This window comes from Catharus ustulatus, chromosome 2, assembly GCF_009819885.2.
Source record: "Catharus ustulatus isolate bCatUst1 chromosome 2, bCatUst1.pri.v2, whole genome shotgun sequence".
Taxonomy (NCBI): Eukaryota; Metazoa; Chordata; class Aves; order Passeriformes; family Turdidae; genus Catharus; species Catharus ustulatus.
In genome coordinates this window covers 10,279,500-10,332,588 of record NC_046222.1, presented here as the reverse complement: position 1 = coordinate 10,332,588, position 53,089 = coordinate 10,279,500, and the positions used below count along the sequence as shown (strand labels likewise).

The 53,089-nt window shown below is 39.8% G+C and overlaps 2 protein-coding genes and 1 long non-coding RNA gene across 3 annotated transcripts; all 3 read left to right on the top strand.

Annotated features, from left to right (window-relative positions):
- The first annotated feature begins 4,971 nt into the window (after positions 1-4,971).
- LOC116992979 (heat shock 70 kDa protein 13-like) lies at positions 4,972-13,597 on the top strand. Its single transcript, XM_033053158.1, has 5 exons — positions 4,972-5,036; positions 6,514-6,854; positions 8,480-8,693; positions 9,271-9,438; positions 10,194-13,597. The coding sequence occupies exons 1-5, from the start codon at positions 5,012-5,014 to the stop codon at positions 10,862-10,864; spliced, it is 1,419 nt and encodes a 472-aa protein (XP_032909049.1). The 5' UTR covers positions 4,972-5,011; the 3' UTR covers positions 10,865-13,597.
- Positions 13,598-15,436: 1,839 nt separating this feature from the next.
- LOC116992559 lies at positions 15,437-16,501 on the top strand. The gene is made up of 2 exons (XR_004417072.1): positions 15,437-15,777; positions 16,192-16,501. It is a non-coding gene; the product is annotated as an uncharacterized LOC116992559 (long non-coding RNA).
- A 3,121-nt stretch (positions 16,502-19,622) lies between these two features.
- On the top strand, positions 19,623-36,126 carry LOC116992690 (lipase member H-like). Its single transcript, XM_033052546.1, has 10 exons — positions 19,623-19,680; positions 23,679-24,055; positions 25,651-25,759; positions 26,469-26,570; positions 27,605-27,694; positions 28,745-28,912; positions 30,292-30,384; positions 32,001-32,112; positions 32,443-32,616; positions 36,039-36,126. Exons 1-10 carry the CDS (start codon positions 19,632-19,634, stop codon positions 36,124-36,126), a joined length of 1,362 nt encoding a protein of 453 aa, XP_032908437.1. The 5' UTR covers positions 19,623-19,631.
- The last annotated feature ends 16,963 nt before the right edge of the window (positions 36,127-53,089 follow it).

The window sequence follows — 53,089 nt, the reverse complement described above, 5'->3', positions numbered from 1 at the left end:
GAGACATCTTTTTTCAAACTGCATTGGCCCTTCAGGCTTGTTATTTATTCTTGAGTCACTGACCTTCAGTGTTCCTTTGCTTCACACAGTGTAAAGAGGAATGCATGCTCTTACCTATTATTTCTTCCTGGACTGGAAACAATATAGGCCAGGGAGCTAGGTCTTCTAGGAAAATAGGCAGAGCATAATTGCTCCTGGAGTACCGTAACACTGCTTCTAAGTGATGACTGAAATAGATCTTCTGTGCCAGTCAAAAGATTCACAGTAAGGGCCCAAAAGTTCTTATCCAGTGTACACACCCACTGAGGCACTGTAGGTGATAATACCTCCAGGAAAAGAACAAACGTAAAACAGATACTCTGATACTTCAGCCTTAGTACTACACACACACAAAAAAAAAAAAAAAGAAAAAAAAATAAGAAGTTTTCTTTATCCACACATATTGCAAAACTTCTCTGCCTGGGGAGCTCGCTGTTCAGGCAGCTATATTTATTTGAGTGCATCCTTGTGTTTATCCTTTTGCTGTCATTTACAATACACCAAATTGACAAGCCTGACTGACATCTGTATGGATTTCATATACACAGCAACAACATGAATGAGGTAAAGTGGCCTCTTGGGAGACTGCTGGAACTCTTGTTCATTATCATTATCACCATGATGATTGGTGCAGATGATGAAACTCCCAGCCATCCCATCCTTGAGCTCTGCAGTCCTTCATGCAGCAGGGTGCTGCAAACACTGCTATGAGTGATTATTTTTGCTGTGACCCTGTGCAATACCACTCTCCCTGCTCCCACACAGGATACCCAAGCCGAGCAGAAGGTGGAAGATGTGTTCCAGGCACCAGCATGAATCCAAGCCAAGCCATGATTCACTACCCCAGGTTGCTGTGGCTGAGGAGAATTCAGCCAAGCTCACAATTGCCTTTTGGCCCTGTAACACTGTCCCATTCACCATGGTCAAGCAGGAAGATAAGCTCTCAGTTACCCGATCAGTAAGTACCAAACTGCTTTGTCTCCTCAATAAAATGTCTCTGGTTTTTGTTTTTCACATCACAGAAAGCTGCATCAGCATTCAGACCAACTGAAATTCAAGTAGAAAAGTGGGACAGATAAAAAATCTGTGAAAATATCTTTTTTTGAATTGTTTTTCCTAGATGTCTACTGGGTTACATTATACTGGTATCACTGCATTCATGCATTCATCTCATTGTTGACCTCAAAATTATTTCATGAGGTTTCGGTGAAATGGGTATGTTAAAGCAATTAAAGAAACTGCAATGAAAATGTGGCACCGTTTTCATGACTTACGCCTTTACAAGACTTTGGATAACTACTGCTAAAGGTTAATATGCTTTATATGAAACTGCAGGTATCTGTCAGACACCAGAAGCAGTCTGGGGAAGGAATGCTGCATGGCAGAGACATCTGCTGGGAGCTCCTTGCACTCCTCCCATGCCTCGTGGTTCAGCTCTCCGGGGCTGTGGATCCTGGGAGAAGCCCCAAGCTGCTCCTGCTGCCTCCAGCTGGGGAGTGAGTTGGTGGCAAATGGAGAATTCAGCACACCCCTGCCCAGCCATGGCCAGTCAGCCACTCAACAGGAGCCAGAAATATTTAGGCTATATGCTGGAATTTTAATGGAAACTTTTGCATCTAAATTGGAGGCTCTGCTCCTCTATCCAGCTGCCTGACATTGAACTGTCTGTCAGAGGAAGGCTGGTGAAATTCTTCCCTTTCCCAAGCATACACAGTGGGAGAAGATCAATGTTTTAATTAGGGAAAGGAACTATCAGGGACGCCCGCAATTTTGACAATGAGTTCACACTAAGGCACTGTTATCTAAGTTAAAAACTGAAAATGAGGTTTCAGACTCTAGCATCTCCTAAATTCCTAGCATCAATCATCTCCCTTCTCAGGGAGACATTGATTCTACTCTCCACCTACAAAGCGAATCTCAATCCCTCTCTCCCTTCCTCCTTCATAGTGGGAAAGCACGGATTGATCATCCTGGGTTGACAGGATCACACTGTGCTTTGACCATATCCCAGCATCCTGTTTCAGCTGTAGACACTGGCTTTAAAATGACTGAGACAATGCAGAAAGCACTCACAGAGTAAACCCTAGAAAGATTAAACCCTGTTTTGTACAACAGCAGAAAAGAAGATGCTTTGCAAACTCAATTCCCTTTTCTCCAAATGCAAGGATAAAGCTGGTGCAAAGCATCCTGCAAATGAAAACAAGCTGTATTTGATTCCACGCACACCAAATGCTTGAACTGTGTTTAGCACATCACAGGTGGAGGGTTTGAGTGATAATCCCCAGTGTAGCAGGATTTTTCCTGCAGACACCAGTTCACATCTGATGGGAGACTGTTTTAAAACCAGCCTCTGCTCTTACATTGTAAGAACAACTCTCTCCCTCAAGCTACTTGCAGACAAAAACATGTTTACCTCCACCTATCAAAGCACCAGGGGAAAAGAACAGCCCCTTGAAGGAAATTAATCCCTGAAAAGCGTTTGAAATGTTATAAACAGCTTACTACCAGAGTGAACAGATGCACTAAGAAGGATAAACAAACAAGCATTTGCCCAGCCCCTGGGAGGGAGCTGGCTGCACACCCCCTTTACACTCACACCAGAGGCAGGGGGGTTCAGTGTCCCAGTGTGTGGTGGCCAAAGGCCACTTGAATTGGCCCAGCCCAGGTATCCAGGGCAAGCAGCCCAGGACTAGCAGCACTGCAGCACCTCTCACCCCCTCCCTCACTCAGGGGCATCCAGAGAAGCTTTATCACAGCTTTTGCAAAGCAGTCTGAGCCTGCAGTGCTCACCCTCAGGTGAGGGTGCTCACCACAGAGTATGTGCCTTGCCTGCTGTCACAGGGAAGTGGCAAAAGCACATCATTCCAGGAAAAGAAAAAACAGCCTTCCAGTGTCTGCCCCAACCACTTTTATGCTTTCCCCACAAGGCACTCTGTGGGGCAGGGTCTGCCCATGGCTTTCCCTCTCCCTCTACTGCCCAAGGAATATTGAATTATTCTGTGCAAAATCAAGCTGTTTTCTCCAGAAACACTGAATGCTCTCTTCTGTTACTGAAAAACCCATTCCTGAGCGTAGCACTCCCTCAGACAACGGAGGAAAATGGAAACAGGCCTCCCTCTCACAAATGAGAAACAAGTAAAAAAAGGTGATGCAGAAGACACGGTGATAATGCCCAAAACCACAAGATTACTAGGGTTAGTTCTGCCTATTTTGCAGATGCAAGACAAGCCTGGCATCATTGTGCAGAGTCCAGGAGTATCCATGAGCACATCCTAACAGGTCATGGAGAAGATGTGGAGGGAGAGAAAGAGGTCCTTCTGGACTTCTTCTGAGTACATCTGCTGAAGACCATGTGTTGCCTACAGAATACGTGTCGTGGACTGAGCCTCCAAGCTCTGCAGGAGCCCAAACCAGCTACAGGGCACTCAGTGCCTTCTGCAGGAGCTTCTGGCACGGCAGAGCTTTGCTGCAGGGCAAAAGTGAGATGCTGAGATGCTCCCCTTGACTTGACTCCCAGGCAGGTGCTGTGCTGTGCAATCCTGCCGGGAACAGCCAGGCTCCAGGGAGTCAGTCGGGTGGGGAAGCCTTGACTGACACTCTGAATTCATTCAGCTGCTTTGCTAAGGAGAAACAGAAGGGAAATTAAACAGGAAAGGGCGTTTGAGTTGTGTCCTTGGGCAGGTATGGTAACAAGTGATCCCAAAGTCTTTCAGAGGTTTAACCTCAAGGACAAAATCCAAAGCCTGGCTTCTGCTCCAGAAAAGGAAGAATCTGCACTTTGCAGCATCATACTTCAGATGGTCCCTATGTATTAAAAAACAGCTGCTATTAAATATCACAATCATGAACAAAATCCAGTTTGGTTGCACACCCTGCTTGTGCTAAACTTTTCTTTCTGCTCACCATCCACTGACAGCGGCATAAAACACAAAGTGCCTGCTCATGAGTCACATGGATGAGGAAATACTGTGAACAACGATTTGGATTTCCCTTCACTTAAAAATGAGCACAATTGCAATGATCCCACTTACAGAAACATGATTAAAGTAGCCAAAAGAAATTAAGAAAAGAAATTAAGCTACCTAAGTAATCAGAAAACAGATCATGAATCATTGAGGAGGGTGAATGGTTGAACTTTCTCTTCCCTTTCCAAAGTTTCCACCTTCTCATGCTGAGAATGAAGAACATCACTATATGTTAACCATAAGTGGAGGATGAACACCTTTTTTACTATTAAGTTAAAGTGGTGCCACTTTCTTTGCATACAGAAGCAGCTTGTAAGAAGTGAGCTCCGGGAATTACTGTTGGGTTATTGCCTTCCCAACACTTGGAGAGGCTTGTGTAAATGCCAAGGTGGGCAAGAGGGAAATCCCTCCTCACCATTAATAAGGGTACTAGGTAACTTGTAGCCAGTGAACCGTGATTTGTTTGCTGAAATTAATATTTATTGTGAAGTTTTGAGAATTGCTGTGCTTGATATGTGGGAAGCTTCTACTTTGCACCCTGTGCAGAATAAACAATGTCTCCTTCCCGAACCTGGCTCTTGTCCGTGCGAAACACACGGAGGCCAGGCTGTCTCGAAACCCTTGCAGAGAAGGGAACTCAGTACTTTCTAGCTGAAAACCGAGGGGAATAAATGAAAATGTCTTGCTCCGCGCTCTCTGACGCCTCACACCGGCCAGAAGCCGCAGAGCACCATGGCGCCGCGGCCCGGGACTACCGCTCCCAGCAGCCACCGCGGCCGCCCCGCCCGGTCCGCGCACCACCTCCCCTGCTAACGGGTAACGCGCCTTCCGGCCCATTGGCTGGTACCCGCCGGAACCGGCTGTGCCGCGATGCGCACTGGGAGTTGTGGTTTTCTCGCCCCCCAGCACAGCTGATGTGAGCGGGCCGGGAGGGACACGTACTACCGCTTCCGGCGTGCCCCGCGCGGCCCGGAAGGAGCCGTCAGCAGACGGAGCCACGGGCAGACATGGCGGGGCAGATGGCTGTGCTGGGTGAGGCGGTGGTGTGGCTGGACTGGGAGGTTTTGCTGGGTTTTGCTTCCGCTCTCGCGTCTTACTGCCGCCGATGTTGCCCCAGCTTGGCTCTCCAGGGAGGCGCGAGTTTGCCATCCGTGGTGTGTTCCGCTGTGTCCAGTTCTAGGCTCCTCTGTACCAGAGTGAGGTGGATCTCCTGGAGCGGGTCCTGCGGAGGGCAGCAAAGATGATGAGGGGACTGGACCCCTAAGAAGCAAAGGCTAAAGGGGCTGGGGCTGTTCAGCCTCAGGAGGAGATTCCTGAGAGGGAACCTCATCAGTGTCTGTCAGTGCCTGCAGGGAGGGGTCAGAGCATGGACCAGGCTCTGCTCAGGGGTGCCCAGCAATGGGACAAGAGGCAATGAGCAGGAATTGGTGCCCAGAAAGTTCCACCTGAACATGAGGAAGAACTTCTTCACTGTGCAGTGACCAGCACTGGAACAGATCACCCAGAGAGGGTGTGGGGTCTCCCTCAGTGGAGATATTCCAGAACCATCTGGGCATAATCCTGTGCCATGTGCTCTGGGATGACCCTGCTCGAGCAGGGAGGTTGGACCAGATGACACACTGTGGTTCCTTCCAACCCGACCCATTGTGGGATTCTGTGAAAGCTAAAATGCTCATTGCTCAGAAGTGCCCAGGGAGATTTGTATCCCAGAGCAAGCCAAGGCTTTCTGACCAGTCGGTTTGAAGCACAACTATGACCAACTTTCCCTGCTGGGGAGAAGAAAGAGGTCACCTACTATTTGAAATTTAATTTATTTACGTTTATTGATGAGATTTTGTTTGTACTTTTTTTCGATAATGATCTAAGGCGTTACTTGATGCTAGACTTTTGGGTTTTGTCTGTCTTTTGATTATAAGTACAGTTAAAAGAAAATCAACCAAACAACAAACTCTTCTGCACATAAACTTGTCTTCTCTTGGGTTTCAAGGTACAGAAAAGATGCAGAGGTCTGGGAAGATGCATTTTGGGAGCTCGGTGAAATAGAATGAGTTAGTATGGGTTTCTCTCCCCTTATTGTTAGATTTCTGATGAAGCTGGAGGTGTTAGAATTGGGAGTTTGTTGTTTCACTGTGATTTTGGGCAGCCCCATTAACTCGATGTCCTTTTAGGGTCCTTCATAGGCAACTCCTTCAGAAGTACTAATTAGCCTGGGTTATTGCAGAAACACGCAGAGAAAAATAGAATTATTACAGTGCGGTGATATTTTTGGCTTGACTGTCTCTTGGGCTTTTTTTCCTTAATCACTTTAATATTTAATGCCTAAAATCCTTGACTTCTGGCCACTCTCTGTTGAGCAGGAAATTAAAAACTAATTAGGTAGCTAAACAAGCTCCAGAGTGTGAAATAAAGCTGCAGGAGGCGCACTATGTCACACTGTGTCATTTGCATTGACTGGAAGGTTTTGCAGAGTTGATCCCCTAACCCTGCTGTTCCCAACTCCGTGTTTCAGGCTCTGCTCTGCTGACCCTGCTCTTAGCTGGCTACCTGGCACAGCAGTATCTGCCCATGCCCAAGCCCAGAGTGATCGGGATCGACCTCGGCACCACCTACTGCTCCGTCGGCGTCTTCCTGCCGGGAAGCGGGGACGTGAAGGTGATCACGGATGAGAGCGGGCACAGCAGCATCCCCAGCGTGGTCTCCTTCACTGACTCTGGGGTGCACGTGGGATATGAAGGGCTGGAACTGGCTGATGCCAATCCTCAGAACACCATCTACGATGCCAAGAGATTCATTGGGAAAGTCTTCACTTCGGAAGAACTGCAGAGTGAAAGCAGCAGGTATCCCTTTAAGGTAAGCAGCCACCACCTTCAGTGCCCTCCAAGCAGCGAGGTGCAGGACTCAATCCAGGCTGGGCATGAGCAGAGCCAGAGCAGCCCTGGAGAAGGAGCTGGGGGTGCTGGTGGCTGAGAGGCTGGACATGCCCCGGCCGTGTGCTGGGAGCCCAGAGCCCCCCGTGTGCTGGGCTGCACCCAGAGCCCCGTGGGCAGCAGGGCAGGGAGGGGATTCTGCCCCTCTGCCCCCTCTGCTCAGACCCCACCTGCAGGGCTGCATCCAGCTCTGGGCTCCAGCACAGCAAGGACAGGGAGCTGCTGGAGCCAGCCCAGAGGAGGCACCAAGGGATCAGAGGGATGGAGCAGCTCTGCTGGGAGGAAAGGCTGGCAGAACTGGGATTGTTCAGCCTGGAACAGAGAAGGCTCTGGGGTGACCTAATTGCAACCTTTCTATACCTGAAGGGAGCCCACAGGAAAGATGGAGAGAGACTATTTACAGGGGTCTGGAGTGACAGGACAAGGGGGAATGGCTTCAAACTGATAGAGAGTAGGTTTAGATTAGAGATTAGGAAAAACATTCTTTACTGTGAGGGTGGTGAGGCCCTGGCACAGGTTTCCCAGAGAAGCTGTGGATGACCGATCCCCAAAAGTGTTCAAGGCCAGGTTGGATTGGGCTCTGAGCAGCCTGGTCTAGTGGAAGGTGTCTCTGCCACTGGCAGGGGGTTTGAAGGAGATGAGCTATAAGGTCCCTCCAACCTGATTGTATGACACTTAAAATATGGTTGATCATCTTGTCAGACCTTGAGTCATTTGGCTCAATCTGATGTGCCTGAAAACCGTAAGAGGTATCCAGAGCGAGAAAGGAAAAGGTTGTGGAAGTTGTGTACATCTGCATGAGAGCTGATAATGACTTTCCAGAGGACCCTTTGTTTTCCTACTCAGAAATCTGTTTCTGGGTAATCTTTCAGTCCCTTCTTTGAAAGGATAAATTTAAACGTGAAATGCTAACTGTGCTCTGCTGAAACTTAATTTTCCCTGAAACTGTAAAATAAAAACACAAACAAACAAACAAAAATCAACAAACCTTCTCCCCAAAAAAACCAAAACTCAAAAAAGTTTTAAAGCCACATAGTCTCTGTCCCAGTGCATTTTTTCCTTCAGCACTTTATTACTTACTTCACCAGCAATGAACATGGTGCAGAATTGGTTGGGAAAAAAAATCATGTACTGCAAGTGGTCTTTGAAGTCTTTTTAATTTTTTAGTATGGTTAAGAGAAGCTGTTTCAGTACCAAGCTGTTTGTTTCCTTTCAGAAACCTGAAAGGTAACCTTATTGTTAAAAAAGCATCCTTTCTGTCTTTGAATGTGGTGTTGGAAGTTGATTGCAGTTTCTAGGTGTTAACTTTTTTTAATGTATTTTACTGGGGCACAGTGGATGTCATTTGTTTGGCTATATTTTGACCCCTTAAATGACATGTTTTGCATAATCCTAATCCAGGAATAAAAGTGATCCAGAAATGGCAAAAGCACGTTTAAATTTTTCCAGAATAAAGAGACTACATGCAAATAAAACATTTGGTGGGAACAGGGTGGGGGAACATAGGAAGATTTCTCACTTGGGGGTTGTGTCGCTTTATCCTTCTAGATTGTCAGCAACAGTGGATTAGCTGAATTTTCTGTGACAGCTAATGAAACCTTTCACATCACTCCAGAGCACATTGGCTCTCAGCTGCTGCTGAAACTGAAGAAAATGGCAGAAGCTGACCTTGGCATGACCATTTCCAAGGCAGTCATCTCCGTGCCAGCAGAGTTTGATGAGAGGCAGCGGAATTCTACCGTTAAGGCAGCTAACCTTGCAGGTGATGTTTCTCTATTCCAGAGTTTTTCTTGGAGACCTTGAGGTCTGTTTCACTAACATTAAAGCTTTGTGGAGGATATAGAAACAGTGAATCAGTGACAGAGAAGTTTAGAAAGGATTTTCTGTGAGGAACAGCTGAGAACTTCTGAGTACTGAAAGGTGCAGCTCGCTAACGTAGACATACATGGCTAGAAGTAAGTTTTACTTGAGGGAAAATCTTTTTTATAATCTCCAAATAGGGAGACTATATAGAGCACCCTTGGACAATCATTTAAACAGAAATAGAGGGCATGAAATAAATCTCCTTAGCAAGGTTTCTCTGGAAGCAGTGTGTTTGGGCACATTATGGTTCGTGATTTTGCCCTGGTGCTGAAGCAGTACTATTTTAGGATTAAGTAAGGAAAAGATTTCATTGGATATTACTACTTAGGAAACTACTTCCTTTAGATCTGACACTTAACTTGAAGTGAGTGTGGTTAAAAAACCCACAGCAAGTAATGGCAAATGCCATTCTGATGTAAGAACTGCAGTTTTCTGAGGTGTACCTGAGTGTTGCTTGTTGTCTCTGTTCTTCGTAGGGCTCAGCGTTCTGCGAGTAATCAATGAGCCCACAGCTGCTGCTATGGCTTATGGTCTCCACAAAGCTGATGTGTTTAATGTTCTGGTGGTGGATTTGGGTGGAGGAACTTTGGACGTGTCTCTGTTGAACAAGATGGGAGGGATGTTCGTCACACGAGCCATGGCAGGTGAGAAAAATACTTTTGTTTCTCAAGGGGTGGGAGGCAAGGTGCACCTGAAGTCACTGTTGGAGGGACTTTTTAAACCAGCCATGTCACAGGGTGTTTTCCCAATGCATTCTCAACTGAATTTCATGCAAAATTAGGTTTGTTTAAAATCTTCCTGTCGTGTTTGCCCAAACTGGGAATATTGGCAGATCAGTGACCAGTGCTTTGGTGCATCCTTGCCTTGTGTTTGGTGCTGGGTCAGTTGAGCAAGGTTTGGGAATGCACAGGCAGTTAACCCAGAGGTTTTGTGATTGGTGCATGAATGATTTATCCCTGGGCAGAGAGCTCTGGCAGCAATGTTTGGTCAGACTGTAGTGAGGAGACAGCTGTGCTTCAGCTGGCCTGCATGCACACAGCTCTGAAGTCCAGTGCCAGCTGCCTGTGTTGCCTTCAGCAAGCAAGTTCTGATGTGAGCTGCTGCTGCTGCTCAGTCCAGTAAGAGTGGAACAGCAAGAAAGGTTCACTCTGATTTAGTCAGACAGGGGTCCACTGAGTTACTTTTTCAGTCAAAACAAAACAGTGGAAATTATTATCCATCATGTGTACAGTGGACAATAATTTTGTCTGTTGTCACAGCTCTGTGAGCTGATGTGCTTGTGGTCCTTCTGTGATTGTTCTGGCCCTTGAGCACCATCTCCCCGTGACGGAGAAGCAGTGTGCTGCTTTCTGGGGCTTTGGAGGTGCTCTGTGTGATGCCTTCTATTCTGATCTTTCAGGTAACAACAAACTTGGAGGACAGGATTTCAATCAGAGGTTGATGGTGTATTTATATGATCAGCTCCGTCAAATGTACGGTTCTCTGCCGACACAAAAAGAGGAGATTCACCGCCTCAGGCAGGCTGTGGAAGCTGTTAAATTAAACCTGACTGTCCATGAGGCAGCTACACTGAGGGTGCTGCTGACTCTGCCAGCAAACAAGCTTACAAGAGAACTTGCAAAAAGCCAGGTAAAAACAAACAGTGCACTAAAAGACGAGGCCTCACAGAACGCAGAAGGCCTGAAAAATCTTGGAGACGCTTCCAAAGTAGAGGACAACTTTGTCGAAGTTGTGTTTGAAACAGAAATCTCTCGGAAGCTGTTTGAGATGTTAAATGAGGACCTTTTTGAGAAGATTCTTGTGCCCATTGAACAAGTGTTGCAGGAGGGGCACCTGTACAAAGCAGATGTGGATGAAATTGTGTTAGTTGGAGGCTCCACACGGATTCCCAGAATACGTGAAGTTATTCGGGACTTCTTTGGAAAGGAACCCAACACCTCCGTAGATCCCGACTTGGCAGTTGTGACAGGCGTAGCCATCCAAGCAGGAATTCTTGCAGGGTCCTGGCCTCTCCAAGTCAGTGCTATAGAAATCCCTAACAAGCATTTAAAGAAGACTAATTTTAACTGAAAAGAAATTCTTCTCAATTGCATTCCAACTCTTCAAAAGGATCCATACTTATCTGACTGGCAATGGAACCTAACTTCATCTATGTTCTGTTCAACTTTCACCTGTTCCTGTTAGGTGTTACTGGACACCTACCTTTGCTAAAGCTTGATGTTACTTTAAAGGTACAAACGAGTTCTGAAGTGTGCTCTGTTTACTTGGAGATGGGATATTGGATGAAAATGCCAGTGATGACACACCCACATTTTCTTGCTAAATTTTATTAGCGAATCCTGGAGCGGTGTGTATTTTAAGTGTGAAGGGAGTATGACCAAAGGTTTGAGGTGTTGTGGTACTGAGGTATTCCTGGGTCCAGTGTATTTGCTTGGAAGGACTGTGAAGCAGCATTAACGCACAGAGCAGAGCACTGGCAGTGTTCAGCTTACACTTATTTGTTAGATTGAGCCATTCAGACATTTAAGCACCTTTCCTAAAGGCATCTTGGCAGCTTAAATGAGACTGAGGCATTCACTTGATTCTTCTGCTGTTCATAACAGCATAATGGTATTGCTGAGGCTCTGTGGCAAATTGTCCCATGATTAGGAATTCTTACGGAAAATGTGACTCTTGCCAGTGCAGTTTCTTGGTCTCCAAGGGCTTCATTCCTGCCCTGGCTGTGATGGTTAAACACAGGTGCTGCTGTTTTACCACTGAATGTTCTCCACAGAGGACGAGGGTACGTTGCCAAATATTCATACCTGCCCCTGCCTTATTTTAAAACTTTGGTGATGTTGTGTATCTTGAAACCACACCTGCCTGTCTTCTCTTGAATTTGACCAACATGAATTTCATTTCATTGTTCTGCATTTAAAAGTGTGTGACATCCTCTTCTTGAAGTACCCCAAGCCATACTGAACTTGGGGAGAAAGTGTGGGACAGAAGGGATGGCCTGGATGAAATGTAGTTCCTGTAGCCCTAGCAAATGAAAGTTGACCCAACTACTTTGTGCTTTTTTTAGCCCTTGTGTGATTTAGGTTTTGTCATGTCCCCACTCTAAACTGAACAGAGGTTATAGCTGTCCTGTTGGGAAAGAAGCAGTGTTGTGTGTAACTCGAGGTTTGAGGTGGCACTTCTTAGGACTCTCTTTTAGGCAAATAGGTCGCTATCCAGATATTTTGAAAATGTTTGAGGAGAACTTCTGAATTTCAGAAGTTACTGATGTGAAAAAAAATCGAATTGGTAACAGTTTTCTCTTTGGAGAGATTAAGCAATAATCAAACACCAGCTGAATTCCATTATCTGCTTGGAACTTCCTACCAAAAAAACCCATGTCATTCACTAAGACTGGTTTCAACATCCATCAGCCCAGTCTTCATCAGGTAAGCTCTAGTAATAGGTAGTTTTAAGGACTTTCTTGTCTTCAGAATAATTTTGTATTAACCTTGCTAAGATAATGTATGGGGCTTAGATTTATTATTTTAACCTATGACTATATTAAACTAGGCTTATTACTCTCCTGGCAGTAGGCCTGATTTATGGCACTGCCATAAATCAGTTGTGCTGATTCAGCTTTTTGCATAGCTATTGTCTAAATGCATCTTTGAGGTAATCCAATTAAAAACCTCTTAAATTGAATCATTGTTGCAAACAGCCATTCCCTCAGCATTGTTTCACTTGAGAGAGGATTCCCAAAGTACTGCTGACATCTGTTTAATTTTCCTGAGTTGAAAACCAAAGTGATTTTTTTATTTGAGGATTCTTTTTTTCCTTTGTACCTCTTTGAAAGTGACCCCAGCTAAGTCTGTATGGAACTTCCAGTAAGTAAAATTCCTGCAGTGAAAGAAGTGCCTCTTCAGTGACACCATGGATGAATGCCCATGTGAAGTACAGACCTCAGTTGCTGTTGGGGGCCTTTGCTTTGCAGATATAAATGCGTGTGTTCAACATCTGTAACATCTTTAGAGTCATTGTGGCCTTTCCTTCTGCCCTGCTGTAAGTTCATCTCAAAATCTACTGGAGTTGCAGTAGGACTTTGGTCTTCATGTCTTTAATGCACTGTGTAAAACAAGCAGACCTATATAGAAGTAGAACCACATCACAGGGAAGTTTAATGATTAAAAGCTTTTGCAGTTTTGGGACAAGTTAGGTAGGAACTGTTAAAACTCTCAAAGCAAATAAATGAAGTACTTTTTCCTTTCACATCCTCCTTTACCCTGGGGGAGTTAAATCTACTTCAGTGTTAATCTGGGAACTGGAAGGGAAGGGCAGGTTGTTAACTTGTAAAAACTAAATTCACAAAAGGATATTTATTCAGATTTCTGTACAGGTTGGATTTTTTAGTAGAGAAGTAACTGTACACTGGATATAACAATGCATCCTTATTTATTAAATTTTCTGAATTATTTATTTTGTATCTTTTAATACTGTATTTTGGCACAAACAATTGAAATTTAAAGATTAGTCCACTGCACTAAGTGGATATTTCCAGGTATACACATGGGCTGCTTACCAAAAGTCTCTCTGTAAAAAAGTTGATCTTTGAAGGCTGAAATCTTTCTGTAAACCTATGATTGCCTGTGGTGGTAGATATGTAACAAATTTCCCTAGCTAAGGCTTGTTTGGGAAGTTGAAATTCTGAAAGCATCAAGAGGCCTCAACAATTATGTGTTCCTTAATTATTTCCCAGTGCAAATGATGAAATGCATTTTATAAATAACATTTTAGGTTTTTTTTAATAAAAGCAATTTCTACCCCTTGGATCTGTCTTCTTTCACTTTGTCAAGGAAATTCTGTCTTCCTCAAATTCTGTGGAAGCGTAGAAGATGAGGTTGTGTCAGCTGTGAGAAAGTTTCTACATCTGCTTTTTTGGGGAGCTGTAAAGGAGAGGCTGCAGACCCTGGCTGATGTGCTTGAGGCAAAAGTGCCTTTCCCTGCCCACGCTAAGCCTGTTAGGAGCTTTGCTTTGGTGAGCTATTGCTGCATAGAAACACAGCAGGAGCATTTCCTGCTGCTTCTGCCTCCACTGCACCCCCTTTTCTGAAGTTACAGTCAAATATGAGGGGTACAGCTTGCTGAAAGAGAAGGAATGCTGATGCTAGTCCAGCATTTTCTTTTCTCTCAGGCTTTGCTGTTGTTCAATCTGCAGCTCTCCCAGCTGCAATCTGAAGGTAGCTGGAAGTGGAAGGTTGTGTCAGCCTGGCATTAAGCACAGAAAGCCCTCCCTAAAAGTAAAAGTAAATAAAGTAAAAATTACCATGCACTGATGCCTCAGACTGTTTTCTCTGGACCTTGCAAAAGGGATTGGTTCCTGAGGTACCGAAGGCTACCTCCCCTATCCTATGTGCCCAAAACTTTCTCTTGGGCAAGAAATAAAGATTGTAGTTGATACACCAGGTGTCAGTATTAAACTAATGTAACAGGGCTGTACCCAGGAACTTTATTCAGTTTGTTGGGCTTTTTTAAGCAGTTGATGAGGATCTTATCTTAAGAGAAGATTGATTACATTGGTTGTATTGGTATTAAATTTCAAGAGCTTCAGGAGCTGCAATAGAAACAGAAATGACTTTATGTGGCCTACAGAAGCACACTGACACTGCTGACACTTCAAGCCTGGAACAGGCTCACAGGAAGCTGGCACAGCACTGAGGCTGAGTGAGTTCAAGAAGTGTTTGGACAATGCTCTCAGGCACAGGGTGTGACTGAGAGATGTCCTGTGTAGGACAAGGAGCTGGACTCTGTGATGGGTCCATGGCATATTCTGTGATCCTGTGGTTCTGTAGCTATTGTACGTGGGAAAAACGAGGTTCACTTTTTGGTAAATTTTAAAAAGTTTAATAAAAGACAATCAAGTAAAAGGTTACAGTGGTTGGGTGCTTGGCATTTAGCCAAGAGCACACACTAACTTAGAAAACACTTTTTAAAATGCATTATCTTGTTGTATATTCATAGAATTTCATGCATTATTCAAAATCACTCCTAACTTGTGCATTAACTTTTTTTTTTCCTTGTGGCTCTTTTTTCATAATGCACTTTTTGATAACAGAGATTAATTTTTTTTTTTTTTTTTTTAGTTTTGGTATTTATCATCCCTATCTTCATGTAGACAGGATAATCTAAGAATGTGAAGAAATTTTTTATTATCTTTTTACTATTTTTGAGTTAGTTACATGAATAAAAGTTTTTTTACATTACTATGTTATAGTCTAAGAAAAAATATATTTATCATACTGCTACTTCTAAGTGTTATTAATAGTAGAACTAAAAGAAATTACATTTATTCAACAGTTTTCTAATATTATACATATAGCATTCATTTTAATATTTGCAAAAAGCTGATAATATAATACATACTTATAACATATGCATAACACATTTCAAAAATAGTATGACTCTTGAATGTTCCTTTTTTATAAAGTTGAAAGATATGAACATTTCTCTCATATAAAAATAGTAAAAAAACCCAAAAAAATAAACAAACAAAACAACAACAAAAATCCAACAAAAAACAACAAAAAAACCACAACCCAGAAAAACAAACAAACCAACTCCCCCAAAAAAGAAAAAGCAGCAAACACCCACCCCAAAACAACAACCAAAAACCCACCAAAACAAACAAACAAAAAACCCCAAAACAAAATAAAACAAAACAAAAGATTAATTCAGTTATCAAGTACTAACATGTCTCTTTCTTGACTTCCTCTGTTTCTGGCCACACTCTCTGTCTCCTTTTGTTATTTTTGGTACTCCGTGTGTCATTGTCACAGGTCTGCCATTTTCTCATTCTTTCAGAAGATCTTTCCTCTACCTGGTGCCCTTCACATTCACTTGAATGTGGCAGGGCCAGTTCAGGACAGCTCTGTGCAATTTTAACATTTGCACCTTGATTCTGGTGAGGACAAAACTATAAATTTGAAGGCACTGGTGGAAGGCATCTACTGGTAAGGAAACTGCTGACCTGATGGACTCTTTACTGTGTGCTATCATGCTAAAAAATGGTACTTCTAGAAAAATAGAAACTTGAGTTGTTAACAGTGTGAAAGTTTTGAAGAGTTTAATGTTGCATGCATTATGGCTTAAAAAATTAAAAGACTGACAAACTAAAAACAGAATATTTGAAAATAAAGCTGGTGTACTTTATTTCAACATCTATTAGCTGGAAAAAGAAATAGGTCAGAAAAGAGTGATGTATGACGAGGTTGCATGCTCTGGCTGTGCTGGAGGAGATGGGGAGGGGAGCAAAACAAAAAGTGTCACAGTGGGCACAGGGCCAGCTGGAGGCTGTGTCATGGTGGTTGCATGACACTTCAATGTTTTAAGGCACTTAATTCAGTTTTTTTTTTTCCTGCTGGCAGGAGGAAAATGTTGATGTTGGCAAGCCTCGTAGTGGAAGCATGCATGGCACGGGAACAAGGCTCTGGGAAGAGCTATACGTGCCACAGGGTGTTTCCTTCTCCTCTGAGTGAAACTGCAAGTGAACAGTGAATAACTACTGGGAAACCACCTAATTACGTGCAAATTGGGCTAAGAAACTGCACTTCCCAAATGCTGCCCTCATCAGAATGGTAAAGCATTGTGATAGTTACTGACAAAATACACGTATGCAATATTGGATATTGTTCACTTCCCAATAAAAATTACTGGAGTATGATTGCCATCTTTAAAGCTGGAGTTACACCTGCCTTATAACCCACACCTGCCTGGTTGCTACAAACAAGTTTCAGTCGTGTACACATATTCAGCATTCCAAGTATATTTTTAAAGTGTTATTTTACAAAGGAGCACATTTTCAGAAGTCATCCTGATGACAACAATGTGAAAGGTAATCATTAAAGAATTTATTTTCCAAAGCATAAATAGTGTACATTGCCTTAGCACCCATATTTTCTAGTGGAGGATTAGTTACCAACTTGTCAAGGCTATTTAGAGAGGCATTATCAATTTACAGTAATTGCAAACATGAGTGTAGAAGATGGTAAGTCTTAAATTTCTTCCAACAAGTCAGAGTTTTTTATTTGCAATCTTTAGACAGCTTATTTTCGTAGTTAAACATACTGCATTGCAAAAGCCTGGTGGGATTTCCTCTTGCCTGGAAGGGAGCAGTGCTGTTAAGTTTATTGGTTAGGGAAGAATTTTTCTGTAGAAGTGGCTTGTGAAGTAAGAGAAATGAGAGTTGTTCTGAGAAAGGAATTTCCCAACACTTCGGAATCCCTGGGGCAGAGAGATTAGAAGGGGAAATGCCATTTGCATGTGACCACAGATCAGCATATCAAGGGTTGTGTAAGAATTTGATCTTTATCTTGAAAAACCACACTGTAATGTTTTCAGATGCTATTTTATCAAAAACTTCTGGAGATGAATTGTAATAGTGCCATTCTTTAATTGATAAACCACAGCAATCTTGTGCTTTAGTAAAGTGAAATTTTTATATATTTTTTAAAGTGGAATACTTGGCCAGTCTTGAGATTTCTTTAGTAGCTGGCAGTCTGTGAGGTGTATTTTTAACTCTGAAATTAGCAGGGTTTATTCAGCAGGTGGTACTCTGACAGTCCAGAGCACTGTGGGGCACAGCACACTGAAGAGGCAATGCCAGCATCCTCCAGTGGTTTGCCTAAGGCACTTTCGGAGCAGACAACTCTGAATTTCAATGTGAGGAGGAATGCATCCTTGTGGGAAAAGCACAAGGCATAACAACAGAGCAGCAAAGTGGGATAGCTGAACTTTGGAGTTTGTGAGAGTGTACCTGAAACTCAGAGTTGCCATGAAGGATTTACCTGACAGTGAGCTGACAGTAGAACCTACAGTATAACCAATAACAGGAGTTGAGATTTCTGAATGTCTCAGAAGCCCAAGTGCCACTGTTGGTGAGCAGTTCCCTTGTCACATAACAGAGACATGAGTTCACCCCAGTTCAACATTCTGATTAATACCACAGAACTTTCTGGACATTGATTTGGTGTGGGAGTCCTTTCCCAACACTGGTTTCAGAGGGCTTTGAAAACATTTCATGAGGGGTTATGTCAACATTACTGTAAACTGGACTTATTTCAGTTTTCAGTTCAAGATAAACTTAAAATGTCCTCTCTTTTCCCCATTTCTGTGTAAAAGAACAAATGTTAGCACTTAATTCACAGCTAGTGGCATTAGGTACGTGCAAAAGTACATATGTAAGATTTTCTTCTAAAACCAGATGACTGGTTCTTGGATAAGCCCAGTTAGCAGTTTGGTTTTAGTGGTGTTGATCTCTCCATGCTTTAATTTGTGTATGAATGGGTACTGTACACAGAGGGCATGCTGAGGCTCCCTGACTGGAGGTTTCTTGGGTGCACTAGGCTTTTGTTGTAGCAGTAATCTAGATTAAAAAGTAGGGAGAGGGAAGAGCCAGACTGATAATCTGCCATTACTCGTTCTAAGCAATAAATGATGTCTGTAAAGCTGTGCCCTTATAGTGGTGATTGGGTAAAAGGTCAAAGATGTGAGATGACAGGGAAGTGCAAAGGAATTCAAGAGCAGCCATAGCGAACTTTGCTCCAAACAAAGTGGCATATTTGAGAAATGGAAGCAAAAAATTAATTAAAGGTCATTTGTCGAGCTGATTTTCATACCAGCAGACATACTGCATCTTTTTCTCCTTGTGACTCTATTCAAAAAGACGCCTTTGATGACACCTCCTGAAGGCTGACTGCTGCAATACCTTGTGCAGCACAGCTTTGTTGAGCTGCTCAGATTCATAGAGCTGAAGACACTGATCACTCAAAATTAGGTAATGAAGCACATGAACACACACACACCCTTAACTGTAGTGGAAGGAACTAAAGGAAACTCAGACCTATGCTTAGAAGCACTGTGAAGGATACACTATGCAAAAAAACATTCCTAAGGTGCATTTGGATCATATTTGAATGGTTATGGTATGGTTTCTTTCTCCTGTACTGGAAATAATTGGCACACAGATACAGGCAAACTGGGCATCCACACTTCACACATGAATAATGCAGGGTTCTCTGCATTACCTACCCCTTTGCCTCACCACAATCTCACCACACCACAACCTGTAATCTGCACTCCTGTATTTACCTAATAAGGTGATTTGTAAATAAATGAGCTCCATAAAAAGAAGTATTTCTTCATTTGTTTTGCAAGTGGGATACAGAGGGAACACACAGCAAATCAGTGTCTGGGTGAGGTTTGTGGGACTCTGAGCTCCATTTCTCTGTCAGAGGTGCTTTTCAGATCCTCTCAGAATTTAGATTGGAGAATGCATCCTTGGAAAAGCTCAGATGATAATTTTATGGAAAAATGATCTCCAGGGATACAGTTCTCAGAATTATTTTCAAGTTCTTACAGGAAGATCCTCCTGTAAGCAGAATGACCTTCTGTTCTAATCTTTTTGCCCATCTCAGTGCCCCTAACTGCAGTTCAGTGAAACACTTAAAACCCCCCACTGTGGATCTTTATTGGGATACACCACTAGTTACCTCACTTCCTAAACTCCACAAATGCAGTAGTTGTCAGTAATACATGACATCACTTGCTTACGTGTAAATCTGCTGATAGACAGAGAGGGAAACAGATTAAAAGTCAGTCCCAACCCTTAAAGCCCAGAAACCACCCTATCTACTGAAGTCACTCAATAGGAGGAGCCATAAATTGCAGAAGCTTGGCCACAGCTTTATTTTCTGCTTCCTACTCACTCCTTTAGTGTCATTCAGTTGTGTTAGAAGTCTAGCGTAAGGAAATACTCAATTTGCCACTTCTCTGTGGATACTACACATCACTTTTTCTCCAGTTCCACATGTTGAAATTGTGTTTCTTCATCTGTTTGATATACTGGGTGAAATCAGGTAAGAACCATTAGCTTACTTGCAGTGTAGAATCTTCGCTTTAATCGAATATTTAAAAAATGAATATTCCTTAATTTAAATTGGCCAAGAGATTAAGAAAAAATCTTATGAATTATGCTTAATGGAGCAGATGATTAGTAAAAAGAATACAGTAACTTTCAAACTGAGACATAAGGTTTCATTTTAAAGTAAACAGAACCAAACCTGATACTTTATCTCTGGCTTGTACTTTGCCCAGAGACCTGCTACGAAGTTATGTGCACTTTGTACAAAGTAGACGTAATCGTGAAATAGTCTCGGTATACCCGTGTGAGTTTATTGGTTGTTGCTCATTTGATAGGTGCTTAGATTTTCAAGTTATGTGTTACATTTTAAATAGTAAAATTTAGTTACAAAAAAGAGTGTGCATTTAAGATTTCCCCCTTTTCAACCACACAAGATAATTAGAATGCTTACCAACATGTGTGAGAAAATAAAATTATACATTAACTTGATTGAAATGCGCTTGTAACAGCCCAATGCTTACGTGTATGTTTTGATTGTACAGAAAAGAGCGAGGACTCCAACAAAAGTGCACAAAGGGCAGCTGAGTATTGCTTCCAGTGTTCAGTGAGAAACAGGAGTTTGTAAAACTTCCCCCAATGACTCCTTGCTAAACAATTCAAAGTATTGAATCAATAAACCTATTTGTGGTACTTATCTAATTCCACAGTAAAGACATCATCATTTCTGTTTTATTCTCTATTTACTTTTGAAAGAATGACTTCTGTCATTTCACAGCCAAGAGTAAAGGAGGTGCGTCCTTTTGACATTTGCCAGCTAGTAAATAGGTTTGGCAGTTCAAATAATTTCCTTGTGATAGATTTCTCACTCCCATGGAACAGGCTGTGTCTGGTTTATCTCACTGGTTTTAGAGGTAATTTTTATTTCTACCAATCAAAGGATTAAAAAGAAAATCAAAATATTTAAAGGGATATAGAACAATATCTTAGCATGAATCTTTTAAATTTTAAATATGAAGGAGTAAATTTTAAGGATCCATGATTAAACTTGGATTTAAAGACCACATCAGGCAAAATGAGAGTTTCATGTTATACCCTTGAACCTATAATCAAGTGACTGGTTTTTATTTTCACTTTTGTAGATGAAGTTTGAGTAATGTAATTGATATTCTAATTTTATCATTATATATAAATATATGAAAACCAGAAATCAAGTGCGACACGTATTGTTACCATCTCAGGATCATGTCACATGCATGACTTTTACTGGCTTCTTGATTATTGTTTTTATTAAATTCAGCTGAACAGTTCTCAGTTTCAGAACTTTTTGGCTAAGTCCAAGTGATGAAATGAGTTACTTTCCTGTATCAGTTATTAGTTAATAAACTATCTAGTAATCTCAGTAAAAGTTACTTATATTATTATGTGTTTAAATTAGGAAAACAATGTTATTTATTTTGAAATCTAATTCTGTCTTTTTCTCCATGTAAGAATTGTAGTTACTGTTATAACATGGTAATAGGCATGAAACTTTTGTCTGGTTGATTTGCAGCAGGGAGTTTCAGGTTATTTTTAAAACTGTGTAACTTCAAGCCAGCTCTTGTATGAAGTATATCCATTATATTTTTGGGATGTCCAGCCTAGAGGGGACCAATCTAGTCCTTGTTGATACAAGGTTTGGCATTAAAGGTGATTGGTCTAGTTCCCTAAATTAGTGAATTAGTGTCTTTAGTGCCTTTATTGAATCTTTACTGCACCTTGAGTGCTATAATTCACATTGTTTAGCTTTGCTTAGACCTGACCTGTAGTATTGAACACATATTCCAGATACCTTGTAAGGCACCCACACTTGCTTTTTGCAGCTTTAAAAAGGGGTGCAGGCTTGCTGTCCACCTTAGATATGGTGGGTTTGATTCTGCCTGCAAGCTGTTCTCTGAGAAAAGGAGAAGGGCTGGAACTGCTTTTCTTATCAAAAATCTGAGAAAAATCTGAGAAATTCAGGTTACGGTAATTTCACGATTATAAGCCGCACTGAGTACAAGCCACATTTCTGGGTGCCAGCAACTTTTCATTCTTTGTCCATACACAAGCCGCACCTGATTATAAGCTGCACATTACAATACAGAGTGTGATAAAAGGTATCTGTTCTATCACCATCTGGTGAGGGTGGGGGTGGTGGTCCTTATCTCTGTGGGAGACGTTCTGCTAATGGGCCATCCATTGAAACCAGGCAGGGCATTGTTCTTTATCTTTTCACAACCCATCCTTCCTCCAGTGAGTCATTTTCTGCTAATGGCCCATTGAGTCCCACTGTGGGACTGATAAAATTACTGCGTCCCATTGGAAGTTGCTCCAGCCAGGGGGAAGAGCCCAACATTTCTTACCAAGATAAAAACAGAGGTTTTGGGACACTAAGGGAGCCCCTTTCTCCACTGAACTCCAGAGGAAAACTGGATTTCTCCACATCACCACTGGACCTCTGGAGGGAAACTGCACCTTGTACAGGAGCACTGCTCCAACTGAGTCACATCTGTCACTGCAGGAGGATGCAGCCACCATTTAATGGGACTGCTGCCAACACCCTGCCTGACGGGGTGTCAGGTTGTACTCTGACTGTGTCAGGGTTTGGAGTTTGTTTCTTTGTAGTACTGTATTTCTATTTTAATTTCCCTAGTAAAGAACTGTTGTTCCTAATTCCCATATTTTTGCCTGAAAGCCCCTTGATTTCAAAATGATAATAATTTGGAGGGAGGGGGTTTACATTCTCCATTTCAAAGAGAAGCTTCTGCCTTTCTCAGCAGACACCTGTCCTCCAAAGTAAAACAGCAACTTTTTGTTCTTTGTCCATATATAAGCCACACCTGATTATAAACCGCACTTTGGGTTTGGACCAAAATTTTAGTCAAAATGGTGCAGCTTATAATCGTGAAGTTACTGTATTTTTTAATGTTATTTTTAAGAAACTAGGAAGACACTATTTGTTTCTCATTTTTACTTTCTTGAAAGTGACTTGTTTTGCAAAGATTTTAATGACAGAAGAGTTGAGAAAGGTGCCATCAAGCACCAGAGAGACAAAAGTCTTGTCTAAGGTAATATAACCCACTAGAAGTCAAGAGTTGGGCCAAAAACCAACTAACACCGTAGCAAAGGTGCAGAGGCCATAGCAGAGGAACTGTGACAGGTGTTGGTGCTCTGCCCAGAGTCCTGAAGTGCTTTATCCACACAATGAGACCTCAGCAGCCAGAAGGTATCTTTAAAGCGTGAAGTTTGGATGTTGATAACCAGACAGGGGAGAAATTTAGCCTTTTTAGACTCTTTTGAAAATCTCCATCTTCTTGTTGACCAGCTTAACCTGCTACATCCTAACTGTCCAAGTACAGACAGAAATGTTAATCCAACTGTTTGTCTTGTGCCATTAATTCTTATTTTTTCAAACTTAGAGCAAGATTCTTTGTTTCTTCTGCCTTTGTTTCTTGGTGCTGCTGTGGTGATCCAAAGCTAGAAAAAGGTTCTGGATCATTCCTGTTTTGTCAGGAAGCTATTCTTTATTGCTACATCAACAAAAAATAAGGTCTAAGGATTGGCAGCACAGCCACTCTAGCCCAAAGAGGAAGAAAGAACCGCAAGAGCTTTCCTGTTTATACAGCACACACTTGTGAAAAATTCTGAGAACCTACCTTTGATGGTGAAGCAAAGGATCTTATCAACACTGACTACTAATTAGTACTTATAAGGAGAAAAATACACTGTTCAGGAAAAATTAGGATAATTTCACATTTGAAGGGTCTGGAGGAGCACAATGGTATCCTCAGTCATTAGTGGAACTGTGGTTCCTCATGCATGCATGTTGACACATCTTTCCAAAGGTCAAGAGTAAAGAAAATGAAAGTTCTCCACTTTTCTTTCAGGAAAAGATATGGAATGAAAAGTGAAGAGGTGGTATTTCAGGTAGCCAAACTCATCAAATGACTGTCTTACCATTTTCATCTTTTTCAGATGAGGAACAAAATTGTCCTGAATTTACAGACCTAAACATAGGCAATGCTTTGTCTGGAACACAACTCCATGTTCAGCTACTCCTGTACACGAGGGAAAATCAAGATTGTTCTGAGAGGCTCATTGAACACAACGTTACTGCATCTGAGTACCTGAATACAACCAAGAAAATTGTCTTTGTTATTCATGGCTTCAGGCCAACAGGATCTCCTCCAGCGTGGCTGGGTGACATGAAGGAGCTTTTACTGTCTGTAGAGGATATTAATCTCATTATAGTTGATTGGAATCGTGGTGCTACCACTGTGAATTACCTAACTGCTGTGGAAAACTGCAGAAAAGTTGCAGAAATACTGAAGAATTATGTTGACCAGATGCTGGTAAGGCAGAGCATTGCATCTGCTCTGAATAAGTGCGAAGAGCATTGGTTTGAGTGGGAATGGGTATTTAAAATATATCTATAGAGAAGTCCAGTGAACAATATCAAATCACATTTCTTTAGAGAAGTATTACTAACTTTACATGCAGTTATTATTGCATATATTTAACTTCACCTGAGTTCTTGTTTCCCTTTCACTGAAATCTGCCTGAAAGTGCATCTGATTTCTTGAACCAGCTGGAAGTTTTAGGTCTTCTGGAAAGAGGGAATTCAGCAGTGGGGAAGGAAGGGAGAGGAGTTCAAACAGCATGCAGCACAAACATTTTACAAAGGCATTGCACCACTCTTTTTACTATTGACCTACTATAAATAAAGGTTTTAAATTAGAAATAAACCATTGGAAAAGATATAAATATTAGTTCCAAAATGGTATAACCTTATCTCTAGAGGCAGTTGCTGAAATTACAGTTGATGCCAGTGGTCTTAGCTGGGTTGTAGAGCTATTGTTTAATCAAATGAACAAAACACGTCATGATGTTATTTATGCCATTGTCTGGTTTGTCACTTGAATTTCCTTCTTTTCTCATCACTTATTTCTCAGAAATTCAAAAAATTTGAATGCTGTGCTGTAAAAAATTGAGAAAATTTGAGAAAAACATCCTGATTTTGAGAAAGGCTGAGGTGAAAGGAGAGAAAGTCTATCAGAATCTGTCCTCTGGGACTAGATACAGTGATAGCAATTTGCAATTGTGCCTATAGATTTATCATTATGGAATAAAAAAAAATTAAATAGGACAATAAGGAGAGTCTCCAAGTTAATTGTTGTTTACAGATCTGCCTGGCAAACAGAGACAGCATGTGTTAGTCCTGGAAGTGGTGGGAGGGGGGTCTGTAATGTCCCACAGCTATCAGTTTCACACTTACAAGCTGTTGTGATGCCTTTCTAATTCATTTTGAGACATATTAATATTTCAGATCCTGTGTGTCTCCCCAACATTTTGCAGGAATTCCAACTAGGTCAGCTGACACTGTTTTAGAGTTCTTCAGTAGGTATTTATTTGGGTTTTTTGGAATACTGCCTGCTTTGTAGAATAGTCATTTTAAGGTGTGCATTTGGCATCATTATTCAGCAGTTGCATTTGTTAATGGCATTATGTTTTAAATTTATTTTATTAGAAGGATAAAGCAGGGAAATAGTTTTTTTTTTTCCTCATACGTAGTTTTGGTTTCTTATATCTGATAAATGTCTTCCTCTTCCTCTTCCCTGCTGCTCTTCTAACTAATGTGGCATTTCAGGAGAAATGTCTCAAATTACTCAAACTTCCTTTTTACATTTTCCTAGGTAAAGAATTTCATAATTTCTAAATTTTAACTAATCTAGAATTGCAAACTGAAAGGTATTTAATAACATCCTTTATTATTATTATTATTATTATTATTATTATTATTATTATTATTATTATTATTATTTTAAGAACTAGAAATTTAGAAATAAAATTTAAAGTACTGAAAAAAGTGAAAACTAAATAAGCCTACTGATCTCTGTTCTATTAATTCTGTGTGTGACTGGCTTTGGTGTTTTTTTTCCCCCGATAGATGGGTGGAGCTTCTCTTGACTCTGTGTACATGATTGGAATTAGTCTTGGTGCTCATATAGCTGGTTTTGTTGGCCAGAAGTATAATGGCAAACTTGGCAGAATTACAGGTAAGGCTTTTAATCCCAGTGCACACATTCTATTGTACCTTGTGTTGTTGTCAGAGCACTGAGACATCGACAAACAAGAACTGAATATTTGATGACATACATGAGGAAAAATATAGACCTGATAGCAGTTCAGGAAATTGAGCAGGTCTGCCTTCAGGACATAAATTACAGATTAAATTTTCCAACCTGGTTGCCTCTAGTCTCTCAAATGAAAATTGAGTGCTACATCTAAATGCCACTTCAGTTAAATGATATGCTACCTGAGTGTCTGACTAGTTGTGTTCTGGAGGTGAGAGCAGTTATATTGTGCACTTTGGTGTTATGAAGTGTATAATAGCTACAGTATTTTCTGGGGAAAAGGAAAAACAAATTCTCCTGACATTATCCCCAAAACTCTTGGCTTGTATTTATCTGAATAAATGGGACATAAGCACATCTAGTTATGGAAAAAGAGAAAATCATTGATATGGGTTGCTCAGTCTTGTGGTAGGAATGTTTGCTTTTTTTAGCAAGAAATAAGAAAAATTATGCTTTCTATTAAAAAAATTTAACCTTTTATACCAAGAAAAGGAAGAATCACCGCTGAATAATGTTCAGATGTTTGTCTTTTCTATATCTGTAGAAGGAGCCCAGGGTTTATGATTTGTTTTTTTATTTATTTTTTAATTTTTTATTTATTTACTTTTTAAATTTTGTTGTTTTTATTCAGGTCTGGATCCAGCAGGCCCTTCGTTCACTGGAGAGCCACCGGAGCACAGACTGGATCCGACTGATGCACAGTTTGTGGATGTAATCCATTCAGACACTGATGGTAATGACAGAGCCTTGACTTGCCTATTTCAGCTTGAGGAAAGGCAGGAAAGCAAGAGAGAAGGGATAAGCTGTCTCATAATGCTGCAGGAGAATATTTTGTTTTATTGAGAATGTTCTTTTGCTGTGCAGGTGTGTATGAGCACAGAGGTTGTAAGCACCGGGTCATCACTGAATTAATCCCTTCTGGGACAGTCAGGCTCTGCTGTATCAACTTAGTACTCCACAGAACCTCTGCTTAAAATACTAAATCATGTTACTGTAAAGTTAAAAAGAAGAATCTTGTAAAATCTGCTTCATCTCCTTTAATCTCTGGTTTCATTTTTTCCTCAAAATTATAAGTAAACCTTTAATACCACAACTGCTCCATTATTTGTGTAGTTTCACATAATTTTTCTTAATAATATTCAATTTAAGCATTTTCCTATACAAATTTAAATGTAAGGCTGTAAAATACCAACTTTTTTAATGTTGTCACTATGTGAATAAAGATAATGTGTGGTAAAAAGGGAGGTAGGTCAGATTGAATTAACTCCTACTCATGGAATTTTTGTTTACTTTTATGAGACAGACACAGATTTTTCTACTTTGATTTACTGCTAATATTAGTGTACTTCAGAATCCAGTGTCCTGCAAAAAATGGAAAATTTTACTCTAATGAAAATAGCACTGGTAAAGAATTTTGATTGATGGAGAGAACATGAATTACATTAATTTATTTATGTAAATAAATTTATGGAAATAATATCTCAGTTACATCTGTTTCTGTTCTTTCCCTTTTCCAGCAGTAGGAGTCTTACACAATTTTGTATGCATTTGTGTATAGCATTTTACATATATAATTTTCTTAAAGAGAAAAAAACCCTTGACTTTTACCTCATAGTATGACTTTGATTTACATTACAAAAAGAGTGTTGTGTTGGCTAAACTTTTCTTTAAAACTTCCACGATTTTTAGAGTGAAAGTGATGATAAATATTTGCCTTTGTAATTCTGTTTATGTGGCTTTTTTTCATTCATGGTATTTTTACTTTAGTACTAGGTTTCAAGAAGCCTTTAGGAACCATTGATTTCTATCCAAATGGAGGAATGGATCAGCCTGGTTGTCCAAAAACCCCTTTCAGTGGTAAATAAAAATATGTTTTATTAATGAGAAGAAAATTTTGAGATAAAATTAAAAGGAGTTAAATTGAACTGAATGTACACTGCACTTGGTAATACAGGACCTGAGACTGTATTCTTTCTTTTCCATTCCTATGCAGCAAAAGAAAAATAATAAAGATATTTGAAAATAATCTTACTGTAAGATACATACCCCATCATACCATTACTATTGGCATGATGGAACTATGTTATTGTATTATATATACAATCTGAATATAATGATCATTATTTTTCCATGGTTGTTTGGGTCCAGGTGTGGGGGAAGGTGTCCCAGTGGGTTGTTTGTGTCCCAGTGGTTCAGGCAGGATCCCTTGCCTATGACATGGAAGGCAAGGTTTCCACATCCCCAGCGTGTTTTTGGTTTCTCCTGGTTGGCAATGATGAAGTAGGTTTTGGCATCAGATATGTCTTTTAGGCTCTAGGATGATAAAAAAGTTTTATGAAGTTATCTTTTGATGCAGAATTTTGCTTATTTCAGCTTCCATGAGTGTTAGACAAAGTTGCTGGCAATTATTCTTGTTTACTCTTTTGGATATATTTGTTTCTGTCAGTGTTTCCCATCACTAAACTGCACAGTGCTGCTACCACTTAGAGCTGCTGCAAAGACATAAGGCACAGTGGTCATCTCTACAATTCCCAAAGTTTACTTTTTTCAGGAAAGGAAGGAATTTGTTTTCGCAGTAAAATAGAAAGAAGAATCTCTGAAGTTTTCTTCATGGGGTTTTTTTTTGGCCAAAACTGTCACTCAGAGAGTGGTAAAGCACTGGCACAGGTTTCATGGAGAAGTTGTGGATGTACCACAGGATGAACCCTGGAAGTGTTCAAGGCCAGGCTGGATGAGCTCTGAGCAGCCTGGTGTAGTGGAAGGTGTTCCTGCCCAAGGCAGAGAGGTTGAAACAAGATGATATTTCAGGTGCTTTCCAACCCAAACAATTCTGTGATTCTACTTATACAACACTTTTTTTCATTAATAAAAAGTATAAAATATTATTTTTATTTTCCTCCCCTGAAGGATTTCGGTATTTTAAATGTGACCATCAGAGATCTGTCTTCCTCTTCTTATCATCTTTGAAAAGCAAGTGTGACATAATAACATATCCTTGTGACTCTTATTTGGATTACAAGAGAGGAAAATGTGTTGATTGTGATGCTTTCCAGCCAATGTCCTGCCCAGTACTGGGTAAGTGATACCATATCTGTTCTGGGCTGGGTGAGATTTCCTGGGGAGTTAAAGTAGTTTAGAGTTCATGGGTTTGTCAGCTTCATAGTTATCTCTGTTAGGCACAGGTGCTGAATGTTCCTACTCTTTGGTCTTATGCATTCCAATCTGGAATGGATTCAGTGTTTCCCCTTTCTAGAGAGGACCTACTAGGGCTTAGTTCATCACTTGAGGCCTTAAAAGTGTCTTATGAACCCTAGAGGACATGTGTTTTTATTTAAGAGTATTAATGTTTAAAGCAACTTTATGGTTTCTTTTGCTCTTCCTTTGGAATCAAGCTTTTATTTGAAGGGGATTTTAATTGTTTTGTGGGTTTGTTGCTTTCAGAGAGGATCTGGGTGCAGTTTGAAAAGACCTACAATAGTGTGAGCATTTCCTAGTTGGCAGGAAATTTAAATTTAAGAAATCTGAAAAACACATAATTAGAAGTTAACTTTCAATTTTTATCTTGTCTTTTTTTTTTTGAACCCTTATTCTGGGATGTGCATGCTATATTAGTTGTATCAGGTTAGGAAAAAAGCATAGATAGATCTGTGTGCTATTTTATGAAAAAACCCCAACCATAATGAGCCTTTATAGAAGGAAAGAAAGACTCCAGGACTCCCCCAGCATGGTCATTAGCCATGCCTGATGCACTTGGACAGAATGCCCAAGGTAGAGGTGGAGAAATATTGCCCCAGTCAGCTGCTGAGTCTGGGAACTGAGTGGAGAAGCAGCATCCTTCTGCTGCAATCTTTGCTGCTTCCTGCTTTGCAGTGGCAGCTCTGCAGCCTGGAATTTGCCCTCCTTGTCCAGGTGGAGAGACTAACAGGGAGAAAACGGGATCGTCCCTTCTAGAAACAAGACCCAAAGACATGAATCTGGAATTGTATAAATTTCTTTATATGTTAAATCCATCAGCTTAGGGGGTTTGCAGAGTATCTTACATTTGATTAAACAATATCTACAAATGGGCTAAGGAATTAAAAAATAAAGAAAGAAAGGAAATCTATTCTGTAAGAGCTCTCTGCAGAGGTGTGGGCTACAGTTTTGGGTTTGTTTTTATTACCTCTGCAGGATTTGTAGGCACTACTTTTTGGAGTTAGTGTCTAGGCTAAGGAGGTAACTATTACATTATGTCATTTTAGTAGTAATAATCTATTAGAGGAATTAAATACTTGCATACTACATCTGTTATACTCAGAGGATTCCTTCTTTTTTCTGGTCAGTTTTCTTTCTCGGAGGATATTCACAAAAATTAAAGCCAAATTTGACACTGTCTGAGATTCTTTTGTGTAAATATATGTGTATCATGATTTTGCTAAATGTCTGAAATGAACTATTTCAACTTTGGATTTCAGGTTATCATGCTGATAGATGGAAAAACCTGTTGATACCATATAGCTCACCAACAAAATCTTACTTTGATACCTCAGGCGAAGACCCATTCTGCAGTGAGTGACTAAATACATACATAATACCTCTTCACAAAAATTTGTGACTGTTATTTTTCAACTGATCTGGAGTGAAAACATGTTAAAAGTATCAAGTTAGGGTTAGTCACTGTGTAAGATTATGCAAAAAGCCATGAACTAAGGGTCAGTTCGCAGACTGGAGGAAGAAGAATGATGGTGGCAGGAGAAAAAGTAATACTGTGTGAAGTGGGAAAGAAATGTAACTTTAAAAGTAGTTGGATGGACTGCCAAGAGGAAGAAGGAAACCAGAAAATGAGAATCAAGTGGGAGGGCAAAAGCTGGACTGATGGAACCTGCTTAGAAGGGATCACTGCTGCCATTTTCAGAGAGCAGGAGAGGGAAGCACGATGCCTTGGGTGGGGGACAAAAAGGAGCCAGCTCTGTGTTCCACCCCAGGAGGAGATCACCCTACAGTCCACCAAAGCTACTCCACGTCTCCCCAGGAGGGAAACAGTGAAGGAAAAACTTGGCTGACAGCATCAGTGTTTTACTGTGACAATGATCTCTCCCACTGCAGCAGTTTAGATCTCTACCTACCCATGTGGTACATCCTAGATTCTCATCCAATTTCTGTTTGTATTAAAAGATTTTAGCACCTTGAACGAGTGCAACACACTTCTAATTAGTTATGTTTAAGGTTCTTTCATCTAGGGTATGGGATAGGCTTGCAGGGAATTCATGTGAAATTAGGTTTTCCCATTAGTTTTGTCCATCAACTTGGCAAGTTTTGTGGCCAAGACACATGTCCTAGTCATGCTTGCTGATATCTCTGTATCTTCCAAAGGATTGAGGGGAGGTGGATGAAGTGATGGATTTTACATAATTTTTTTTACATAAAATTTGCATAAAATAACTCTTCTTCCCAGTATCTTGCAGCTCAACCCAAACCTGGTACTACTGTTCTCCCCTGCCCCTCTCTGGTAGAAGAGAGAAAAGAGGGAGAGGAATATTATCAAATATAGGAGGAGGCACACGGAGCAGAATAAGAACCATTGTAATGACAGCATAAATTTAAAGGAAAATGTGCAAAATCAAGAAGAAAAGAACTATGCAAAGTCAGGAAGCAAAACAAACCATTCTGAAAAAGATTTATTTATTAAAAAAATCTATATATGTATAATAGATATACATATATATGTAATAATAATATAGATAATATAAATATTATAGATAGAGTATTTATTAATTAAAGCCTTAATTATTAGGAATTTGGAAACCTGAGAAAACAGAAATGAACAGGAGGTCTTAAAAAGAGGGGAAATTGCAAACTTGAGCAAGACAAGGCTTCACATCTTTCAGGAGAGAATGATAATAAGAAATATGCCAAAAAATAAAGAAAGTTTTGGTGTCGTGGCTGGGAGCAATAAAGGTGTGTGATTCCTATAGTGGTGATGATTACAGAAGGCCAGGTCAGGGTTTTTGAGGGTGCAAAGCAAGTCAGCAGAAGGTCAGCTTTTTATTCTCCTTTGAACTGGTAGCATAAAAATATAAAGTCACCATTCCTGTCATCTACCAGTGAATACATTTAACAGTGTGGTAATACCAACTGTCTCCTGTTGAGCTCATTTTTTAACTCTTCCTATTTCTTCCTGCAGTGTACAACTACTTACTGGACATCACTACCTGGAATAAAAGCACTAGGAGAGGTTTCATCAAAGTTAAAATAACAGACTATGCTGGGAACACAGTAGAGTCACAGATGAATAGGTATGTTGTTCTTTGTCTTTAAATCCTTTTTCATCACTTTATAGGACTAATTTTCTGAGTTTTCTAAACCTTGCAACTTGTTAGCTTGTAAGTTGAAGAAGTATCTTGAGTTTGTTAAGACTTGGCCATGGCACCATTCCTGGATGTGGCTCAGTGTCAGGGGAATGCCCTCACACTGAAATTGGTGCGGGTTTGAATCCTGTTCTAGCTGTCCTCGTTCTGAATGCTCAAGGCTGATACATCTCACAAGATTTCCCACTTTAATGATAATGCTTTGCAATAATGAATATTACTCAGCTAACAAAAGCCTGTCTAAATATTTTTCTTTAGTGAAGCTTCAACATTTCAGCAATATAAAAGAGTCAAAATACTGACTGGATTTCACCAAGACATTGAAAACATTGCAAAAATTTCCTTGACCTATTCTACAAAGACTTTAATAGGCCCAAAGTACAAGCTTAGGATTCTTCAGATGAAGCTGAAATCTCTCAATAATCCAAAAAGGTGAGTGTTTGTCATGTACCACAGCTGGGTATCAACAAAGGTGTTCAGGATGTTCTCTTAGTAACCTGTAATTCCCTGCAATATTTTTTTTTAATGGCATATTACTAAGTGTATGAATATTGTCTCATCCTCCTGACGATCAAATTGGCCATGTGCTGCTGTGTTCATTAACATTTAGTGCTGTGTTCATTAACATTTAGAGCTGTGTGTCACAGCTGTGCTTCCAAGGACCAGCCTGACTTACACCTGCATGGTCAGCTTCTCCTCCCTAAGAAAAATTTCATCAAGCACTTTTCTGATTTTTTGATTTTCTGATTTTCAGATTTTCTGATTTTCTCGTGTATCTGTACACAGGTTTTCACACTCAGGTGTGAAATGGAGCACTTCAGAACACATTCTGTGTCTGCTTACAGTTGAAATGAAATAATCTGGTTTTTTTTTTTTTGTTTTTTTTTTTTTGTAAGCTTTTATTGATCCCTATTTAAAATATTTCAGCAGTATTTCTATATGTTCATTTTTTAAAATCTCCAAATTTATTTGTGCAATTAAAATTAGATTTTACATTCGCATCTTGTGAACAGAACATATTACATGGAATAGGTAAGAAATATCCAGGAGTAGCAAGAATACTTTATTTGAGAGTTGTTACTTTGCTTCTTATTAAAGGCAGATTCAAGAAAGTCAGAATTTAAAATAAAAACTGAAAAATGCTTATCAAATTAGTAATATCAAATGAGTAATGAGCGAGAATAATACTACAATAATTAATAATTTTTAAGTCAGTATACTTTATTAACTTGAGATGTAAAATTTGAGGATTTCTTATATGGTGTATAATAGCCTTGTAGAAATTGGGTATGATACTTTGCAAAAATTATGAAACCTTCTTAAATTAATCTGCTCTTTTAGATTTACTGATAATGTGGAGGAGATGGATGGGAGAGACTTAGGAAGAAACAAAACACTCAATAATCAAAATAGTATCCCAGAATGTACATACATTTGACTTTATTATTGCAAGCTGTAAGTCTCAAGGTCTCAGGTGAAAATAGCACGATTTTATTTGAAAACATTTGGTGATGAGAGAGGGTGAAAAGTTCTAAATCATATTCCAATTATTTTTTCTCAGCCCAGTGGTGATAAATCAGAAGATATATTTTGTGTAAGCCTGTCAGCACTTGGGACTTTCTAAGATAATGATCTAGCAAGCAAACAAGAAAGATTTTCAGTGAACAGCCCTTACAGGGTTTGAGTTTCCATTCCTGTTACTCTGACTCTTGTTAGTTTAAAAGTAAGATGCACTTGATATGCTTTAATATAGGATCCACTAAAGTCCTTCATGTGGAGCCTCATCAGATTGCACCTGTAGAGGCATGTTAGGTACTTTTAGAGAACAGTGGAAAATACTGCATTGAATCAACATGTGAAGGCAATTTAAATGCAGATGTTACAGCATTATTGGTTGGTATTAATAACCTAATTGCTCATTGTAATTATACCAACCTATATTTACCTTATTTACCTATAATTACAACAATTACTTGAATATAGGATGATCAGCTAGAAACTACATGACAAATATCTAAATTATTCACAACAAAGTAGTAGATAAAAAACAGGGCACAGAAGCAAGGATAAAATCCTGCCCAGTCTCCCCAGGTCTGGGTTAATGGCAAACTGTGGGAGCTTGGGGAGTATCACAGACAATTGGGGTGGTCCTCTATTCACACAGATGGTGTGTGAATATGGGGGTGCGGAAAGACACACGTAATTTTCATGCTTTTCTTCTGATCCCTGAGATAAACAATTTCTGCTCACCCATGAAACTACAAAACTTTGCTAACTTGTGCATGTTCAGGTGTCAGTTATCCCAATACACTTATGAACCTGTCAGTGAATTCAAACTCAGTTAAAGGAGAAGATGAATGTCTCAAAGATATTTAGCCCAGACACCTCTGGAGTTTTTTGACCAAAACAAGAACAGAAATAATATAAAGAAGATCTTGCAAATACCTCTTCTGAACAGGTGGGGCATGTCCATGCTTTTTAGTAGACAGCAGAGGAGCCATTTGGGTTGAGGGGTTAAGAAAACCTCACCTAACAAAAACATTTTTTGTGTTTTGCTCCTTGGTGAACCTGCTCACTGCTCAGGGCTGCTGTCCTCTGAGGCATTCCTGTTACTCAGTAATCACAAGCTGAGATGGATTGCACTTCAAATGAGATAAAATATGTCAGAAAACATAAGCTTTTGTTCCTAGAATTCGGTATTATGGTTTGGCTCGGTGTTTTGTCCCCTGTGTAAAAATACTATAATAATGAAGCATTGAATTAAAATCAAAACAAATTGTTGATGAAGGAGTGGATGAAATTCTATGCTTTGCATTGTACAGAACACCAGAATTCATCTTGATCTTTTTAGTCATAAAATTACTGTCATAACCTTGTGGAGACCTTAAAAGGTGTCATATTCTTAAGTAGAAACCTTAAGTAGAAGTAGATATCTTTTCACATACAGACAAGTAGAGCCTTTACTGGTTGGAAATCTCATATGAATGGGCAACAACAGAAATTCCTGGTGTGCTGTTCTCTCCTTTTGCTGTTTCACTCTATTCTACATCCCAGGCTGAAATGAATTGTGTGGTGTAGCCACATCTAAGAGTTCAAAACAATAGTGAGGATAATTTTAAATAAAATAAGTCTCATAGCTTGTATGCTATGGAGGTGCCATCAGAGGGTGTGTTCATGACTTGCCTGTTCAAACCAGCTCTCCCCATACATTACAATAGTGCATGAAGAGCAGGACTGTGACCTGCCTCTGCCTTAAAAGGCAGAGCACTTATATTGATCTCAAAAACCATGTTTTTCAGGTTTTTGTGGCTCCCTTTGTGGCTTCTTTGTGTGTTCATGCAGTATTAATCAGCTGTGAGTTTTCTAGGTGTTTAGGAGACAAATTGCTCTCTAGCAATTAAAATTTTTTACACATACTGTCATTGCAAGTGAAAGAGAAAATATTATCATGTGGTTCCTTACTTTCCCATATAAAATAAAAGCAGGGAAATTTTCCTACCAAGGGAACTCAAAATAAATTATTCAGGCCCTTTGTTAACAGGAATTGTGAGGATTTTAGGTCATGCTGCTAAAGTGTTAATTTGAATGCAGATTAATAGCTGTAATGGATGAAATGCTGCATCTTTGTCCTTCAGACCAGTGTGATACACTTCTTGCACCATCCAGCTGATATCTGGTTGTTTTTCAGTCCATCAAAGCTGCTCTAGGAATGCATGAAATAGAATATAAACATAGACAAGGAGACACTTCTTGTCCTAAGTACTGTCTCTGAGAGCTGGTAAATACTGGAATATTTTTTTCTGTTAAAGTTAACTTTTTCTATTGTGATTTTTTTTCTTTTTCTGCTTTTGTAGGCCACTGCTGTGCAGATACGATTTTGTACTGCTGGAGAACATTGAACTGACCTTCAAACCTATCCCTTGCTCTGAGAGGGGTACATGAAAAGAGGGCTACTACTAACCTAATTTCTCTCAAAGCAGTGACATTTTGATGCTTCCTCAGGATAAAGACTGCAATGAGAAAGGAAATGAGATAAGCTAGATTTATTTTTCAAGAGTCTACCTGATAATGTGCAGTACTTGCTCTGAGTGCCTTAGGCTGAATTTAATTGAAAAGTTCAGACATATATGTGCTTGGAAAATTATTTGAGTAAAGTAAATGTATCATGCTGGAGAACATGCAGTGGTCTATTCATTACTATTTGTTAGCAATGAAGCAACTACTGAATTAGATATGAATTAACTGCATAATCCTGGCACATTATTTTTCATATGTATATTTAAATATTTATTATTTGTAATGGCTTTTACATGGAAACATAATGATCTGTCTACTAAGTGAATTTAATATACAGTACATGTGATCTATGGATCTAATACACAACAGTTTTGCTGTGCTGTGTTCATTGAATAAATGAATTCACATTTTCTCTTTATATGATGCCTCAGTGTGAGAAGTGGAACAATAATATTTGTGAGTACATTTGTAAATTTTCCAGTTTAAATCTGTTGTCTTTATGCTCATCGTAGATGAATGCTGTTGTAAGCATTTAGATTTTTTTTTTGTAAATACTATGGACAGGGCAATGTTGTTTCAGATACAAAGTAATCTAATGTCTTTTCTGAGGAGAATAACTTACAAGTGAAATAAATGAAATAAATGTATTTTCATTTCGTTTCTGTTTGGGTCTCTTGGAATAAGAGTTGCTACTCAAGTTGAGACTGATGACAGCTTTCCACCTATTGGGATGTGAGTAGGAATAAATGGTACAAAAAAATTACCTCCTCCAATTAAGACAAGTTTTGTTGTTCCAGACTGCCATTCCTGATGGAACTGATGGGAGGACAGATGGGTTTATTTTCGTCTGTAAGGCTGTTTTATGTGTTTTGTGCTGGTTCCTCATGCAAATACATCCTATGCCCATTATCCATTTCCTTTCTTTTCTATGCCCCTTCTGTCCCTACACTTGACAGCAATATTTGGTCAAACCTATTAACCAATTTCCTCTGAATGTCAATGGGGTGGGATGTCCAAAACCTGTGAATTGTGTTTTGCTTTTGAGTCAAAAGCTGGGTTGTAAGGAAGATCCAATATAGTGACCCAAGGCAGGCAGGCACGTTTTCACTGCTGGAGACAGCTCCAGCATGCTGGTCTGTCCATGCAAAGCTCTGAAACAACCATTGCACATTTTTTTCCTTGTCCAGACAAACCAAAAATATACAGACTTGTAGACAGGCATGCTTATGGACTGACCCTTTAAAGAAAAAAATTCTAGAGAAACAGTAATTACATTACCTAGGCAATTCCCATACTTATAGTCAAGTTCTCAGCTTGAGTATTTTACTTTATAATTCTTGGTTCCTTTCCATTGAGGGAGTCATTAGGAAATACACAGGAGAAGACATTTTTGTTCTGCTTCTATGCTTATGTATGAAGAGGTGGATTTTAAAAATTTCTCTTAATTTCTGTTTTTTGAAACTGCTGTTATTCTCCTTATTTCATTCTGCAGGTTTTTTCCAGCCTTTCCGTCATCTACCCTAGTCTGACCTTAACAGGTCTCTGATTATCCTTTCTTCCCTCACCTTGCCTCCCAATACTGCCACTTATATCCCTTTAAACAAGCACAGAGACCTGAGACTAGATTTCAAATATCTGGAATGAGAATATTTCAATGTGTGATATGGATATTCAAGCATAGAAATATATCAGACTGAGACACCTTCCTAAAATTTTTCTATTTTCCCTGTTGACACAGGAAGGGCATAGAGACATGATTAAGTGTTGCTCAGTGCTGTGATAAGGGAAAGATAATATTTTATAAAGGGAATGATATTTTCACACAATTTAAATATCCCTATAAAATATATGGGATAGGAATATATATATATATATTTACCTTGATTTTCATAAGCTTTGGGTAAAAAGGAAAGAAGCAGCGGGGTTGATAACTGGAATTCCAATAAACAGCGCGAGACAAAGAAACTTTCCATTCCCAATTTCCAATTTTAGCTGGTAAATTCTGTTTCGTCAGAGGGACTGTTCCAGGCAGTGCATTTCCAGCTCATAATTGCACTTCTCAAGTGGCTGAGCACTTGTGTCTCCCAGCACCAACAAAATGGGCTGTAATTGTTTGGAAATGCAGTGCATTCTGTGGCTCGCTGCCACATGCTACTTGGTGCTAATTGTGTCTGCTCCCAGACTCAGCAGAGGATGCCACAATCGGGCAAAAAAAAAAAAATCTCCCAGGGAGTTCCCTGTTCTGAAGCAAGTGGAGGTGGTGGCTCAGTGGAGCAAGCTTAGAGATGAAGAGAGGCTGGACTCACTGCAGTGCATTTGTGTTCAGAGGGCAAGATAACCACTGATAACCAAGTATTACAACACAAAAAGGTGTCATTGGGGAAATTCAGAAAGGGCTGAAAACACCATATCAGCTTCCTTTGAGAAAATCTTAAGTGGTGAATTAGGTGATTTCAGACCAGTTTGAGCTGGAAATAAATTCTTGCCTTATACAACTTCCCTAAAACTCCAGTTTTCTCCTGGTACAGTATTTGGCAATGAGCCTTGTTGGGTTGCTTGGTGATGCCACTGTGCATTGATTTTCTCACCTGTAAAATGGAAACACTTTGCTAATTTTTGGTGATAAATTTGTTAACTTTTTAAAAAAATGTGTTTATATCTAGTTTGTTAAACAGTAAGGGAGAATATACATGGGAAGAAAGATATATCCCATGAGTAAATGTAGGCTCTGTAATTAAGCACTGTATTGTAGTGATACCAAGGGGATCTCATTAGTGTGCACTTGTAGTAATGAGCTCTAAGTTGGCTCCATCAGATGAAACAAGCTTGGGAAATTTAATGCAGTATTTATATTTAGTGTTTAGTCACAGGGAGATTAAATTGTTAACTGGCAGGTTTAAAAAACTCATACAAACTTGTTTTTTCCTGTGTGTGTATAGGACCTGTTTAGTATTTGATAAATTTATCTTTTATTTTAACTATACTGTTTGGAATGGCATGACAGGAAGGATATGTCAAGAAACTCATTAAGTGCTAGGAGTCACTGGAGCAAGCAGTATCTTACTTGGATGAAAGACAGGAGATGTTTGCTGCATCACCATCTTAATTTACAATAGCCTGAAATGGTCTAGATCAAAGATATGTAGGACAAGACCATTTTCTAGTTTAATTTGGGATGGCTTTATTGATTTCAGTGTTGCTATATAGAGCTAAGGCCGTGGTTTATGATCTCTGCCTCAGATAAGGATTGATTACACCTTGCAATCACTTATTTGTATAAGGTGAAGTGCAGATATATGATGGTGGAATTAAGGGCTAGGTTTATATGCAGCTAAGTGGAAAGCAATTTAATAAGGGGATGCTGAAAGGAGGTTGGATATCTTTGTAAGAAGAAGAAAGCACTCTAAAAACATCCATTCTTCTCATGCAAGTTTTGTAAATAGAGTTATAGGTTACTTCTGAAGGAGTATTTCAGGAAAATTAAAATCACATGAGGCATTAATGTCTGGCTGGAAACTGGTGGGTCAATAAAGCACAGCTGATATGAGTCAGGAAGGAAGGATTCAGACATGGGGTCCTAAACAGGTACTAAAGCAGGGTGAGTCCACAGTCACCTTCTGCATTTGACAGCTGCCACTGACAGCATTCACCTGGTACCTCAACTTCTTTTTCCACTTTGAAGTTTCCAAGGTTTTTTTTGAGCTTATCTGAACAGAGAAAGCACAGGATAGCCCAGAAATTGGAACTCTCAGTGGGAGAGGGACTCCTTATTTCAGGGGCTATTAATATCATTTTAATACTGAATGGTCAATATGTAACTCCTAAAATTCTGTGTTCAGCTGTCATTTTCAAGTGAAATTTCTGTCCTTTCTTTCAAGGTAAGAAGGAATCTGTGCCACAAAACTCTGGATTTTCTGCAGCTGCCAAGGAGGCTCTGCACTGTGGCATCAAAATCCAGTTCTATTTTCAGCTCTTGCATCCTTCTGTGTACTGTAGGATTGTGAGAGCTGACTCCCTAACACTGATGAGAGTGCATTAGGTGTGCTCCTGGAAAGCATCTTTCTATTTAATTTCATTTGAAAGCAACCCACTCTGCCTGTTCTGAGACCGGCCTGCAAGGCAAAGTTGGATGTGGTAAGTCAGGATTCAGACTAAAAGGCTTATGCAGAGGCTGCCAATGTGCTGTGGATGAAGAGATCCATACAATGGAAAATGGGAAGATGACACCTGTTTAAAAAGTGGGAGTGTGGCAGTTAATATTTCTACCACAGCCCAAAATAGCAGACAGCCACTTGCTCCCTGCTTGACTGAGTATGAAGAGGGGGTGATTTTTATCATGTTTATCCAATACATGCAGTTTGCACATGAATTGTGTGGTGTATTTAACCTTCTCATTTCTATGTTATATCATTCTGAGTATGAGCATAAGGAGAAGGGATAATGGTCCTACTGATACAATCTATGGAGAAACAAAGGGGAAACCATAAATGGAGATAAGAAAAATGTGTGAAGATTTTCGAAGAAATCCAAAAGTTGTCTGAAGAGGGCAGCCTTTTCCCATAAACTATAAACCAACAGCATAGAGAAAACATCTAGAATTAGTCCTTTCACAAGAGTTATGCATGCCACTATGGGGTTAACCTTGTTAAGGAAACTGGAACATGCACAAAACTTGATCACAAGAAGAATGCTTCTCTTTTGTGCTGCCTTCAAAGGACATAGCCCTGGCTTTGTAGAAATATTTTTTTTCCTCTTATGTTCAGACAATAGACTTAGAAATGATTGTAAGATGAGTCAACAAAGGGAAATGAAATCATCCTTCTTTTTGTTTTTATTTGTAGTTAAAGAGAAATGAACTTTGAATACTTTGGGTATTAAGGACAAAAGATCCTTGCTTAAATAGTGCAGAGAAGTAAGCCAATCTTTAGATTAAGGGTGATCAAAGAACTAGAAAATTAAATGAATGATGCTTTATTAATGTATTCTTAATCATATCAATCTGTCTCAGTATTTATTCAAATACAATATGTAGTTCATAATGACGGTTTCAAATAGTGACATTTATGTCGTAAACAATTGGCAGACTACACTGGCTTTCCTACAGACTCATTGGTGTAAGCAGGCTCCAGCTACAACTAGTCTGTAACAATTCCAGTGAATTTGCCACTGCAGTGGAAAAAAGTGCCAGAATTTGAATGAGACACCATTTGTGAGCTGATAAAGAGATTATGAAGATGGGGTGTTTTTTTTGTTTGGTTGGTTTTTTCGGTGTTTTGCTTTTTGTTTGGTTGGTTTTTTAAGTTTCTTGTTCCTGAGTGGAAGGAATAACCTTCCACTCCTAGCAGGGCTGGACAATGGAGCAGGAATTCTGAATGGAAAGCCAGGCCAGGCCAAATATCTAGACTGGGAATTGGGTCTAGACACTGGGCTGAGTGAGGACTCAGCCTCAGTTAATGAGGTTTTTAGGTCTTGATTCAGCAAAATTAACCTCCATTGATTTAAGTGATTGATTAAGATAAAAATTAAGTGCTTTAATAGAAGCCTACCTAATTGCAGCCTCAAGTGCTTAAGTGCTTTTTGCTCTGAGATTAAAGATTATTTTAGTACTTAAAAACATCATAAAATATTTAGTTTGTGTATAATATGCATATTATACCATTGTTCCAGTTAAGAAACAAACACACAGCTTATTACCGTACTTCAAGAGAGCTCAATTTTGGATATTTCCCAATGTTTTGACTAGCAAAGCACATGGGTTCCTGGTAGGTCCACGTTGCTGAAGAGGCACAGATAAATGGGAAATTTTCCAGGAGCAGTATGACTCTATCTGTTAGATAAGATGTCTCCTTCTGAGCCTGGTTGGAGGTAGCAGCCTTATATCCTTGTCTCTGTAGGTGCCAGATGTCCCCCAAAACTGCTCAGTCACTGCCCTCCTCAGCTGGACAAGGGAGAGAAAATACAGCAAAAGGCTTGTGGGTTGAGATAAGGGCAGGGAGACATCACTCAGCAGTCACTGCCACAGGTACAACAGACACCCTGGGGAAATCAGATTAATTTATTACCACTCAAATCAGAGCAGGGTAATGAGAGAGGAAACAAAATCTTAAAGCCTTTCCCTCATCTCTCCTTTCCTGCCAGGCTTAACTTCACTCATGAGATCTTCCCCATCAGTTCATCACAGGTTGTCTCCTCTGCTCCCTCCTCCCCAGGGGAAGGACTCCTCACACTCTTGGGGTCTCTCCCAAGGGAGGCAGTCCTACATCACCTCCTCCACCTGCAGTCCTCCCACAGGCTGCAGTTCTTCACAAACAGCTCCAGAGTGGGTCCTGCACAGGGCCACTGTGTCCTGCTCCTCTTGGGCTCCCCTCTCCACAGGGCCACTGGTGCCACCAGGAGCCTGCTGCAGTGTGGGCTTCCTGCAAGGTCACACCTGGTCACACAAACCCAGAAATTCCTCCCTTCATACAAGTTATTGTTGGCTTGTCATTAGGATTCTTAGGATTCTTTAATTGTCAATATCTGGATTTAATTTTTTTTACTTTCTCATGTTTCCACTCCTTTCTTTCTGGACAAAGAGAAAGTCGGTTCTGGTCAGCAAAATCACCCAGTTTGAAATCATGTATCCTTATGGTGGAAAGATTACTTAAAAAAAAAAATCTTTAACTAGAACAATTTTTAAAATAAATATAGAATAGAATAGAATAGAAATAGAATAGAATAGAATAGAATAGAATAGAATAGAATAGAATAGAATAATGTAATGGTGAAGTTTTTAGCTCTATGCTGATTTATATCCAGGTAAATCCATCTGCCTTTCCTGCAAATGTTATTACTGCTCCATCCACCTCACTGTATTCTGGTTGGTATCAAAGACCTTGTGTTTCAATTGGTTCAGCTAAACTGTGTTAGTTACCTTCATTGGGATAGATAGGAAGCTTGCAGCTTTGAGGACATTGTAACTACCAGAAGGACAGGGGTGACAAGTCCTAAAGGACAGGGCTGAAAAATAACACAAATCATCAACCTGCTCAGCTGTGCAAAGCGAGAGAAATAAAGGAAAGCCAAGGAAGCCTTTCAGAAGGAGACAGTCAAAATAATGACAAAAACAAAGTCTGGTACCTGTCCAGGGTAAAAGAGGCAGATTTCTGGATGGAATTTAACCTGGGAGAAGAACTTTGAATTGCTAAAAACTGGGGGGATTTTGCTGATAGACAAGCTTCCATCCCAGGCTGAGCATATGGAGTTCATTCTAGTTCAGCTGAGTGGGTTTAAAAGTCAGAGCTGGATCCTGAGCTGCCTGTCAGCTGAAAAAGTGCAGCTCTCCATGCTGGTACACGTTTTTCTGGGAGCCATGCCACCCAAACTTGGCTCAGCAGTGAGCTCCTCCTTCCCTTGCCCACTGAAGTGCAGAACAAGAAGTCCCTATCACTGGAACTGCCTGTGAGTATGGCAACTCACCCATTCCTGCAGCTCCCTCCAGCAGCAACTTTTCCTGCCAACAAAAAAACCTCACAGGATCACAACCCTGCTTTACTGCTTGGTTCTTAAAGATGATGTTCAGTGACAGAGTAACCTGGGTGTTTTAAAAATAGAAGCACCTATCGCACAAAAGGAATCCCAGTAAACATTATTGACACTCTTCAATGCACAAAGGCTCAAAAGATAAATAAATCAAGCACTAAGCACTACAGAATCTGGCCCTGAATATCTTTTGGGTTGCAATTAAAGGATTGAAGCAGAGTAATAGCTGGTGGCAATGCTCCTCACTCCAGCCTTTTCTGCTCCACATTTGTTAAATTGCAAGGTACTGTATTTCTTTTTTTTTACTAGGTCTTGAAGTATTCAGCAGAGTCAGTGGAAAAATTCCTCCTGCTGGAAATGAGCTTGGAGGAGCCCCCTCCCAACCTACCCCAGCAAAAAAAAAGCCAAACAAAAAAACCCCCAAAAAACCCAAACAAACAAAGGAATGATAATTTCAACATTAAATCTAAAGCCCACGAAGGTACAATGTTAATGAAACTTTGAAAATGCATTCCATTCTAAAAAATAAATATAACTGGAGCCCTTGTAGTAGTTTTATCCCATTATCTACAGGGACATAAACATTGCACTTGATTTCTGTCTCATGCAAGACCTTGAAGAAGACACAGTGCTTTCAGTCAGGGAACACTCACGACTAGTAGAAAGATCTAACATTGAATGAAAGAAGCTTGAAATTATTTTCAAGATGGAGATGCAGATTTTGCCTACAGCATTAATATATTACAGTTTGGCATCTCTAAAATACAGCTGTGAAGAATGCTGTGAACCTGCTAATTAATAATACTCCTTTCCTCAGACATTTCATTAACCCAAACTTTTTCGTTTTCTGTAGGTGAATGCATGCATGCCTGTTTTTAACCTTTGTATGATGGCTCCTCGTGTTATAATTAATTTATTTCCACTATCAAGATGAGAATATTGGGTCATAGAAGTAATTCAAAATGAGTCATGCATAATTTATACCGATCAATATTGTTGAGTATAGTGTTTTATTTTCTGTTCTGACTTTCCATTTTATAGAAATAATGTGTTGTCAGAAATACAGAACTCTAACATTTAATTTATCATCTAGCTTTAAGTAACAGACAGGTAAATATTTAGGAGGATCCAGAGACCTTCAAGATCATCTAGTGCAACCATCAGTCCAGCACTACAATAAACCTCTAAGTGGTATCTGCAAGTGCCACATCCAGATGCCTCTTGAACACTTCCAGAGATGGTGACTCCACCATCTTCCTGGGTAATTATTCCAATGATAAACCATTCTTACAGTGAATTTTTAAAAAAAATATCTAATTTGAACCTCCCTTGGTGCAACTTGAGGCAGTTTCCTCTTATCCTTTCACCTGAGACATGGTAAAAGTGACCCACCTTGCTGTTTGTGTGTTTGAAAATTCACACTAAGGACTGCTGCACTCTACAGGAGATTGAAAGTGAGCAAGGGGGGAATTTTCTCTTATTGGGAGACTGGGCTGGTCCAGTTTCTTTGGTTTGTTCTGCTTTGATTTTTCTCCAATTCCATCCATGGTAGAAAAATACAAGGTCTTCTTATTTAATAAACCAGGTGGGAAATGGGCTGTCAGGAAGAAGGTGAAAGGCATTAAAATACCTATTTTATGTGAGATCACAGGGTAACAAATAAAAGTGATCAACTCTCCTTTGATTTTTATCCAAGGAGGGACTGAAAGATTTTCACCATGCCAGCAGAGTGACGAGCACCCTCCCAAATTGGAGCGATCATGGGTGGAACAATTTACTGCTGAGATATGATCCCAGATTTAATAAAGCTGTAGCCTAATTGAAGTATAGCCTTTGCATATTTTCCTTCTCTTTTACCTTATTTTGTTCCTTCTTGGTGGTACTGCTGATGCCCCCACTTTGCAGAGAGGGGAATTTGCCATTTCATTGTCTCCCTGCACTCACAGGCACCCAGAGCTGGATGTCAGGCTGCCACAGTGATGCTGGATGAAATGGAAGGATTTCTGTTCTGTGAATAGCTGCCCTGTGAAAAGCCACCAGGTAAACTCACATGTTTAAAGTTTGAAACACTCACAAGGTTAAAGTTTCATTTCCTGTGACAAGTGCAGCACTAAACACAGCTACCTGGGTACTTCTACAGAACAGATCCCAGATGATGTGAATTTTACTATTGATTCAATAGTAAAATTGAATACAAGTAAAATACAAGTAAATTCCTTGTGAAATTAGTTTTAAATCCTTGTGAGAATGAGGTCTTTATTTACCAGGCAAATGGAATGAAACCCTTCCATGTTTGGGCAAATAAGACACTTCCATAAGTGCAATCATTTTAGGTACAGTAATTAAGAATTTAAAATGTTAGTAGAGAGGAATGTGAAGCAGGTGGATTGATACTGGTGAGAGAAAGGATGTTGTAACAATTATTGATGCAGGATGTTGCTGTCCATGGTCTGGATGCCTGTGATCAGGTGAGTCACAGGAACAAGACTTCCAGTGAGTCTCCACAGGCCAAATAAACCTTTTCTTGTTATTGCATCAGGTTGATGTTAGAGTATATAGGTTCAGTCTTGGCTAAACTTCTTATTTTAAGTAATTGGTTATAGATAGTCCTTTCCTATTTTCTTTTTTACTTCCTTTCTTTTTTTTTGAGTGTCTTTTTTGAAACAACTTGTCATGTAGTGCCTATATATTAATTTCATCCCAGTTGGAGAAGTTTGTAACAAGGACGTTGTTTCTATGGCATCCTTTCCCTCTCTCTTCCCAGTTTGATAATAAATATTTTCAGGTATGCAGTCATACACAGACTGTTTTGAATTCATGGTATTTTTCGGTGTGCAGATAGCTTTGGAATCGCTGCTTTAGTATTCATTTTGTTATTTCCCTTGTGATTATTCTAGCTCACTTGGTGTTTATTATGTAGCACTTCCCTAATTATATGCTTGCACACTCCAAAGTTTAGGGATTTGAGTGTCTATTATGTGCCTATTCCACAGCTCTTCATAAATATCTTTCAATATGCTTTGACACTGCAGTCATTCCAGAAAATATCATTAAAACTACCCTTAATGTCTTACTAACTTGTCAAGAGTGGCACTTGGAGTTTGTTTTCTTTCTCATTCTTATTCCATGTTTTCATGCCAGGCATTTTGGCAAAGTGAAATGGAAATTGCAGAATGGCACGAAGAGTGAGCAAGCCAGTAATTACCTACTTTGTATGCTTATGTTATGAAGTATTCCATCCTGAGTGTTTTGAAGATTTATGGATGTGTGCTTATTCAGAAGCATACAGGGTTTCACACCTTTTTCTCAAGAAATGGTCTTGAGCCTGCATCAATCTGTTTAATTTGGGTCTTGTCTCACCTAATTTTTTTGAGTAAATTAAAATGAAAGGAGCTGAAACTCCAGTCTAAGGCATGCTCAATATATGGTTTCACTGCATGGATGAATTGAACCAGAGAACACACAAGCTTGAAAACAATAGCAACAAAAGCAGGAAAGAGTTTTGTCAGGGCCCTATTCCTAGACATAGTTTTTAGAATCCTGTCATACACACTCATTCTCAATTGAGTCCCTGGCTGCTGTAACTCCAGTTACTTGTCCCAAAGCCAGCTAGTTCTGAGTCTACCACAGCTGCTGAATAGTCTGCAAATCTTCTGGGATTTGGGAAACTGTTGCTGTGGTTGGAGCAGTTTTCCACCTTACCTGTTGAGTCAGGCTTTCTGCACATCAGTCTCTTCAGCACTTAAGCTTTGTGGTCTGGCTGCTTGTCTTAAATTGAGAAGCTGTTCTGAAAAATCCCCTCTCCATATCTTCTTTTCTTCTTTTGTTTTTTTTTTTTTCCCCTACCCTCATGATCTATTGCTTTCCAATTTCTGCCAGCACGCCACACTCTCCAGAAAGTGAACTCAGCAAGGGAAAAATCTGTGTGGTAAAATAAGCTAAAAGACACCTCTCAAACATTTGTAACCCAGTAAGTTACAGAAACACATCTCACTGTGCTGACTTCCAGCCAATAGTATGAGACAACTCAGGAAAGACATAATAAAATGTGAGTAAATGTAAGTATGAGAATGGTCTGCTTTTACTGCAAGAAAGAAATATGTTTTAAAGCACTCCTTTAGTCATTGGGTTTTCTTTGAAATCATTAAAGCAAGATGGCAAATAGCAGGACTTTGGTGAATCAATACAAAGGAGCTGAGTATGTGCCAGTGGCAGTGTTTCCATTACAGCAGACACAGAAGGCATATTTCCAAATAATATAATAAATCTTCTTGTCTTCAGATATGAAGATAATATTCAACTGTTTGTGTTGGTTTTGGAAAGAGAGCATGAATAACAGAACATTTCAATTATTATGACATGTCAGTAGGAGTTATTGCAGCTCAGATGTCATGTAATGACAGGAAAAGAACATAAAAAGAACATAAACCCAGAAAGGAAACTAAATCTATATCAGATTCAGTCTACTAAAAGATTTTTAGTGTTTTCAAATTTAGAAAATTACCATCAGCAAATTCCAATTTAAAAACCCCAAATCTATAGCAGTTCTTATTGAATCCAATAGAAGTAGACAAATATTTGTTTATAGTAAACACTTTTTTAGCAGGAAAACTGTCACAATATATATAAGGAAATACCATCATTCAGATATGACACTGAAGTTCTTCTGTTCAGTATTGCTCATTGTGCAGGTGTCAGTGATCAGTTGGGTTATCTAATGTAATCTGGGCAAGTTATGGTCTCATGACATTTTCCAAACTTGGGGCATTACAGCTCATAGAGGTCACAGTAGATTTACTTGTCCCTAAATTTTATCCCTTCCACTTGGGCTCCTTATGAGGTGCTTTTCTTGTTAAACAAGTAGTCTCCATTCTCCTGTCCATGCTTTTCATATGCAAAAGCTTTCAGTATCAAAGTGCTTTAGTCTCCTTCAAACTTCTATTAAAACAAGTAGGAGTTTTGTCTGATTGCAAAGCACTGGGAAGGACCTTATCTGAATGCTGCATAACAGCTCCTCTTATCTTTCAGACTTCCCAGATTGAATTGCTCTGCAAGAGGGTTTGGGTTTTTTTCAGTACATCATTTTCATTATTCAATTATCTGTCATACATTGAAGGAGTTTCAGTTTCTGAAAGAGGAAGAAAGCAGAAAACACGGTTTTCTATTTAAAGTGGGCATTCCTTTTATCTTATTAGAGCCATACAGAGTGTTAAAACAAAAGGATCAGGAACTATAAAACAAACTCCAAGGGACTGATCATTATAATCAGATTTTTTTGAATTTGAAGTGCTGAAATTATCAGTGCCCCAATGACTAGCTCTGATTGCATCCACTTGTATCAAGGATTCATAGGCAATGCAGTTTTATGAACAGTTTAACTAAATAAGTTTGTATCAGAAGTAATGTGCTTAGCTCATTAAATCTACACAATTTTTCTTTATCTAGTAGAAAGACAGACTTCTGAAAAATAAAATATTTTAACCTATAGAGAAGGAGACCAGATGACAAAAAACAGAAGAACTAAAGAAGAGTTTAGAATCTGGGAGCACAGGAGAAATATTATCTATGCAGATACACTCTAAATGTGGCTATATAAATCTGTGGAGAATATGATTCCATAAAAAGTGCTGCAGGAAAAGGCAGTGGAAAAGTCAGCAATATTTTGTTTTCCTTATCTTTTTCTGTAGAGGAAAAAAATTCTAATGTATTCTGGAGTGAAGTAAAATGTGGAAGAATGGAGGAATTCAGGCTTACTTAAGAAAGTCCAGAAAAAAAGAAAAAACTTCTCCCTGCTGCTGATGCCAAGTTTTCATTGATACTGATGGCTTAGGATAGTTTGGCCATAGAAACCATAAGTAACTAGGAGTTTTTAGCCATTTCTTCTGGCTGCTCCCCAGAACCGTTCTGGGGCAAATCCTGCAGAAGAAGTCTGTGTAGAATCTGTTCCTTCTTTGTCCACCTGTTGGCAGCCAAAAAATTATGCCTCTGTCTCAGGTCTCCATCTGTAAAATGAAAAGTAATGGTATTCCTCTACCTTCCAGAAATGCTATAAATGCACTAAGGCTTGTAAAGAGCTTGCTATTCAGTGATGCAAAAGCATAGAGGATGGAATGCCTTGTGAAAAAAATACTTTTTGCTATTAAGGAATTCTCCATAGCATTTATTTCAGTTTAATGATCAGGTTTATCTGACAGTGGTTTAGTACTAGAGATTTTAGAGAGGTCTGCTGAACTTTGTTTTCTTTTTTTAATTTCAAGTGCTGTATTTCCAGGTTAGACTGAGCTGTGCTGGTTTTGATGGCAAATTAAGACTTTTATCTTACAAGATTCCTTTGTTTTTTATATCAACCTTTTATTATGAATGGTCATGCTGTTTACACAGACAAACTGCTTGAAACAAACTTAACCCCAAAAATGCTTGACCATCCCTAGAGTGTGGATTTAACTTCTTTTTGTGCTGAGGAACTAGTGGAAATAGTAGCTTGGGGCTAGTTCTGTTGGCTGTTGGTGCAGCTGGAGTTTTTCCAAGGAGGAAGTTAATCACCACTGTGTTGGGACAATCGAGCCTGTGGCCATTCCCACCCTGGAAGAGTGGCTGGACTCAAACCAGCCCTGCTGAGCTGGTGGGAGAGCTCTGCTCATCCCTGTCTCTGCTGCTTGGGTGCTGTTTTGGGGACAGCAATGGTGCTAGGCTGTCATGGGCAGCACAGAACCAAAGCTTTAACAGCCTAATAAAACCCCACACTGGTTTCACTTGGGGGAAATACTGGGGTCCAAGCCTTTAGTGCCTCGGGGGCTGCCAGCAGCAGCCAACCCCATCCCATCCAGGATGGCTCTCCCTGGGACAGTACCTGGGGATGGCTGGGCTGTGCCTGGCTCCAGCCACCTCCCCTGGCCTCTTGGACCTTGCTGGGGAGGTGGCTGGTTGGGGAGGCACCATGGTCACTGTGCCCAGGGTGCCTGGCACAGGTTTATCCACTGGATCTGATGCAGTTCCCATGAATTGGAATGTCACAGACTCATTGCAAATAGTGGCCCCAAGGGGTTGAGAATTTCCAGAGGATCTTTTCAGCCTGCTTCCTAGGCAGCAGTGTCTTGAGCTGCATGGTTTTGGTGTATTCCCATGCAGAGGAGACAGCAGTGAGCAGGGGGTGAGCAGCTCCATGTGCCCAGAGCTGGCAGGAGTGATGTTTGTGTCCTGTGGCTCTAGTGCCAGGAGCAGAATTTCACAGGGTGTGGATCACCTGGCTGCTGGCTCTGGAGGAATGCAGCACCCAGTGGGGCCATCTTGGCCACTTGCTGGGATAGCACTTTATGGAACATACATTTCCCAAATCCTTTTGTGCAGAAATGTTCTCAATGCAGGATACAAATTGGAAGAACGAACATTCACAGCCTTCACTCTATTACAGAGCTGATTCTCTAAACATGCATAGCAGGAATAATTTCTGGTGATTGAAGGATATGATGGGTGCCCTGACGACCTCTCACACAAAACCTTTGTGATGGACAAGCCCTGTCAGAAATACTTAATGAGTAAAGTTGTCAGGGTTCAGTCTGGTACCACGTGGATTTAAAAGCTAATTGTACAATCAAATAATGGCCTAAGGCAGGAGGAATAGTTTTGAGAGGATTGCTTTGGGCCAGGGAGCCAGCTTTAATTTTGCCTCATGTTTTAGGCTTATTTGGTAAACTATTTCACATGCACAGGAGGGTTTGTACTGCAATGAGACCCAGCATATAATTTATATGATTAAATAAATAGATCAGAGGTCCAAATACATGGAAATGCTTCTCAGAACAACATGCAGTCTAATGTTTCATATGGAATTAAGTAAATATAAGCCTGTCACCTTAAATATATGGAAACGTCTTGACTCTAATGATACAATTGCAAGACTTTCCTACAGCTGCAAAGCACAGGACTAATCTGGAGTGAGTCTTTGAAGTGCAAATTGTACATTTCCCACCAAACACTTGAAGTAAAAGATGGGAAACATCAATTCACACTACTGACAAAAAAAAGACTTCAGTTTGTCACAAGAAGAAAGGTTTTAAATTTGCAATTTTCATCTATAATATAAGGTGTTAATGAATTTTATATTTTATCCAGATGGGTATGTAAATTCCTTCTGAACTTTGTTCAGAAGAGCATCCATTATGCAACTACTGAAAAGGGTAGAGAGTGTAGTCAGTTGAAGGGGAATACATCTAATTTACCTTCTCCTGATTTTTTTTGTTCTTTTGTGGATCCTAACATGGCATCTTTCTCAAATGCTGTGATTGAAATCAGTGGAAATACATATTTTTTTAAAATTTTAAAATAAGTTTTCCATCAGACCAGTTTTGGAAGAGGTAAGAAGATTCCTTTCGATTTTTGTCAGAGTAGACAATGTCCAACACTCTTACTAATTCAGTTTTGTTCAGATAACAAACTACATTCAATAAATTAAAAGACATTTTTGGAGGGAGAAGTGGCAGATTCACTATAGATGACCTTGATCCTGTGATTCACCCATGGCAGACAGTGAATATTCCTCCAGGTTTCCTGCAGAAGAAGAACAGCTGTAGGGCAAGACTTCATTTCCTGAACACAGCTCTATTTTAACAAGAAACCCCAAGCTGTTAAACTGTGAAGTACAGAAAAATTTAAGGTTTTATGCTGAAGTTAAAAGACTGCTTTATATAAAGAGTAACTGAGTAACTTGCAAAAACTTAATAGGAATCTTAAACATCATAGTTACAGCATTCCCTTTATGTTTGACTGGAATATTCTGTATTGCAATTTGTGCTGCTTTGTGCTTCTTCTTGTGCCACTGGATACTCCTGAGAAGAGTCTGGCTACATCTTCTTTATGCCCCTAGTGCCTGTGAAATTGTTTTAAGTGTTTGTAGCTCCAAATTACAGAGTAATGTGACCAACAGACTTGGTTTGGATTTATTCCACTTTCTTCTTCTACTCTGTTTCTTAGGTATAAATTTTGTTTTGGTGTATGAAATTGATTACAGACACAGGAATACTTCACCATGAAGTTGAAGCCTTTGTTAAAATGTGAGGAGCAACCACCTTTACAGATCTACTCCCTAAATGTGAGTCCTAAGAATTATTTCATATCTGAAAAATGTACATGTAAGTCATAGGTGACTGCATACATCTGGCCCTTTGTAGTAGCTCCATCCCTGACTCATTTAAAAGTTTTTTTTTCTCCTGGAAATACCCTCAAACATGAATTCTATCTCTAATTACCAGGATTTTCTCAACTAAGGACCATTTACAAAGTGCAGAACTGATCTCTCCTATCTAGGGAATAAATCACTGGGATGAATTTCATGCTTGGCTACAGCAGCATAAATGTAAAGCAGATTCAT

Excerpts from the sequence above, each read along its gene's own strand:
- LOC116992690 (XM_033052546.1), top strand. The coding sequence starts at position 19,632 with ATGTTGAAATTGTGTTTCTTCATCTGTTTGATATACTGGGTGAAATCA. Across the intron at positions 19,681-23,678 it reads GATATACTGGGTGAAATCAG|ATGAGGAACAAAATTGTCCT; the intron begins GTAAGAACCATT and ends CATCTTTTTCAG. Across the intron at positions 32,113-32,442 it reads GTAGAGTCACAGATGAATAG|TGAAGCTTCAACATTTCAGC; the intron begins GTATGTTGTTCT and ends ATTTTTCTTTAG.
- LOC116992979 (XM_033053158.1), top strand. The coding sequence starts at position 5,012 with ATGGCGGGGCAGATGGCTGTGCTGG. Across the intron at positions 5,037-6,513 it reads GGGGCAGATGGCTGTGCTGG|GCTCTGCTCTGCTGACCCTG; the intron begins GTGAGGCGGTGG and ends TCCGTGTTTCAG. Across the intron at positions 8,694-9,270 it reads TAAGGCAGCTAACCTTGCAG|GGCTCAGCGTTCTGCGAGTA; the intron begins GTGATGTTTCTC and ends TGTTCTTCGTAG.